Source organism: Perna viridis, chromosome 2 (assembly GCF_037379345.1).
Source record: "Perna viridis isolate PV_CMFRI_1.1 ecotype Kerala chromosome 2, ASM3737934v1, whole genome shotgun sequence".
Lineage (NCBI taxonomy): Eukaryota > Metazoa > Mollusca > Bivalvia > Mytilida > Mytilidae > Perna > Perna viridis.
Genome location: NC_142446.1, coordinates 9,849,410 through 9,918,205, shown reverse-complemented (window position 1 = coordinate 9,918,205; position 68,796 = coordinate 9,849,410). Strand labels below are relative to the sequence as shown.

General features: G+C 33.4%; 3 protein-coding genes, 1 long non-coding RNA gene and 1 pseudogene across 6 annotated transcripts in view; 4 read left to right on the top strand and 1 right to left on the bottom strand.

Annotated features, from left to right (window-relative positions):
- Positions 1-8,129: 8,129 nt before the first annotated feature.
- LOC148623580 (protein-L-isoaspartate(D-aspartate) O-methyltransferase-like) lies at positions 8,130-26,533 on the top strand. Of its 2 annotated transcripts, none has more exons than XM_088565490.1 (6): positions 8,130-8,393; positions 16,528-16,664; positions 18,338-18,442; positions 19,222-19,434; positions 20,284-20,453; positions 23,312-26,533. In XM_088565490.1, the coding sequence occupies exons 1-6, from the start codon at positions 8,252-8,254 to the stop codon at positions 23,328-23,330; spliced, it is 786 nt and encodes a 261-aa protein (XP_088421616.1). In that variant the 5' UTR covers positions 8,130-8,251; the 3' UTR covers positions 23,331-26,533. The 2 variants fall into 2 exon arrangements, with proteins under 2 accessions (XP_088421616.1, XP_088421617.1); XM_088565491.1 differs by having other exon boundaries at positions 20,284-20,480.
- On the top strand, positions 8,773-12,925 carry LOC148623581 (uncharacterized; annotated as a pseudogene).
- Positions 26,534-27,672: 1,139 nt separating the features above from the next.
- On the bottom strand, positions 27,673-54,559 carry LOC148623578 (uncharacterized). 2 transcript variants are annotated; one of them, XM_088565488.1, is made up of 8 exons: positions 53,941-54,559; positions 48,631-48,841; positions 42,813-42,926; positions 41,163-41,324; positions 36,497-37,651; positions 35,428-35,475; positions 33,022-33,102; positions 27,673-31,611 (listed from the first exon to the last, which is right to left on the bottom strand). In XM_088565488.1, the coding sequence occupies exons 1-8, from the start codon at positions 54,496-54,498 to the stop codon at positions 31,244-31,246; spliced, it is 2,697 nt and encodes an 898-aa protein (XP_088421614.1). In that variant the 5' UTR covers positions 54,499-54,559; the 3' UTR covers positions 27,673-31,243. The 2 variants fall into 2 exon arrangements, with proteins under 2 accessions (XP_088421614.1, XP_088421615.1); XM_088565489.1 differs by having other exon boundaries at positions 41,175-41,324.
- LOC148623579 (uncharacterized) lies at positions 44,988-46,868 on the top strand. The gene is made up of 2 exons (XR_015919461.1): positions 44,988-45,019; positions 46,226-46,868. It is a non-coding gene; the product is annotated as an uncharacterized LOC148623579 (long non-coding RNA).
- A 5,465-nt stretch (positions 54,560-60,024) lies between the features above and the next one.
- Positions 60,025-68,796, top strand: part of LOC148623577 (protein phosphatase 1 regulatory subunit 14C-like) — a 25,031-nt gene continuing 16,259 nt past the window's right edge. The window contains exon 1 of the mRNA XM_088565492.1: positions 60,025-60,321. Coding sequence (XP_088421618.1) covers positions 60,046-60,321 — 276 coding nt within the window. The 5' untranslated portion in view covers positions 60,025-60,045. The remainder of the gene's footprint in view (positions 60,322-68,796) is intronic.

Sequence of the window (68,796 nt, the reverse complement as noted above, 5' to 3'; positions counted from 1 at the left end):
GTCAGAAACATGTTTTCATATCTTTTTCATGATGGTCCTAAACATATGAAAAAAAATATTTTCGGGTGTTTTCAAATGATATGAAAAACATATGGTTCATTTCTTCTGTTTAAGTCGACCACATTTGGTATATGCAGTTGCATTACAATTTGAACTTGTCCCACGGTCTATTGAGTTTTTTTTAATGTTTTAATGTTTAGTTTTCTGAATACCTAGCTCAGGCTAACATGTCATGCTGGGTCGATGGCATTCAGTATATAGTTGTATCAGTATCACAACATTACACTTCCATAGAAAAATAATGGATATGGTGAAAAGCAACCAATGCACCATCATATAACCTTAATCCGAAATAGTAAATACGTTTAGAGATCACCAGAAGATCGTCAACAAGTGTTAATATTCCCTAAAAACTCTGGAAGGCCCTGACAACAAAAATTATTAAATCCATGGTAACAGAGCAATGACAATTCTTTAAAATCAAATTAAAAAGTAATATAACGACATATAGGCATATTAATGAGAAACATCTGACAGGCCATGTGCATGAGATCTGCAGTGTGGTTATAACCACCCCTTCTTTTTATGTATGGTCAAAATGAACTGAAACCACAAACAATCATAAAATTCGCTGGATAATACCTCCAATTCGCTCCGCGAAATACCTAAACATACACCATATAGACAAAATGAGATACCCCTTTAAGAATATTAATGCTTGCAGTTACTGAAAGCTAGCTCAGAACATATTAAAGAATGACAATACCATCTGAACTACCAGCATTAGAAACAATGGGTCACTACAATTCCATGGGACTGTGGATTTGGAGTAGTAATGTCAAGTATTATGTTGTGTAATACTAAGATAGAGGCTCTAAGATTTGTGAGCCGGTATCGCTCACCTTGTCAAAAACAAGTCTTTTATTTAGACTTCTAAAGCAATACCCCAAAATCGGACTATTCACCCTACTGTACTGTTGTCATAAGAATCATTTAATCGATAGACTATTTTAGTTTTCCATCCGTTTTTTTCAAGTTATTAAATAAATCTTTCATAGCCATTTTTTGGCCAGATGAGCTAATATATGAGTCATGCTTAACCATAAACAGAATGTGATTATAGTTCCATAGGTCAAGAGAACCAAACTCAAGCTTTATTTAAAGTCGTTGCATGTAAAACATTACAATACAAGTTCTAACGAACTTTTAAAACCAACATAACCAGTGTAGGACGAATCTTTCTGAAAATTTCAGCGCAGATCCGTCTCACCATGCTAATCAATTTTGCCACGGATGATTTTAACTTCACCCAAACATTTTGGATTTATATGCAAAAATCGTACTTGAGCAGTATGGTCTATTTTTTTAGTAGCATGACCATGCTTTTCACCAGATCAAAAATTTCCACACACGGATTGTTAAATATTCGTGTAAGTCTGATTAGATGAAATGCAATGGTTTCAGATTAGAAGATATTTAAATGTGGGAATGAATAAAAATATGGCAAAATTCTATATAAGGGGCAATAACTCCAACATTGGTCAAGAAATCTTTATGAAAATTTCAGCATAGGTGCGTCTCACCATGCTAAACAATTTTTCCTATGTCAGATATAGCTAAACCCATATGTTTATGCGTTTTATGTGCAAAATTCTGCAATATGACCCCTATGCTCTTCTATTAGTAACGGAGGTAATATGTTTCGCCATATCAAATATCCCTACCAACAGATTGTTCAAGATACTCTAATGAACATTCATCAGTAGTGATTTATTTCAGGACCCATAACTCAAACATCTCGTCAACGGACCTTTAAGAAAAATTCGGTATAGGTACGTATCGCCATGCTAATCAATTTTTCCTTGTCAAATTTTGGCTAAACGCAATATGGTCTATTTCCAGTAACGGCGGCGATGTTTTTTTACCAAATCAAAAATCACAACACACGGATTGTTAAAGTGTCTCTAAGGAACAATCAAGTAAAGTTTGGTTATAATTTGTCACGGACGGACACATTGTGATGGCAATGAAATATGAAAACTTTTCAGTCATTAGTTTATGTGGCAGCGTTATATGTCATAACTATCAACCAAATCGTACGTATCCTGAAACTCGACCTTAATTTTTTTACACTCCAAAAATAGTTTACAGCATTATGTTTATAATATTTATTACAATAATAAATTACGAAGTTTTTAATGACAGTTAAAGCATGAGTTGATAATTTAGAAATTTAGAAACATTTGTAGTAGAACATTTGCTACCAGATGAAATAAACGTGATTTGAGCGGCATTTATTGGAGATTTTGGTATCCAGTATAAAGTGGTCGGTGTTAGCTGATTTTTGATGTCCTTTGGTAACTTCACTCTCGGGTTTTGTTTTTGTTTTCTTTTTTTATTTATTTTTGTTTTTGTTTTTGTTTTTTACCACAAGGCAAAATTAAGTGCAGGCAAAAGCTTTTTTGCCTAACGGCAGCTACGCGCCTGTAATAAACCCATTATTAGCTGCTTCATCCACCAAATACATTTGCTTTTCTTATATATATAGCTAGTTCTTTTTTTCTTTTTCTAGAAAGTGGTAGAAGAGTGTCGAAGGATATATAGTTTTTTTCATGTTGTTCAATTCCAATACCTACGATGGTCATGAATTTATTGTTGACATAGTCCAGGGATTTTTCATCTGTATTTTCTCTTCAAACGCATTGTTTGTAATAAGCATTTGACGAATCTTTGATGGTGTTTTGACACTTGAGTAGAAGGACGACGATATTTAGGTCCCTTCTCAAAAACCAAATAATCTCGCGGTCATCTCAGTTCATATCGAAATTTACAACTGGCCAACCGGCACAACATCAGGGTGAGCAATATGTATTGACGAGTATAAGTAGAGACAGAAGTGTAATTAACAATAATATTTTAGTGGGTGTCTTATAAGAATAAGATAAAAAGGGGGTTCTAGATTTTCCAAAAAAAAACTAGGTATAGATTCAGTTACATTAGAATTCCTAAATCTACCAGCAAATACCTTTCTTAATAAATGGCAGTTTGAGAAAATATCTTTTTATCATTTTCGGGTTTGCCAAATTAAGGAAATACAGTTTATAGTAACAGTAAGAAATGATGATAAGGGCTACTTCATATCTAAGACTAGAACTGAAATAGAGTTGCATTCTATAAACATTGCAAGTTTAACTATTGGAAAAACCTTGTCGTCAGTTCTTGTAGTTTCTTATTTTTTACGTTTGGAGTATGTCAGTGAAAATCTTGTTCTTTAGTTTCCAATAAAGATTTTCCATTTTGTTTTCTGGATGTTGAATATTATTTTCGTAATGTTTGCTATATGTACTCGATTATTTACATTATATTAATGTAAAGTTAGCTGTTTGAGCTATACTATGTGAAGGTAGTGTCAATTTGATGCTTAAATGCTGTTTTGGTTATTTAATATGCAATGCGTGGCCACAGAGGCTAGCTCCCACTATCAAATATGCAGCCCGACTAGTATATAAACGCGACACTTGGGGGTGCATCGCTTCAACTCATTTTTTCGAATATATTACTATTTACTGCTCAGCAATCATTGCACATGATGAATCTAATAAATAAACACAAGTATCACCATTAAAAAACTTCTAATCAAATAAATACAAGGATTTGTAAATCCTAACGCAATATTCTACAATCGCTTGTACCAAGGATTTATTCAGCATATATGTACTCCTTGCTTGTACCGAAAGTTAAACAGTGTGAAACTACTGCGACCCTTATCGTGTACAAGGAACGGAAAATTTCCCGCGCTTTCTAGAGTCATAAGGTTTGTCTAGCGATATAAAGGTCGCATTAGTTTCATGTTCGGTCCAAGCGATTGTAAAAATTATAAGGAGTTTGGATGTACAAACTTGTACTGATTTGGTTACAAGTATTATATATAACTGCACGTTCGATTGTTTTTTTTCTGAATATACCCTCGAATGTTCTGTTCTGCTTCCTCCGTCTTCGGAGCACTCCAATTCGGATTAAAGAATGCTTTATATAGTTAAAACAGTCATTGCATGTTGCATTTGCATCCAATTTAAAAATATGTATATTTCGGATCAGTCATTATAAAAATCGTTTGGCACATAAAAGTTTTACAACCATACCAAGTATCATAAGTTTTGCATTACAAGGGCAATAACTCTAAAAAGAAGTTGTCTGACAACTTTTGATCACCGCAGATTTTTGTAGGCCTTATCATAAGGATCATTTCAGCAAATGAAAGTTTCTTTCTATCTATCATAGTTTTCAAGATAATGGTTGGAAATTGTAAAAAAAAAAAAAAACCGTCATATTCATTTCTTAAGGGTAATAACTCTAACAAGGATTCGTCCGACAACTTTGGTCCCCCAGCAGACTTTTGTAGGCCTTATCATAAGAGGATCATTTCAGTAATCGAAAGTTTCTTTCTATCTATAATAGTTTTTAAGATATTGAAAATATATGATGCCCAACCCACCTGTATATTGTAATAAACCTTTTTTTAACATGTTGCAATGTGCTTATCTCATTTCATCTCAAAAGATAAACATGTTTATAATCAATTCAGAGTTATATTGAGTAAGACTTAACTAGAACATTTTGTTTGTTGTGCAATTCCAACCAAATATTTTTACTTTATCTCATGTACACATATTTTAATGTAACATATTACTGATACAGATTTGAACACATATTTCAATTCCAACAAGTTTGACACATCATTCAAGCTTAATTGAAACAGCTCTGAATTAGGAATGAAATTAAATTTTTGACACAGGATATGAATTTGACCAAGAACGATGTGCCCCCCCCCCCCCAATTGTTCCCAAATTCCTACTTAGTACATGTCACATACCATAAAATCAATTCTTGCCTTGCTCTTATTGTATGGCACCATGCGGTATAGTTTCAAGGAGATCTTAAATTATTGTCCAGACATCAGGAAAATGCTTATTTCTGGTCCCTTTTAGGGCCCCTCACTCTACAACGGTTCAGGGCACAACCCCCAAATTTAATCCTAACTTTATGTTTGGATCGACACATTGTGGTAAAATCTAAGAGAAACATTTGCATTTATTCAAGTTGTTGTCCCAACATCAATAAACTGTTTGTTTCCGGTTCCTTAAAGATTCCTTTTTCCTAAACATTTCATTTCATATCCAAAAAAAAAAAAAAAAATAAAAAAAAAATAAAAAAAAAAAAAAAAAAACCTTAGCCTTCCTTTGGTAGTATAACTCCTTGTAGTACAATGTCAAAGAGATCCAATTACAAGTCATTGTCCTGATATCAAGAAAATGCCTATTCTTTACCCCTTTTTAATCCTTTATTCCTATACCCTTCTAGTAACAACCCCCGAAATCAAACCCCAGCAGTTCTTTTGTGGTACACCTTGTGTATGGCGCGGTATTAGCGTCAAAAATAAAAAGTTATGCCTAGCCTAAAATAAAATTATGCCTAGCCTAAAATAAAATTATGTCTAGCCAAAACTATTTATGCCTAGCTAAAGTATTTATGCCAAGTATGTCATACTTGTGGTACAATTTCAGAGAGATCCATTCACACTCACTCGTTACTGTCCACCCATCATAAACTTACTTGTTTCTGGCCCTTTTTGGCCCCTAATTCCCAAACGATTCAAGTCATAACCCCACAGATCAATCCCAAGATTCCTTTTGGGGTATGGCACCTTGTGGTATACTTTCATAAAGATCTATACACTGATACTCCAGTTATTGAGTGGACGTGGAAGTGTCCGCGACAATGATTGGCATCTGCAGGATATATTGCACTTGTTGACAGAGATCTGGGCTAACTTGAAACGGTAACCTTTGTACTTTGTAATCTAGTAGGACGCATGAGCGACTAACTATAAGGTAACTTCTTAGTGATAATCGTGTTTTAAATTTCGTTATGGTAAAATGGATTATAAGTCACATTTTTGGTGGACTGAAAATTTGGCTACCCCCTTTTTGTGGCTGGATCCGCCCTGTCTAAAGCGTGAACATAGCACATGACGTATATAACTGGCTAACGTTTTCCAGTGGCGGATCTAGAGGGGATGCAGGGGTTGACATCCCCTTTTCATTGGAAAATTTGTAATTTTCATGTGTAAAATTGACAGAAAATTGCAAATAATGTCCTAACACCCCTTTTTTTCTAAGGAACCTTGGCTGGCACCTCTCCTTTTCAAAGTGTCTGGATACAGCCCTGGTTTTCGATAGGACAACATCTGATGGTATCGGGTATGACGGTATAGGATCTGCATCGATATACAGATAAAGCCACAGTGACACCAAGTAATATACATATAGGAATGGGATGTAGGAACTCTACCATCTTACTTGCTAATGCATTACTATACAGCATGCACGGCTTGGATCAACATAGAATGTTGATGCAAGATTGTATATACAATTCTAAAGTGCATCCTAACTACGGAATCGATGCGAGTCTGCAATTTTTGGTCGTTCCCACTCGGCCAACCAGGCTATATAAAGTATAGCTTTCATTCACCGAGTAATACTACCTCGTAAGTTAATCTAGAGTGCAGACATTATCATATGGTGAGTACTGGACCCTAAGTAATATACATCTACTATCTTACTTGTTGGTGCATTACAATATAGCATGCACGGCTAAGGTTCAACATTGAATGTCCAAAAACACTAAAACGGAAAATCAGAAATTCATATTTGCAGAGGAGCTTACATCAATAGTAATATACTTTTTTCCCCAATGTTTCGTGAAAATGAATTCGAAAGCACGGTAAAAAAAAACGGTGAAATTACTAGGAATGGAGATTGATTATCAGTTAAATTTTGATGATTATATCAGTGTTTTCTGCAGGAAGGCATCTCAGCAACTGAATGTATTAAAAAGACTAGGCTCTTATTTGGATCGTTTAAGTAAACTAACTATATTTCGTACTTTTATTTTGAGTAATTTCAATTTTTGCCCTTTGGCTTGGCATTTTTGTACAGAAAAGTTTTCAAAATAATTAGAAAAGTGCAAGAAAGAGCAATTCGTTTCGTATATGAGGACTATAACAGCTCTTACCAGGAACTCCTCATCAAAGCAAGGGTACCTTCACTGCAGATCAGACGGATAAGAACTATGGCTTTAGAAACTTTTAAAATTGTTGATAATATTGCCCCTGTATGTCTAAAAAATCAGGTAAATGTAAAAAATTCAGAGTATTCTTTCAGGTATGTAAACTTATTGGATGTGCCTCAGGTAAAGCCAAGCAGACATGGTAAAAATCTTTTAAATTTGCTGCGACCACATTCTGGAACAGCCTTGCCAACCATTTCAGGACAGAAAACAGTTTTTCTCATTTCAAGTCTAATTTAGTCCTGGAATGGTTCGGAATGTCGCTGCTCTGCATGCAGGTTACTTTTTTTTAGATATCTGTATCATACTTATTTTCGGCTCTACGTTTTGTTTGGCTTCTGCTTGAATAATAGTACTTCTGCATTAGATTTAGTTTCTGCATGTTTATATACTTTTTGTTTATTTATCTGCTAAATTAATGTTTTAATTAGTGCATGCTATGCTTATTTTGTGCTTGATTATATGTATTGCTTTGTGTGTATGTGTCCTTGCCTTGTTTTATGTTATGTTTTTGTTTTATATTCGGTCAAAAGCTCCTTAGAGCTTGTGTTTGTATTTATGACATGCCGAATCAAAATAAAGATTTGTTATCTTGTCTTAGCTGTCAGCGAACCCCCTTTCATGAACAAATTTAAGTCCCATAATAAAATCGTAATATCTGAAAATTACAATTGAAAGGGACCGTACATTAATAAAAATAAACAATCCACCAAAGCTGCACTGACACAGGGACTTAATATTATATTCCCTAACTGACATTGCTGCTAGGGAATCATCCCATTTTTTGTACGGAGAAAGTGGAAATTTATAAAAACCGAAAGGGGACTCACATCAATAGAAAAAATCACCAAAGTTTTACAAAATTTGATGCCAGTATTTTAGAGTTATTGAGAGAAATGTGGACGACGGACGTACGGACGGTAGACGGGCCACTACGAGCACATTGAATGAACACTTCAACATAATTACATCTGATCCATCGGATCTCTCAGTATTTTCCCACCTCAAATATTCGAGAATCTGAGTCGCACATACTAGATTTCAAGATTTTACACAGTAACCTCCTGAACCATGTTTCATTATAAGCGGATTAGAGCTTAAGTATTCAGTGATTCAGTAGCAAATGATTTTGCTACAACTTAGCAAAAGTGTCGTATCCCGTGTACTTATATTATTTGGTATTAGGTCTTTTTTCAATAAGTTTTCTGTTATGGCTTGGCGCTCAAGTGGAAACAATAATACAGATCTGATCAATAATCTTCAGAGTAAGTGTATTTTTATCAAATATGCAATCTGTACGTATTGTGGTTTAATCCCATTAGTTTTGGGATTCAATGTGCGGGGCTGTTTTCTGATTTGGCAGCCCACTGTCAATTTCACTATATGATTACTCTTTCAGTTTCACTATTAATTTCCCTCTTCTACAGACAAACCTGTGTATCTAGAAAATTTTTAAGGGGAAAGGTAATGATGAACCATAATAGAGCACAATGGGACACAACGCCTTGTGCTTAATTGGTATATACATGTAGGTTTCACGAGAGTTACTTCCCCTTATTCATTATCCGGGTATTAATAGTAAGCATGTCTTGATGGAAGCATGGGTGTCATTCTTCCACGTATTTGTGTATTTCTTCTTTCGAGATGGACAATAGAAGGGAATGTAAAACCCCTAAGCATTTGCAAAATTTTATATTGCCAACTAAGCCACCTGTTAGGAAATGGATTCTTCCAACAAACATGGCATCTGGTGGCACTCCTCATACGATTGACTCTTCGATACCAAAGGTCGACAGTGAGGACTCCGGTTGGGCTCGATAAAAAAATTCAGGTTTGGATTTAAGTACTGAGTTGGGTAGAACTATTGAAGATCTCATACTGCAGAATAAACAGAATCTGACTTATTTTTAAAGAAAAATGCCCTTCTGAAAGAGTGCAAACAGACAAAAGCTGAGTAACCGGATGTAAGTGGAAGTTTGATTAAATGTCCAGCCTCAAATGACAAAACTGTGACAAAAGATAAGCATGTGGAATTACCAACCTTGAAAAACGTGTGAGTCTGATAAGGTATGTGACTCTGCTAAATTGTGGACTAAAAAGTTTCTTGCTGCTAATGAGTCCTCAAATTCAGAATCAGAGTCAATGGACAATGGTGAAGGCAAGGATCATGTCAGAACTATAGGTAAAGACTTACTACATACTTTGTTTAAGAACAAACATGAAGGTAAAGCTGTGTCAGGAGAAGCTCGGGCATCCAAGGATGTGTTAAGTACAATGTACCCTGGCCACACGAGTATGCACAAACCAAATTGTTCAACTATTCGGACAAGGAATTTGGGCTTACTCAGTTAATGGAGAAGTGTTCATTCTGCAGAAGGTTGATCTTGATGTTAATGTTAACTACGAATGTCAAAAACATTTGATTAACTTGCTTTATCTTGCAGAGAAATTTCCTTTTCATGAATTGAAAGATTTTCATTCTGAAGTATTGCGTTCAATAGAGATGTCATAAAAAATGGTCTGATTCGTTTTTCGAGGAACAGGGTTCGTACACTTGTGAGTCCTTTAGTGTCTACTTCAAAACAGACCCAAGTTCTAGAGAGACCCACCACCCATAATCCTATTTGTGGTGCATATCAACTAGGAAATTGTAACCATTCTTCAGATCACTTTGGTTCTTATGGCAATATAGAGCTTCTACATGTATGTAGAAAATGTATGCGTGAAGGGAAAAATCCCTTGGATCCGTCAATCAAGCATCCTTCGAGGGTCTGTCCTAGTCAGGAATGATATTCAGATTTATTGTTTCATTTCAAAGATTCTACTGACATTTCCTTTGTGTCCCCTACACGTGTAGGTGTGTTTTGTTCCCCTGAGTGTTTAGGTGTGTTTTCCCCAGTGAATACGGGTGTGTAAAATATAGATATTTCTGTGCCAATATCTTCCCCTGCAGATCAGGCAGGCGTGTGTGAACAAATGAACAATATGAAATATTCCCCAGCTTTAGAGGCTGGTGTATGCACTGAATATGTACCTACAACTATGATTTATGATGTGCATATGTATGATAATATCCCCTGTAATTTGTCAGGTGAGCCTCTTTTTTTCCGAGAAATCCTCCGTTGTTCTTTCGGGTATATCAGGTGATTATTTGAATTTGCAGTCTTTGTTTTGTTGCACTGATTATGATGTTGATTTTTCTTATGACAATGTCATACATGTAAATGAATGTGGATTGTTTAGCAATGAACTATCTTTTTATTGAACTGTTTAATCATGGTATTAAGAATGATACTTTTTGTGAAGTGACATAAAAATTTTTCACAGGTACATAAATATGTTGTTGCGTCAGGTCAACCTAATTTTGCACATTGTAGAATCCCTGTTACATCTAGTTTTAAGGTTTTATGGTGGGAACAGTTGATACAAGATTATCATGACAAAGTGATTGTTTAATTTTTGAGATATGACTGGCCTTTGAATTATACCAGAGATAGACTGCTGGACCACACTATTCGCAGAACAATTATCAATCTCTGTGCCATATATTGACAGATACATGTCCAAAGAATTGGCCCTTGGTGCGATTTATGACCAGTTTGATACCAACCCACTTTGTTGTCCATTGACACTGTCACCTTTATTTACTGTACCTGAAGGGGGAAAATGATCATGAATTATTGTTGATTGCTCACATGGTGGGTTGTCATCTATAAACGATGGCATTCCGCAAGATACATTTTTGGACGAACCTTAAAATTGTGTTATCCAAGACATGAAGAATTCATGTCGTTGGTAAAACACGGACGCCGTTGTATGATGTGCAAATTTGACATATCCCGTGCATTTTGACATTAAGTATTACATATAGACCCACATGATTTTCATTTACAGGGTTACGAATGGAAGGGTAAAAATTATATTGACAATCGCTTAATTTTCAGGATGAAGTCATCACCTTGGGCATGTCAACGGATTACTAATGCCGTATCGTTTATGTTGCAGAAAAGCAGAATTCATACAATTAATTATGTAGATGACTTTGGTGGAGTAAGTACCCCATTGTCTGCGTAAATTGATTATACATTTGTTTAAATTTTTTTTCGGAAGTAAGGCTTGGATGTTAGCGAAGAAACTGTTGTGCACCTACTAATGTATTGACATTTCTGGCAAGGAGTTCAGTTCAGTGAATATGACCACCCGCATTCTAGATGTTAAATTAAAAGAGACAAACAAACTCATGCTGGAATTTACAGTTAAGAAATATTGCATGAAGTGACAGTTAAAGAAGTCATTGGGAAGTTAGCTTTTATTTCGGAATGTGTACACAGCGGTAGGTTGTTTATTTCTCGTTTGCTTAAGACTTTGCGAAAATATGGCTTTAATCACATCCGTGTTCATTAAATGAAGAATTCAGATGAGACATACGATGGTTGATTTGTTTCTTGCGTGAATACAGTGGCTTTGCATTATTCCAGATGTAGACTGGTCAGCACCTGATGCTGTTATTTCCTCCGACGTAATGTTATTGACATTTAAGGTTATTATATACAGAAATTGAAGTTTAAAGTGTGGAATATGAACTGTGTTATGATTTTTTTTATTATTATTTGTACATATTATTTGGCTTCCAGGTATTGAGTCCAGACGAGCTGTTTTGCGAAAGAGATTAAACATGTTAAAGGGGCTGCTTTTCGTCCAGGAACCTTCTCCAACCTTAAGAGTCAGCTCAATGCCTACCACCTATTTTGTGTGTATTATCACTTCCAACTCTTTCCCTGCACACCAGATATTTTGTCAGCCTATGCCTGTTTTTTAGCTAAGAGTTTATGTAGTTTATCATCAGTGAGGAGTTACTTGTTTTGTCTGTGGAGCCTTTTGCTTCTACTGATTTGAAATTAACTTTGGGAGGTCTTGGTCATAACAATCAGCATATGCCTGAGTCTAAGTTACCTTTGTTACCTACTGATCTGATTCATATTGTAAAATTATTAGATATTTACGATAATGTTGATGCGTATTTATGATGTTTTTTAACTTTTGCATATTTTGGTATGATTAGAGTCTCTAACATATTAAGTAAAACTCTGAAATCATTCAGTCCAAGAGAACAACTCATACGGAAGTCTGTGATAATATCAGACTTTTTTTGGGGGTGGGGAGGGGGGTGCTAGGCTGGCTGCTAAAGCATGTATACCCAAGATTTTGTTGAAACACCACAGGGACTGGCATTCTGATTGTTTACAAACCTATATTAAACAGGCCAGTGGATATGTACCAAGTAACTTTAGCTATGAATTTCTTGATTCCTTGTTAATTTTCAGTTATTTTATTTATGTATTTGTATTTCCTTTGCGTCCCATTTGTTGTATTCCATTTCTTTCCCTTGTTCTGTTTGGCGAGTTCATTTTGGATTTAGGTGCTTTCATGACATTGTGTATTATTTGTATGTTATGTTATTTAGTTAATAATAAAGCACCAGTTCCACCAAACAAAACTAGTTGTCAATTGTGCACAATGGGACACAACTCATTGTGCCTAATTGACGTACATGCAGGTTTCATGAGAGTTACTTCCCCTTATTCATTATCCAGGTATTAATAGTAAGCATATCTTGATGGAAGCATGGGTGTCAGTCTTCCACTTATTGTGTATTTTTTTTTCCTTCTATTTTTTGTGCGCTGTTTTTATAGTTATTGTCTGTGTAGAATGGCTTTAGGTGCTTTCATGACATTGTGTATTACTTCTATGTTGTGTTATTTAGTTAATAATAAAGCACCAGATTCACCAAACAAAACTAGTTGTCTATTTGCTTTTAACTTCCATCATGATGCTCTTTACTTCCAGTATGATGCTTTGTACTTTCAACATGATAACATCAGCATTGTATCATGATGCTTTTTACAAGTATAATCAATAATACTTTCGACTTAGTTATGCTTAAGACAAAATGTCTAACAAATTGATGATATTTTGCTTTAGAAATGAGCTATCATACAATAATTTTCATCAAAGAATAAAATTGGTGAGAATTGCTTCTGTCCTGAAAATGGTAAGATTTACTTTCTGACTGGTAGGAGCTGAGACATCAACTGGTTGTCTTGGAGTCTGGATAATGTGTCTGTCAGTCCACTTTTTTAAAAATTTTGCCATTGCAACTGGTCTGAAAGAGCTGAACAGATTTACAAAGTGTGGTTTGTACAAATTTAGTAAGGACAGAAAATGTAGTAGAGTATATAATATTAAGAGGGAAATTTTATCCCTCAAAAGTTTTTTACTGCATTTCCTGAAGTGCACCACTGAAAAGTAAAAATATTATTTTATTGAAGCTCCTATCATACAAAGATGGCCAAATCATCAATTTTTAAGGTCTCCAACCTTAAACTTTAAATCTTATTCAATGTTGAGGCATAGGATATGTGAGCATGAAGTTCTTTCATTTGCATTATCAATTTATGAAAATGTCCAACCTTAAACCAGTGCCTCCTTCAATATGGGGTATTGGGTATATGAGCATCTATCTACCATAATTATCAGGGCTCACCAAACTTGTTTAACTTTTTCTTCATGGGATTTGGCTGATGTGTCATTTTTAGCTCATGGTGAGCTGCTCACCTGGCTGAAGGCCATATGAACTATTGCTATCACGTGGTGTCAGTCATTGTCGTCGTCATCCTTCATTGTTTACAATTTTTCAAAACTCTTCCTCTGACACTACTTGACCATTGGAACCAAACTTGGTATAAATGTTCCTTGGATTGTCTTGCATAGAACACGTGGGGATTTTTTAACATAGGGGTCAGACAGTAGTTTTTCGCTCCTGGGAGCCTCTTGCTTGCAGTTTGAATGTTATTTCTTTAAAAAATCTTCTCCTGACACTACATGACCAAAACAAACTTTATATGGATATTCCTTGGGGTATCTTGCATAGAATTGTTGTGGGGATTTTATATTCATTAAAAAACTAGCCACCATTACTAAAAATAGCACATAAGGGTCAGACAGTAGTTTTTCTCATATACCTCCAAAACTTGCTTTTAGCCAAATTCTGACAAGTGGAAATGTTTTTAGGATGATGAGATTATCTGTGGTCAAATTTTCGTTTTAATCTGAAAAGCCATGTTGGAGTTATTGCCCTTTTTCGGAGTTTTTTTGCTAATTTTGATGTTATTTCTTCCAGAAATCTTCTCCTCTCACACTACTTTACCAATTAGAATTAAACTTGGTATGAATGTTCCTTTGAGTATCCTACATAGAACTAATGTAGGGATTTTTGAAAAAACATGGCCACTGTTACTAAAAGTATAACATAGGGGTCAGACAGTGGTTTTTTGCATATATCTCCAAAAGCTTTAGGTTTAGCCGAATTCTTTTTATTACTGAAATGATCCTTATTAGAATGCCATACAATGTACGACTCCTTGTAAGAGTTATTGCCTTTGAAAGGCAAAAAATTATGTTTTTAGCAGTTTTTAGCCACTATTGAAAACTATAATAGATAGATTGAAACTTTCAATTGATGAAATGATCCTTATGATAAGTCCTACCAAAAACTCCATTGAGTCAAAATTGTTGGACAGCTCCTTCCTAGAGTTATTGCACTTGAAAGACAAAAAATTAACCAGGTGAGAGATTCAGGCTCCTGGGAGCCTCTTGTTTTAAAACAAGTGATTCCAACCAAGAATTCAAGATGTTCTAGTTTTTTTTCAGATTTAGTCCAAAAAACTATAACTTGGTTGAAGTATTTTAAAATAGTGGCAAAGAGTCTTCATAAGACAAGTTGTGGAAACTGGTTCATGGTTACCACAGGAATATCGGGGTCACAAAGGGCAAAAAATGCAATTTTTTCACTAAAATTGGCTATAATTTAAAAAAAAAAAATCAGTATTTAATGGTAGGGTCAGAAAGAACTGATGTGGGGATTTTTGATCTGTCAAAAAACATGGCTGCCGTTACTTAAAATAGAACATGGGGGTCAGTCAGTAGTTATTCACTTATTATATCTCCAAAACTGTTAGGTTTAGCCAAATTCTTTTAATTTTCTGAAGTGATCCTTATTTTAAGGCCTACAAATGTCTCTAGGAATCAAAGTTGTCAGACTCCTTGAAAGAGTTATTGCCCTTCAGAGATAAATAATAACAGATTAGATGGGAAGAAACTTTCAATTGCTGAAATGATCCCTATGATAAGTCATACCAAAGTCTTCTTGAGTCAAAATTTTGGGACAACAACTTGTTAAATTTATTGCCCTTGAAAGACAAAATTTAACCAGGTGAGCGATTCAGTCTCCTGGGAGCCTCTTGTTTTGTTGTTAGCCTTTCTATTTAAATTAGCCAAAAAAAGTGCAGAGAAATTCATGGTCAAAGCCCTCTACAATTCCTAAAAAGGGGATGATTCAGTGTTCTCTCCAGGCCCTTAAAGCGCAGCACTTTACAGTGCTATCAAGATTGAGCTCTGCGCTACTGACATCAGTTCTGTGCTATCTTACTACCAGTGCTCTGCTTTAAAGTTTAGTGTGAGGATTAAAAACCAGTTTGACTGGAAATGTGTGCCTCAAGGTCATTTATGGCATCCTGCAAGGTAATTATCATAACTGATAACAGTAAACAAGCATAATTACGACTTTGCAGACAAGATTCTTAGTCAGTTACTGTAACCTGGCCACAAATTAAATATAAAGGAGATGTCAATCAGATACAAATATCTATGTACTGAGCCAATCAAAATTGACTATGATCATAGGTAACTCAGCCCAGATCAAAAACACAGTTGAATGTTGCACAATCACAGGATGTCTTCAATGTTTAGATACCTAATAATATTTATTCCATCAGATACTTCCTAAACACTTAGAAAAGAAAAAGAGAATGGCTGCCTTTTGTTTACATTGCCTTGTTGGTGTGTATCATATTTCAACTATCCAGGATTTAAAAATTGGGGCATAAAAGGCGTTATTATGAAGGAAAGGGTTAAGTGGGCAACAAGTTGCCAGTAAATTTTAGAGTTTGCACTCTAAAACTCTCATGGCTAAGTTCTCGTTCAAGTAACCCTTTGATTGCCCTTAGTTAAGGTGATTTGTTACATTGATTTGCACTTTTGGGTGTGAATTTGGTGTGGGCTACTAAAATTTAGACTGTGAACAACTATACATATTGGCTACCAAAATTTTAGCTGTGGGCTATCAGGTCAATATTCTAGGACAGTTACATGTACATGAGTAACTAATGATCTTTTTAGGTTTCTTCCTATCTTGAGACTGAAGACTAGTAACTTCAACCAAGAGCATTTTTGAATGTATAATTTTGAAAAGTATAAGAAATCTATGATCTATAATCAAGATCTGTGAGTTAGTTATAACATATTGATATGAATAAAATGATAAATACCTGGTGTTTGTAGGAAATGGAATCTTAAAGACTCCTACTATAATTGAAGCTATGAAGAAAGTGGATAGAGGAAATTTTGCCAAATTTAATGCATATGCAGACTCACCACAATCAATTGGATATGCAGTAACTATAAGTGCTCCTCACATGGTAAATAGAATTGTTCTCATTACAGGTTTGTTGTTAAGTATGTCAGGCATATGATTTTTTTTTCTTTTATCTTCAACATTTTAAACAGGTTAAATCTAATTAAAATCAGCCCTGTCAATTGTTCCTTTCAGTCAGTTGCATTTAGGATCTGTAAACACTCCATTCTACATGTACTTTCTGTTCAGATGACCTTTTCAGAATCCTCAGGTTTCTCCCTTTGAATAATGCTTTCAAAGTCATGAAAGATGAATTCTGATTCGCTGATCAGGAAGTAGAATGGGGTGTAGTTAGATCCTGCATGTGGTGACAGAATGGACACATGATAGATCTTATTTTAATTAGATTTCTAAAATCTTGGCATCCTGATACCTTGTCCATGTAATAATTAGTCTGATACATGTACCAGATTCATTGAAAGTTGACCAACAGGACATTCAGTTAGACATCTGAAAAAATCTGCCTGACCAGAACAAAAATCTGCCCGACCAGAACAAAAATCGCCAGGCCTTTCCTATGTGTGCAAATTAAAAGTTGCTCAAATCTGCTTGACAATTAGTCAGAAAATGTCTCACCGAACAGATTTGAGTCTGGCAGGTCTATCAATTCGGCACATCTCGATTGGTCTGCAATACACCAATAAAATGTGCAAAACATTCTATTGTTGAAGAACAGCATTGAAAAATCATGCTTAATGAGTGAAAAAAAATTATAACTGGTTGTAAAAAATGATTTTCTACATTGAAAATTTTGCCGAAACTGATGACTTACATAGTATATATTGGGTCTATTTGATTCTTACATTGATCAGTGCTTTAAAAATGGATCATTGTTAAAAGATAACTAACCTACTTATTAAATAAACTCCATTTAGGCATCTATTACTACTTGACCAATAAGAACCAATTTAATATGAATGTTCTTTAGGGTATTCTGCCTAGAACAAATGTGAGGATTTTTTATCAGTAGACAAACATGGCCACCATTACTACAAAAAGAACATGGGTCAGACAGCAGTTTTATCTCCAAAAATCATAGGTTTAGCAAAATTTGACGTGGGTTTTAAATGCTCCACAGCATGATGAGATCAGTTCATGAAAATCTGTCAACCCATGTTGGAGTTATTGCCCTTTTTGGTCATATTTATGGTATTTTTGATGTTATTACTTTCAAAAATCATTTCTTTAGAAACTACTGGACAAAATTCAATGAATGTTGATATGATTGTTTCGTAGGTATGAGCATTGATTATTTTTTTTATCAATGAAAAGACATGGCTGCTTTTACAAAAAATAGAATGTAGCTTTTCAAGCCAGGTGAGCTATTCAGACTCTTTAGTTTGTCACTTTATGCTGTAGATATATCAATGATACTTGATTTGTGTATTTTGTAAGTCAAAAAGTATCATCTCAATATTGTCAAACTTTGCACTGTTTTTACATACATATTGAAGATGTGCTACTCCTACTATGGAGACATTTTATTAATTTATCCCTACTTTTTTAGCATGTTGACTTAGATACAATTAATAAAGCATGCTAATATTGTCTCCTGAAGTGAATTATGAATTTTTTTATATTTACTAGTGTCTAGTGTATTGTTAGTAATACAAGTAGCATTGAGAATTAGTCTTTCCTATCAATGTTTTAGTTACCTGATTGTGTTTATTCTTTCAGCATGCCCATGCTTTAGAAATCCTCTCAAATCACTTGAAAGAAGGGTCAAAGGCTTTAGATGTAGGATCTGGAAGTGGCTATCTTACAGCCTGTATGGGTATTATGGTGAGTCATTTTGGAAATGGTTTATCTCACTCCCTGTGTGGGAATTATGGTGACTGGTGAGTCATTTTGGAAGTGGTTATCTTACAGCCTGTATGGGTATTATGGTGAGTCATTTTCATAGTACATTTTTTGTACATGTAGTTGTCATACTGTTAGTATGGGAATTTTGATGAGTTATTTTGGAAGTGGTTTATATCACTCCCTGTGTGTGTATTATGGGGACTGGTGAGTCATTTTGGTAGTGGTTATCTTACAGCCTGTATGGTGAGTCATTTTTGGAGTGCCTTTTTGTAGTTATCTTACTGCTTGCATGGGTAGAATGGTGAGTCATTTTTGGTGGGCTATCTTACTGTCTGTATGGATATTATGGTGAGTCATTTTTGGGGTACATTTTTTGTTATTTTACTGCTTGCATGGGTATTTTGGTGAGTTATTTTGGAAGTGGTTGTCTTACTGCCTGTATAAGTATTATATCATCATTTTGGAAATGGATATCTTGCTGCTCATTTGGGATTTATGATGAGCTATTCTTAAAGTGGTTATTATATAGTCTGTATATATACGAGTAATAGAAATGTGATAGAAAGCCTGTACAAATGCGTACTGTTGAATAAAGCCAGTATTCTATCTGTTTTCTTTCAGTTATCTCAAAAATAAAATTTCAGTGATCTAACAAAAATCATGTGACAAAATATTAAAAAAAAATTAATTAATTTGACTAAAATTCTTTATTATCTTATTGTAAGTTGAATATAGAGCCTTTCATACTCATATTTCAGGTAGGTGAAACAGGGAAGGTTGTTGGAATAGATCACATCCCAGAGTTAGTTGATGAATCAATAAAACACATGAAGAAGGACAGACTGACAAAACAGTTGATGGAGACTGAGAGAGTAGTGCTTGTATCAGGAGATGGGAGGAAAGGTTACCCTTCTGAAGCACCTTTTGATGCAATTCATGTGGGTGCTGCTGCTCCTACTTTACCTGAACCTGTAAGATTACATTTTAAATAGCACACCTGTTTTGCCCTTGCTAATTTTCTCCTGCTATTTCAAAAGTAACTGTATTTTTAATTGTAAAATATTGAAGACTAATGAAAGTATTATTTGAAAGCATTTTTTTACAACCCTGAAAAAATGGTGGTCAATTAATGGTGTCATGCTGTTGTCATCTGCTTCATTATCACTAGTAGACATTTCATTTCTGGACATAACTTGATTTTAATAAGTAAATAGATCTTTATGAAACTGTACCACAAAGTGCCATGGGACAAAAGAAGGATGGGATTAATTTTGATGGTTGTGACTTGAAGCATTTAGGAATCGAGGACCACAAAAAGGGATCAGAAACAATTATATTCTTGATATCAGACAATAGGTTTACTGCAAGTAGATTGATCTCTTTGAAATTGTACCACAAGGTGCCAAAGGACATATTTTAAAGGAAGGCTAAGATTGATTTTGGGGTTTGTGACTTGATCTGTGAAAGAATTGGAGCCAAAAATGGACCAGAAACAAGCATTTGTGAATAGATCACTTTAAAATTTACAAGGTGCCCTACCCCAAAAGAAGGCTGAGATTGATTTTGGGGTTGTGAATGGATATTATATTGCATTTATTTATTCTTTGTAAATCCTTAAGGGTATTTACATTTATGGATTCTCTGTATTTAATATGAATTTCAACTTTAAATTACACTCTACAGATTGTGAACTTTTCCATAGTAGCTATGTCGAAAACATCAAAACTCAAAATTTTACAGATTATTGTAATTAATAAAGTCAAAAATATAGATTGTTATAATGTAGGATAAACAAGTGTGTAACCTTCATTAATGTTTAGCTTGTAGAACAGCTGAAGCCTGGAGGAAGACTAATTATTCCAGTTGGCCCTCAAGGACAAAGTCAACACTTGCTTCAAGTAGATAAAAATGAAGATGGCTCAGTTACAAAGAAGAATTTAATGGGTGTTATTTATGTTCCTCTGACTAGCAAAGATAAACAGTGGCCAAGGTTTAAATAATATGCATGTTCCTTTCTGTTAGTCACTTTTTTAGTTTTTCTTTTGTTGCAGCTATTTTTATACATTTTTTATTCTGGTCCTATAATGGTATCACCATGTCTTCATTGTGTGCATCCAGAAACATTAGTTTATTTACAGAAACTTGAGTAATACATACCCAAGCTCTTTGAAATTTTAACACATTGTTTTAAGGGAGATTGTGGAGAGCCCTATATTTTTCTTAGATCTTTGGCCTAAAAAGACAATTCAGATTTTTGTTCCTTTTGAAATTCTTTTTAGCTCACTTGGCCAAAGGCTATGTGAGCTATTGCCATCACTTGGCATCCACCATCATCCGTCGTCGTTAACAATTTTGCATAGAACTGATGTGAGGATTTTTGATCTGTTGAAAAACATGGCTGCCGTTACTAAAAATAGAACACGCTGAACACTTTTACCCTACATTGTATGTCAAACTAGCTAAACCTAAAGATTTTGGAGATCTATGTCAAAAACTACTGTCGGACTCCTATGTTCTATTTTTAGAACAGCGGCCGTGTTTTTCAATGGATCTAAAATTCCCACATCCGTTCTATTCAGGATACCCCAAGGAATATTCATAATAACTTTGGTTTCAATTGGTCGAGTAGTAGGAGATGATTTTTGAAAGAAATAACATAAAAAATAGCAAAAAACATTGAAAAAGGGCAGTAACTCCCAGTTGTTTCAATCTGTGGACGAATTTTCATTTTAATCTGTTAAGCCATGTTGGAGTTATTGCCTTTTTTTCAATGTCTTTTGCTATTTTTAATATTTCTTTCAAATATCTTCTCCTCTGACACTGATTGACCTATGGTAACCAAACTTGGTACAAATGTTTTTAGAGGTATCATGCATAGAACCGATGTGAAAATTTATGATCAGTTGAAAAAGATGGCCGCTGTTACTAAAAATAAAAACAAAAGGGGCAGACAGTAGTTTTTAGCATATATATCCAAAACCATTAGCCAAATTCTTTCAATAGCTGAAATGATACTCATTATTAGGACTACAAAAGTCTTCACAGATAAAAGTTGTCAGAGTTATTGCCCTTTACAGGGGAAAAATGACGAGTTTTTTTTTAGTTTTCAGCCAATATCTTTAAAACTATGATAGATAAAAAGAAACTTTCAATTGCTGAAATGAGTCAAAATTGTTGGACAACTTCTTGCTTTGAAAGGCAAAACTCAACTAGGTGAGGGATTCAGGTTCCTGGGAGCCTCTTGTTTGAAAATGTTTTACATTGTAGGCTGATCTTTAACTGTTTTGGAGTTAAAGGGGTATCTAAAAGCAGCTTTTTAGCTCACCTTGCCAAAGGCCAAGTGGGCTTATGCCATCACTTGGCGTCCGTAGTTGTCTTTGTGGACAAATATTAAAAAATTTTCTCCTCTGAAACTATTTGACCAACAGGTTGTAAATTTGTCATGATTGTTCCTTAGGGTGTTTGGCACAAAATGACTGTTGGGATTTTTTATCTGAAAAAAACATGGCTACCGTTAATAAAAATAGAACATAGGGGTTAGAAGGCAGTTTTTTGCAAATAACTCAAAAACTGTTGCCTTAAGCAAAATTTTTGTAGTTTCTATTGTTCAGCTACCTAAGATGGACCTATGCCTAAAATTTTCAAAACGATTTGTCAACTGATGTTGGAGTTACAGTCCCTGAAACAGTTTTTTTTGGCATTTTATGCATGTACAACTTTGAAAATCCTCTCTAAAACCATCGCACAGAATTCAATGCCAGGTGGCATATTTGTTTCTTAGAGTATCCCACATAAAATGACCATTAGGATTTTTGAAAAAAACATGACCACCATTACTAAAAGTAAAACATAGGGGTCAGAAGGCAGTTTTTTGCAAATAACTCAAAAATCGTTGCCTATAGCAAAATTCTGGCAGAGAATAATATCATTCAGCATCATGAGATGAGCCTATGCTGAAATTTTCAAAACCATTCATCAACTGATGTAGGAGTTACAGACCCAGAAACAGTTTTTGTGAGTTTTTTTTCACATGTACAATTTTGAAAATCTTTTCTTAAACCATTCAATATCATTTAATGAAAATAAGCATATTAGTTCTTTAGTGTATTGTGCTCAAAATGAAAGCAATTAGTTAACCAGGTGAGCGATTCAGGCTCTCTTGAGCCTCTAGTTTATTTTTGGTCCAATTTTGAAATTTTTATTTTTATTGGATATCCCTGCCTGTGTATCTCAGTTAGATTTCAGATATCTGTTATGGTTTTGAGTATCGGTAATAAGGGGTCAAAGGGCCACACTCCAAAAAATTGACATTTTTATTTCAAATTTACTAGCTATTTTATTTATTTTTTGTTTATACACGTACTTGTGTTGACTTTTTTTGATATGACAAATTGATCACTAATGAAAAATTATTTATAGAAATTACACACACCAAATTTTAAAATGTCTCTTGACAGAAAAAAAGCTAATATATGCCTTCATGAAAATTTCCAAGTTTATGCTGCCAAGCTTTTTTAGAGTAATGGCAACAAGTATGGCTTTTTTTTTGTTTTCTCTGGCTTCTGTATAGGTACCAATGAACACAGATACATGCTGACCCTTTATGTAAATGAAGCTTCATTAAATGAAAATAACAAAAAGAAACAAACAGAAATTATCCTAAACATTACAGTCCATACATTTAGAAAAATGTTGCATGGAATTTTTTGTAATCTGACATCATTACCACAAAAAATAGATGATTGGACATTTTGTATCACTTCAAGATGTATGAAAACTTCAAATCATTAATAGTATTTTACAAAATAAAGGCTCAAGTTTAACAATATATTTTCCTCTATTTTTCAGCAGCAAAGATGAATTGTAGCAGGGTTGTTCTGTTCAAAATATCAAATCTAAAGATGCCAGTGTTCCAGTTTGATCCCAACTACTACTTTAAACATGCATTTTTGTATTTTGTTATCAACCTATTATATAAAGTTGAATGGCTTTGCTGTAAGTTAAGAGTGACACTTCAGTTATGAAGTTCATGAAATTGGTGTCGAGATACAATATTATTATATAGCTAGCAGTGAATAATTCGCATGTGAAATAACTTTTGCTTTCACTCTCAGACTTATTTGTGCCAAATGTCAAAACCTTTGCAATTGTAAGAAACATGTTATTTGGCATTACTGACAGTTGATAAGAAATTCATATGCATGAAATATCTCTAAAACATGGTTGCACTACTTATCAAAAAGGATAGTTGTGAATACCTAGACAATGACCACTTGTGTCAAGAAGGCCAGAATGGTTTAATGTGCATGTTCAAGTTCCAAACACATAAAATCTGTGTTCTTCAGCCACTTTATCATATTTTAGTTATTATTTTCAGTTGGCTGTCCCTAGATATGTAGAGTGCAATCTTTATTCTCGGCATTATAAGTAAATACAAGTTCAATGAATACATTATAAATTTTTGTAACAGGATTTCAGTTTTAGACCCCTGTTTATGTTCAGAGTATTATTTTCTACTATTCAGTGATATAACTTGTTAAAGAAAAGGACATATATCCATATAAGACATATTGTGCTATGTCTGTGTCCCAACAATTTTTTGATTAAAAAAATATATTTTTTACAATTTCCTCTCACATAATTAATATTATAATTTTGTGAGAGTAATCATAGTCTGTTGATTCTATAAAGAACCTTGTAAATGTTTAATTTGCCAATTATATCAACCAGAGTTGGACTTCAAGGATTGATCAGTTAATGTTTTACTGTGTATCCAACTGGAAGTACATGCCTTAAAGAACATTCAATCATAGATTTGACAGTGAAATATTTAGTTGACTGGGAACAAGTCAGTGGAGTCAGTAAAAGGGTACCTGCCACCATCAAATCTAGATTGACAACAAGTCTTTAAATGCAATACAGTTATCTCTGTTCTAATGCAACTGTCAAATATATCTGTGAAAATAATTAAAGTCTAAGTTATCATTTTCCCATGCATAAAATGTTGTGGTTAATCATTGAATTTATGAATACCTTTTGATGATTTATAGTGAAATTTGAGGTTATAAGAAGTTTTGCATTAGACTATGATATTGACAGGCAAATTAAAAGAAAGTAGTTGAAACAACTGATCTCTGTTTAAAGTACTGGGAACCATGCAGGGCACCTTGTTCACATTTGATAAGAATGTATACAGAATGTTTTTTAAAAACTATACAACACCAAAAAATACTATGGTATGGCATTATCATCATCTGCCATTATCCATAGACATTTGTTTTTTGTGCAAGAACTTGAATACTACCAATAGTTGGTTGATCTTTATAACATTTTATAACAAGGTTCCAAACTACAAAAAAATAAAGTTTGTATTAATTTTGGGGGTTACGGTCCCAACTGTTTCAGAATTAGGGCCAAAAAACAGGCATTTCATAGAACAGTGGTAAAAGCATATGGATATTGTGGAATGGTCAGACGGATTGATTTTTGGGGTTAAGACTCGAGCCCTTTTGAAATTAGAGGCCAAAAATGGGGAGTGAAAACAAGCTTTTCCTTACAACCAGATAAATACTTGAATAAAAGTGAATTGATCTCATTGAAATTTTACTACAAGATGCTGTACCCACAAAGGAAGGTCGGGATTGATTTTGGAGGTTTTTAACTTGAACCATATAGGGGCCACTAATTTTTATCTGGTGTCAATTGTTGAATTGAAATCAAAATTCAAACCTGTGTAAAGTTTTAATGGCATGTCCATACTTGCCTCAACTGTTCAGGGTTCAACTTCTATTGTTGTATCTAGCTTCATTATATTTGTTTCTGTGGAAGGTATTTATTTTGAATTAGCTGAATCATATTTTAATTTTGTTGTGATTATTATGTTTTTCATTCAAGTCACTAAGTTATTACTCAGTTGTGTGTTAGTTGTTTCTGAATTTTTTACACAACTTAAACTTGCACCTTTGAAGTGATGTGAATATGACATTGTTTTGAGTGTAAGTGCTATTGATGGCCGATATGTGATATCTTATATTAATAATGACTGGTATATTTTCCCAATGATAGTTTTAATAATTTTGTTGTCAGTCTCTCGTAAGTGAAGACCAAGAGACAATAGTTAACTAGTGAAGTGCAGCTGTTAATCTATTGGTTGCACCCCTAAGAGATATCAGATACACTTAAAATTTGGTTTGTAGTTATTAATCAAGTATCATTAATCCAATATATTGTTGGGGAGTTATGGTCATTACATCCTCTGCATCTTCAATTGTTCACATTTTTTTTTAAAACAGTTTGAGCCTTCGAGGTATTATTTTCCTTACTATGAATTTAAGTGTATATTATGTACACTTAATACTGCTACTCCTTTTATGGGTAAGAGGTAGAGTCCTTGAGTCCCATTTTAATGGAACAGAACACATTTTGTATTATTATGAAGCCATTCAACTCAAGGAGGGTTAGATAGTGGGTGAATTACATGTACATTTCCAAAGTTTTAGAATATAAATATCTCCATATTTATTACAAATCGTAATTTTACTCAGCCAAACATACTGTTGTAAGTAACTTGCAGGTAAAATATGCATCGCTACTTGCATGCAGTGATTGTATGCAAAGCATGGTTAGAAAATGACCAATTCAAGGTATTTTCAGACATTTTACAGAAAATAATCATTTTCTTGCACTACGTTGATTAGAACATGCAATTAATTTATCAAAGCAGTTTTTGATAACTAACTACTATCATTTTGTTACACTTTAACAGCTTTTTGGTCTGCAAGTAATTTTGATATTTTGAGCTCTATTGACTCTACCTGTATTCTCTTATCCGTATAATGACACCAAGTATCTTGTTTGTCAGCTTTATTTTTCTTTAAAATCATTTTTTTAACAGACCAACCATTTGATTTTTCATCATGAAATTTAAAAACAGGAAACAAATCTAAATTGTGCTTTTGTGTAGCTGTTATAATGGATGTAGATTAAATATAATTATTAAGTGTCATCACATTGCTAAATGTAGCATGATGGACTGTTATATATTTAAAGTTAATAAATTGTTTATGCTTATTGATCTTGTGATTTGAATGCCCCCTGTATTCTTTGTGCTAGTTGTTTGGCGGATTGAAAATCCCCACATTAGTTCTGTGTAGAACAAACTAAGGAACATTCATACCAAGTTTGATTCTGATTGGTCTAGTATTTTCAGAGATTTTTGAAAGAAATAACATTAAAAAAAATTAACAAAAAATTAACCACCTGAAGATCCCATCATGTTGAACACTTTCACCCCATGTCAGAATTTGGCCAAACCTAACAGTTATGGAGATACAAGTGAAAAACTTCTGTCTGACCCCTATGTTCTATTTTTAGTAACAGTGGACATGTTTTTTGATAGACCAAAAATCCCAACAACATTTCTATGCAGGATACCCTAAGGAACATTCATACCAAGTTTTGTTTTGATTGGTCTGGTAGTTTCGGAGATTTTTTTTAAAAGAAATAACATTAAAACACATCAAAATGAAAATCTGACCATCTGTAGATCCCATTATGCTGAACACTTTTACCCTACATCATAATTGTATCAATTGCTGAAATTATCTCCTTGAGAAGGCTTACAAGTCTGCATTGGGTCAAAGTTGTCAGATGGCTCTTTGTCAGAGTTATTGCCCTTGAAAGATGAAAAATGTTTTTGATTTTTTTTTATGTTTTCAGCCAATATCTTGTAAACTAAGATAGATAAAAAGAAACTTTTAATTGCTTAAATGATCCTTATGATAAGGCCTACTAAAGTGTGTGGTGATCCAAGTTGTTGGATGACTCCTTGTTAGAGTAATTGCCCTAAAAAGTGAAAAATGATGTTTTTAGCAGTTTTCAGCCAATATCTTGAAATCAATAATAGATAGAAAAAAACTCAATTGATATGATTTGAATGAAAGTCCTATCAAAGTCTTCTCGAGTCACAATTGTTGGACAACTCCTTGTTGAGATACTGCCCATAAAAGGTAAAAAAATAACCAGGTGAGCGTTTCAGGCTCCTGGGAGCCTTTTGTTAACTAAGCAAGTAGGCCATAACATCAAACCTTGTAAACAGGAATTCCCCAAGGTAGCTAATATTTACCTTGGGCTAACCCAGTTCAACACAGTCAGAGGTTATCATCAACTCGCTTTAATTCCATCACCTCAAATAACAAAACAACACAGTATATACCAAAATTTGTATTGAACAATCTAACATAATAATAGCATATAAAATACAACAGGAATGTTGAAGAAATTCTAAACCTTTACAAAACAAAATAAAAAGATAGGAATTCTTTTTAAATATATAAAATAACAAAATGTTGGAATTCTTTAGTCCTTATCGATATTACTCAGTCATTAAATGAACAAGAAATAAAAACATGCTTGAAAAACAACCAAAAACAATCAGTAGTCTACTGATAAATCTAAATATGAGATTCATTGTATAAATGTTACTACATTCTCCTTCGACCAAAAGTGTATAGACCAAAAAAGTAGTAAACAAGCTTATTACAGATATTTATACTGCAAAAAAATGCCTGCTTTCCTTCTATAAAATACCAAATAAAGTCAACCAATAGTGTAGAAAAGTAATCAACATTTGATAAAAATGATTACAGTTTACAGTATATGGATAATTTGATAGAAATACAAATGATATACCTATTTTCAGCACACAATTTGGAAAAATCATGAGGTCCACATACTACATATTGTCTGGATCAGAAATAATAGTTTATCACTTTATTTCATGTTGGTCAATTTTCAAATTAGGTTATTTTTGTTTGAAAATTTGAGAACTATTTATATGAATACAACAAGAACAAAGTACTTGAAAATGAAATACTGATATTGAATATTTACTGCACAACAGGCATCAATATCATTGTAATGTGACATTGCCTAAATCCCAGATAAGTATTTTCGTAAGTCATATTGGAGATTTATCTTGTTTTAGTAATTTGACCAAAAATAATAACTGAAGTGTATCATATGTAAGTCCCCTCTACAAGTTTGGGATCAAAATTTTGTAATTGCCTTTCAATACCAACTTATTTTTTTTTAATTCCACCACATCAAACTCAAGAAGCATGGAAACATATACACTGTGAATGAATATGTATTACCAAATATTTTTTTCAAACAAGTATTTGTGTTACCATATGCTAAATGCTTAATATCCATATTTGCAGATTCCTTATTTTAGTAAATAATTACTAATTGTGACAATAAATACACTACAAAAATAAGTACAATTACATAAGTAAAACTCTTTGTTTTGGTTCTTTTCAGTGTAGATCATTACCTCAAAAATTAATCTGACCTTTGTGGTATAGAACATTTTGTTAAAATATCATAGAAAAGTAACCACTTTAAATTCTATGAAATGTTAACTTCTGGTCAGTTTTAGGTCCCTTATTCTAGAGCAGTTATGCAATAACACAAAAAATCAACATCAACCTGTCATTTAACAGTAAAAAAAAATATAAAAAAATGAGGAAGTTATATGCCCCCAAAAAAATCAGTATACAACAAGAAACAAAGGGAGTTAATTGTGATCTAAAACCTTTTTTCCCAGTGGTATTAGGTATATATCGTTATCATACCAGCTTTTCTGGCATTTTATGTTGAAGAAATTATCTATAAAAAGTAGACAACTACCATATAAATGTATAAAACTTGGTGGGATGAATAATTGGCTCAGATCTTTAACACCTGAGATTTATCTTTGTCCATATCTATTAACATCTCCAACCTGAATTTAAATTCTGTCATACGGAATCAGCATTCAAACAGAATAGATGTTTAAATTTTTCAATACAAAAAGTTCATCTAATATCACAGTCATTACTTTCTAGAGGAACTTCAGTGTTTCAATTGACAACAAACTACATGCAGTCTATTAATCTATTGCACTGAATGTTGGAGTGTGTGAATTTGACATGATATAGACTTTGTTCCATAAATACTTATCACAACCCAATTAATGAACATATATAAAGCAATCACAAGACATACATATATATGGAAAACTGTCAAGAATTAACTTACCTTCCACACAACCATAAGTAAGAAAAAAATCAGTCACAACTAATTGCATATAAATATATATAAATATCATTCCAGCAAAAGAAAACTATTGCACACCTGCACATCTGGAAAATATTGATCTCATGATCTGATACATCATTCAGGATTTATCAATTACAACAATCACAAAATTTCTTCAGGAAAAATGTTTATGGTTACCTAATAAATTAATAATGAATATAAATCTGCTCAGAACTTAACAAATATAATAACATTACTAAGTTTTTATCAGGATGGCATTGATTACCCTGTTAATCTAATTTCCCATTATTGAGTACTAAAATTACTACTTGGCTACTCAGAATTTAATTTTTTTTTTTGGTAAAGATTTGTTATATTTTGAGGTTTTATTTCAATCTAAGAGCTTGGTGTATAATTTTACAACAATATTAATTGTGGCCTTACACAATTAAAAGCAAATGTGTCATTTCTAAAATCTTCTGTCTATTTTGTTCCAAGAAAAATATTATGATGTATCTAATACTGGTAAATAAAATTTGCAGTAATACATGATTTGGGTTCATTTTTTGTATTCAGTCCAATCTACAAAAATTTGAAAGAGCATAAAAGATTTTTTGAAAATATATGGAGTTCACAAACTTCAAGATCAGTCTGCATACAATATAAGAGTACATCAAGAAGACATTCCTCACTGACAATTTACAGTTTGCAAAATCCAAAATTGCTGACCAATGAAAAACAAAGTATTGGCAAGTAAAATTGTGCACATAGCAAATGAAAATAAATATTTGTTGTTCCTACACCGCACACCCGATATGCCAGTCCATGGATCCGCGCCTGATATACAATATTATAATTTTTAATGTGAGTCAGCAAGATGAACTGGGCAATCTGGTAGTGGTTGTCTTCTTTTAGATCCTTTACTCAATATAATATGATGGAGTAACAGGGTACTCATTCAATAGATGAGCCAGTAACTGGTTACATATAATTTGCCATCACTATATTTTTAGTAGATTTCAACATTAATATATATAGAAAGTATAAATGTATGAAAATGAGCTATTTTTAGCATTTGATTACATGTACTGACAAATACCTAATAAAAAGGCACTAACAATCCTAAATAATCTTACAAAGGATTTATGATCTTAAGAAAAACTTGCATTTAAAATGAAAACAAAACAAAATGTTTATTATAGGAAAACAGATAATAACCAATATGGTCCCTTTACCCATGATACAAACAAGTTTTTTTGGTGTTTCTTGTTTAAGATTCATTGTAGTTAATCAGAAGTGTACTTTGAGTGTACTGCAGTTCATTAGTTAATCAGAAGTGTACTTTGAGTGTACTGCAGTTCATTAGTTAATCAGATGTGTACTCTGAGTGTACTGCAGTTCATTAGTTAATCAGAAGTGTACTTTGAGTGTACTGCAGTTCATTAGTTAATCAGAAGTGTACTTTGAGTGTACTGCAGTTCATTAGTTAATCAAAAGTGTACTTTGAGAGTACTGCAGTTCATTAGTTAATCAAAAGTGTACTTTGAGTGTACTGCAGTTCATTAGTTAATCAGATGTGTACTCTGAGTGTACTGCAGTTCATTAGTTATTCAGAAGTGTACTTTGAGTGCACTGCAGTTCATTAAAGTCATTATCCTGCATGGAGAATGAATTTCCCATAGACAGAAGATACTACAATAATTACAAATACATGCCATTTATCAAATAATCTGCCTCATTAGAATGCAGGCTTTTGCCTCTCCTAATTCTACGTTTGACAGTCCGAAGACGACATCCAACAAATATTAGTAGCATCAGACAAATACCTAGACCCAAGGCCAAAGCCACTATTGGACCCTGGTTACTATCCGTAGGACTTTTAATCAATACTTTATCAGCGGCTTCATCTAGATTGGAAGGCTTATCTGTAGTCTTAATTACTTTAGCAATTGGAGTAACTTTGGATGTAGGTTTAATTTCATGTTCCTCTTGTATTTTTTTTTCTTTATTCTTTTCACTAGAATCTTCCTTCTTCATAGATTCTTCATGTTTTTCTTTTTCATTGCTCTCTATTAGTGTAGAAAGAATGTTTAATGTAATGATGTAATAAATATTGGTATTTTAGTTCAGCAAATGTTACTAGTTTCATACATAAATAAAGTCAATAAAATCAAATAGAATATCACACCACATGAAACATAAAATCAACATACCCTGTTGATCTTATTTAATCACATAATCATATCAGTTCTAGAAATAGTTAAACAACTTTGTTTTCTGCTTTTAATCTTGTTGAAATCTGTAAAAAGTTTCTTTGCCTTATGAATATTTGATGTCAGGAAGAAAAGAATATTTTAGCAATCAACCTTTTTCACAATCAGCATATAAGCCAAAAAACTTCAAACAATGGCACAGTAATTCCTAACAGGAGTCTTCTCTTACCACAACTCAGTTAAATCTAATAAGGATCAATTCATCAATGGAAAGTCTCTTTCTATCTTTACGGTTTTCATGATTTTAGCTACAAACAGCAAAAACATAACTTTTCACCTTTCTCCTATAATAATGAGTCATCCATGGAGACTTTTGTCTATAATAAGGAGTCATCCATGGAGGCTTTTGTCTATAAAAAGGAGTCATCCATGGAGACTTTCGTAGGCCTTATCATAACTTTCATTTTATAAATTGAAAGTTTCTTAATATCTACTGTGGTTTTCAAAAGTTACTCGCTAAAAACTGCCAAAAAAAAAAAACCACCCTTTTTTGCCTTTCAAGATAAATGAATTTATTTCATTAGAAATGCAGAACACTGAGACTTGACACCGGTCATAAAAAATTATGACTGAACCTTTTCAGAGATTTTATTCATATATTCTTGGTCAGTCCTGCAGAATAATTTACCCCAACATTTACATAACCCAGCCACTACTAGATCATTCAAAATAAATATAAGAAATATTTTGTGGAACAAGAAATCTGTGAGTGATGGCTAATTAGTGATACCCTTGCTTTCAATCACGATATAGAGGAGAATAAACAAAGTTCCTGGTTAACAGGAAGTTGTTCTTGAAATTTTCCAAAAATGGATCTAACCATATGGCATACCTAAAGAAAGAATGTGTTAAAATTTCAAGCCGCTGTGATGAGTAGTTGCTGAGAAAACTGTGACATAATAAATTGTTACGGACACACGACAACACAGACACAGTATACCCCCACCTTCAGAGCAGGGATATAATTATGAATAAAGTGCCATAAGAAATCAATTATGGTGATAATACTGTTTTGATGTTCTTCATTGTATAAATTTTCAGGGCTTTCATATTGTAAAATGATCATTTGTTTTTGTTTGTTAGTTTGTTTGTTTGTAGTTTTTAGTTGTTATAATTCTCAGGGAACATCAGTTTGTTATATATCGGTAAATGTTGTTAGCCTCTTGAAATAAAAGTAATTCTTATTACTAATTAGCATGTTCATACCTATATCTAAATCTTCATTGGTTTCTCCCGATTCTTCTTCTTTTGGAACAGCTGGAGGTAAAGGAGATGGTGTTCTATCAGCTGAAATTTTTGCAGGTAAGAATTAAGATTTATCTATATTTCAAAAATTTTCCTATGGTGTCCATACCATGAATTCAAGCATTATGGGAGTATTTGAGGAGTATTACAGGGCAATACATAGTCCCAACTGGCTGAAAAATCATTTCATGAGAAAAGACGGCAAAATTCATTCATAATACATGTGCATACTAAACATTCAATATTTAAGAGACTAGATGTATATAATGTATTATAAAAACATAAGAAATCCAATAAAAATTGATTAAGTCAAATTTATGCCAAGGTCTCACTAACCACTTCCGGGTCAAATGGCCACCCCCCTATGTAGTACCAAAAACACACTGAACTTAGACATATGCATTGTAAGTGCATTATTTGTGTGTATTATGATTAAAAGTAGTCAAAATAAAGCTGAGAATGTGTACTTTAAAATCATATATGTAATTAACTACAAAAGTGTATGAATATTGTTTACATGTGTGAGTAATTTGCCTCCATGCTGTCAGTTAGCAGAACAGGTAAAAATGTGGATTTTCAGTTATTTATTCAAGTAAATTTTGTGAAGAATTTCTACTATCATCGTACCATTAGCATAATGATTTTGGAAGCCTTATTTTCCAAGCTTCGCAACGGTATGCAGCTTTAAGATGTCATTTGTCCTGGGAATTCACAGTGAGACTTTGAAAATTACTTTTTTAACATGTAAAGTAATGGAAACGTTAGAAGTGGTTAGTGAGACCCAAGTTGAAATTGAGTTATTCCCCTTTGGCACCATAATCAAACTTGTTTTTGGTTAGGTATCTTCACTGTAACAAAGCATTAGTCAAGAATAATGTAAGGCCCCAAAAGGAGCCTCTTGTTATGAAACCAGATCAATCACAGTAATCTATTTACATTTACATATGTAAGATAGACCTATACTAAAGACTTCAGAACAAATCACATAAAAACCAATTATGCTACTGACATTTACCCTAATAGTAAGTTCATGTAATATAAATTACATAATTGTAGGGACCATAAACATAAATATTTATGCCAACCTATCTTTTGTGGTAAGGATTCTTGTTGAAAAAATTTCATTTAGATCCAGAAATACTCAAGTATTTGCATGTAAACAAAGTGTCTAATTCTACGGATGACAAAGAATACATACCATTATACAACCTAAAGAAAGTTCAGTTTGTATAAAAACACTAAGACTTGATAATACCAGGCATGTATATCTTATGCTTCAAAAAAGTAGTCACAATGATAATAAGGTCCTTAAAAGCAGACAATGACTCAACTACCATTAAAATGTTTTGCAGGGTGTAGCTTAATTTGTCAGCAGAAGTCAAACCCTAAAAAGATTGGGCAAGTATGGCCATAGTCCGACATACCATTCAAGCTTGGTACAGCTCTGAATTTTGACTGCAATTAAATATTTGATACAGTATTAGAATATGACCAGAATTATTTTTGCCCCTTTTTGGCCCCAAATTCCTCAATGGTTCCAGTCACAACCCCAAGCCTTCCTGTTGTGGTATTGCACCTTGTGATACGATTTCATAGAGATCTATATACTTATACTTAACAAGTAATGTCAGTCCCTTGTATGTAATTCTATGTTCTACCAAACGGTCCTTTGATTGGAATAGATGATCTTATCTTATCTTATACCCAATCTATTGTCTGGCCATAAAACATCTACAGAGTACAGACAACAGTGCCATACATCATAAAAATTAAAAGCTTTGTGAAGTGCAGGATAATACGACTGCAGCGATTGAACCCTGAACAGTTGGGGCAAGTGTGGACACAATATTAGTGTTGACACTCTTAAGCAAAAAAATTTCAAAATCAGATCAAAAAATAAAAAGTATATTTTTTGGGGTATGGCCCCTTTGACCCCTTATATTCAAGTTATTTTCTGGACATTTTCTTTCCCCCTCCCCCACACTCTTTTGCCCTAATTTCTAAAGATAATTTTTACCCCAAAATCGATCCGAGTCTGACTATTGTGGTATAGAATATTGGAAAAAGTCATAAACATTCCTAAGCTTTTAACATAGTTGAATTCTATGAAACACTTGTTTTAAGCCCTTTTTGGCCCTTTATTCTAAAACGGTTGGGCTATAGCCCCAAAATCTATACCAACCTTCCCTTTGCGGTTTGTAAACTTGTTATAAAATTTTATAAAAAATCAACCTTTACTCAAGAAATTGCACAAAAACCAAGTGTCTATGGGAGATGATGATGGACTACATGGATAACGACAATGCCATACCAATATATGACTTCAAATTTTTTGCAGTCATATAAAAAAACCTATAGAATACTTACTTTTGTGCTGGTCATCATCCTTTTTTAAAAATTCTTGATCTTTCTGATCTGCAACAAGGATATCAATCTGTTAGTTTATTAAATTAATAGGTACATAATATAACTCAAGTAATTACATCTCATTTTCTCATTTCTCACTACTTTAATTTCAGTTTTCCTGTACTAATACTTTGGAAAAAAATATTAAAAGAGAATTTGTAATAAACGTATATATGTTTAATTCTTATCAATAATACAAATTTTTACCGACACAATATCAGTTTTTTTTTTTACTGCTAATTCATCAAACTAAGCTATAACTTGTGCACAGACAGAAAATCTAGAGGCAGAAATGTTGAATATTGATCAGACACTACTACATGTACCAAATTTGACAAATCTTTTGCATTTAAATTGCAATTATGTATTATGAAAGTACTATTGTTTGTGGGGTACCAATTTTCATGCTTTTCATGAGTAGGCCAAAATACAAAATTTGGTTCCCAACAAAAAGGAGATTTCCTTTGATGTGTATACTGAAAACCTCAAAACCACAAATTCAATGAATCAATTAACTTGTGCTTCTTCCCTAATCCACATAAATTGGTATCCACAAATTAAAGTATTATAATACTCTCACAGTACTGGATTACCCCAAGATTATTAAAAATTTGCCTTCTGGGGGTAAGGAACTTCTGTTAGTTTCATACAGATCACTTGACTAAATTATTGCATGAAAAACAAGGACTAGATGATGAGCTCTCATAACACAAAAGTCAAACATTCAGAAATAATAGTTCTACGCTTTTCAAAGTTAAAAAATTCTAATTCAATTCTAGAAAACATTACAAAAAAAGATCAAACATAACTCTGTAAATGAAATTCATTGAAAACAACAAATAAGAATAGAAAGGCTACATAAAGAAAGGGTGATATAAATCATCATTTGTCTCTTACTGTTACACAACAAGACATCTACAATCAATAAATATACAATTAACAACAAAAAAGAAATAAATAAAATCATCTATAGGTGTTCCACAACAAGATATACAACTTATAAGAATGGAACTGTACAACATTGATGTACCTCCATCAAAAATACCATCATAAAATTCTGCCTTTTTCCCTGGATATTGCTGGTGAAAATCAGGATAATCTGATCTGTCATCATAATATTCAGGCCAGTTGTAATGAATTCTGCTGTCATAATCAGCATACTTCCCTTTTTGTCTGAACCTATAAGGATATCTCTGATGGTAGCTGTCTTCACCTGCATTGTCATCTTTTGATTTATAATGTTCCTTGTTGGAACCTTCATAACGATTTCTGAAGTTAGGAGACATTGGCTTATGTCGATCACTATTTTCCTGTTTGTGTTGTTTTCTCTGATAATAATGATTACTATTTTCAGACCAGTTAGGGTAAAAGTCATCATTTACATAAGACTCCTGAATCACATTAGGTTCACTAGTTGTCATAACATTTGGTGTAGTTGTAGTTGTTGATGTTGTAGTGGAAGTCGTAGTTGTTACTGTGGTAGAAGTACTTGTTGTTGTTGTTGTTGGATTAACTGGTATCTTATGAACCAGGTTGTCTTTTGATCTAGTTATGTTTTCTGATGCGATTTTGGGCATTCTGACTTTGCTATATTGATTTTGATATCCATTAAAGTTATTGTATGGTAGCTTAAAAGATTCTTGATAATCAGGACTCTCATTACTATTGACAGCATCTTGATTTACAGGAAGCTTGTCTAAGTTCTTAAGGTTTTGGTTCTGAGAGTGCCCACTAATATATCCAGGGTTCACACTGTTGCTATCAGTTTTGGCACTGCCACTATAAGGGCTACCAAATTTTTGTCCATAACCAAGACTGTTGAAGTAACGTTGGCTCATTTGTTGACCTTGGAATTGAGGGTAATCTGGATATGAAGGTGGATACTGGTGGTTATTCAGTAATCCTTGTTGTTGAGGCAGCCAATAGTATTCCTGCAACTGTTGTGGGATCATTTGATTGTTGTTGCCATAGAGATTAGGATTTAAGTAACTTGTTTTATCTGGTCCTTGACCATAAAATTGATTGCTAGACACTTTGGGAAACTCATCTGTCTTTGAAATAAACACTTGCTTGTTGACTGGCTCAAGCTCTGTATTACTGCTTGCCTTATTATTAATCACTGGTAGAATCTGCGATATTTTTCCTTGGTTATTGTTTCCTATATTACTGCTTCCACTGAAGTCAGCTGATGTCAAATAAATCACAAAAATGTTTATATTTAATTCAATGATTCATGAACTATTGAAAAAATGAAAATAATTGTAAAAACATTATATGAACATAATTAAAAAAGCATTATATGTGATGTGATCTAGAGGCCCTACATGTATATCCCTCATCTGGAACTCATTTCTTCACTTTAAAATTATTTGATGTCAGGAATAAGAAATTATTTTAGCATATTCCCCACCTACTATGGTCTAAAATATACATAAGATGAAAATTTCAATAATAATTGACGTTTCAAGAGCACTTTGGTAACTCCTAATGTAATAGAGTAATTTTTCTGCTATTCATATTACATCTGATTTCTATATTATTATGTAATAATATTGTATTTTGATCATAAAATACGAATCTTCTTTAACCACAATTCACTTGAATCCTAAAGACCACGACATCATTTGATTTTTTTCTATCTTTAAGTAATGAAAATATGAACTAAAAAAAATGAAGAAAGGTAATCATTTGCATTTCAACAACAATAACTCTCACAAGGAGTCATCCTGCAGATATAACATACAACTAAAAGGAGACTTTTGTGGGCCTTATCGATTATTATCATTAATCGAAAGTTTCTTTCTATACGTAATGGTTTTCAAGACACAGATGTACTAGCTAAAACTGAAAAAAGTCTTCTTTTATCTTTTAAGGGCAATTAATATGGCAATGAGTCAACTTCAACCTAATGGAGACTTTTGTAGGCCTAGTCATAAAGATCATTTCAACAGCATTAACTCTACTACAAATAATTGCGATGGAATCTATCTCTGTGGGCCCCGCTGAGGTAAAAATCTTGTACATCAGCCATGCTTAAAAAATTCAATTAATCGTGCAAAACTCATTACAGTCAAAACAAAAGTCAATAGTTAAGGTCTAATGTCACCAACCATAGTATGTAACACATCAACTTTAGGTGATCTACTCACATACCAAATATCAAAAGCCCATACCAAAAGACAAATCAAAGACCGAAGTCTTCAAATTTGCTAATGGTCAAAATATTCGCTGTCAGTGATTTGGCTTACTTTCAAAATCCCAAATGGTACCAATGCGATATGCTCTAATATCAGGTGACTTCACCTAAAATCTTGGTTCCTTTGATATTATTGCATACTCTATCTTAACTGTGATGACTGGAATGTTTTAATAATAATGACCATGGAACCAGTTTAGGAACCAGATTAAGCAGCTGGCAATGAATATTCATAAATATTGGGGCATGCTAATATATATAATCTATATAGTCCTGTAACAAGCCCCAATGCATGAATCGGAAACTGGGTAATGTTCAAAGCTAACCAATCATTTCATGTAAATTAAAAAAATACAAGTTTCATATATTATAAATTTCGATATACTGTACACGTGTTTCAAGGAGTAACCTCTCATCAACTTCATGTTCTCGTACAAGCAAGAGACACTCATAGAAGACACCCGTGTGATACTTAAGAGGTACATTTTTATCTCGTATGAAGCTAGAACTAGGACACTATGGCGGTAAACACAGCGAGGACCTGCAGCATTATGTGGCGTTTTAACCACATATTTTTGCAAAGCATATGTTACAGCCTGGACTTAAGTTTGTCACTATCCATGGTACCCAACACATTGTCTTTAGGTGATCTACCCATATGCAAAATATCAAAAGCCTACATTATAAGACAAAAGTTAAAACCAAGACATGAGTTTGCAACGGACAGACACACAGATGGATCGTTCGAGCGATCACTTTAGGGCAACAGCCACTTTTTGTGTATGGGCCCTAATAAGCAGACCTGAAAACATTCAGAAGAAAAGTCCTCAAAGGTGTTATTTTTCAAAACAGAGCAAGTCAACAGCCCACAAATTGAAGTCAAATCAAACATTTGAACTGGATCCATAACCCACCACATACAAAAATTCATTCCTATAATGGGTCAGTAAACAGTAAAATACCAGAAAAAATCCTTTTAATGCTATTTAACCAGGTCCAAGACTAGTACAAGCATGCAATATTGTCCAAAATTCACATAGAAGCAGAAACAAATGTTAACTTGATCTGTATCCTAACATAGTTGAAATTCAATATCTGCAAGCATACAGAAAAAAATCTGAAAATGAGTTTGTGACTCTCATCCCACTTGACAGTACTGTAATGGTAAAGACAAATGAAACAAAATAAACTACATACCCAAGGGGTATAAATATAACTAGCTGTTTTAACCACATTTGAACGGTTGCCAAAGGAACCACTGATTTTGTTACTTTTTTTCAAAGCATCCTCCTCCCTTTTTATTGGGAAAATTTACACCAAATTGGGAAAAAATATGCATACAATGACGACAGCGCTAAAACATATAACAGCCATATACATATAAATAAAATGTATTTGCATGTAAAATTGATTCATTGTTTTAAATATTAAAGAGAACAAGTAGGTTTGATCTTTGTTATAATTCACTTTAGAGTACAGTTTCACTTCGTTAACTAAAGATTCACTTTCCTGTCTTTAAATCCCTTAAACATTTCAACCTGTTTGTCTAGGTCTTCACTTGTTAACTCTTCATTTAAGACCTGTGACAAATGCTCATGATTGCATCAAAGTTTGTTTATATAAGCTGGTATCTTTTCGCAGTTAGACATCATACACAGTTTACTTTGGACATTTTGAGAAAAAAGGTTGGAAAAGTCTTAACAATTGAATTTGACATGTATCTTATTCATGTAGTCAAGTACCCCTGGCTGGAACACAGTTGGTAAAAACATTAAAATGAAACAGATGAGTACTGCTAAAGGTCAAATGGTTGACAAGCAGATCAGTATACCTCAACATAAAAAGCAGCATTTTGAAACTTTTCAACTGAAATTCTAATTGCACAGGGTCCATAAGGGGTGGTTTATTTTCAGTAAGTGTCTTCACTTTTGATGGAGGAGTTTCAATATGATCATCTGATTCACAAATGTCAACATGGGACTGATTGGAGCAAGATGTAAACATATTTAAAATAATGTCATCAACAATTTTCTGTACGATCTTCCTTGTGTCACTTTTATCACTACTTGTAGATGGGGTTGTACAGAGTAAGTCCTTTATGGTTTTAGAACCTGCTGTGTGACGTTTAGTTACTTTTTGGATTAGTTTAATTTGTGTTGTGAGACATGATTTGTCTCCAGAAGTATTGGGGTAAAATGCGTATTAGGGAGTGAAATGAAGTAAAGTCAAATTTCCAGATGGAAAATTGTACCCACGCCAACTTTGGACCAAAAATAAACGATATCTGAATCTCTTGAGCACTTCAGGAAACAAAAATTTGAACCGCAACACTTGAAATCTAAGCAGAGGCTTTCCTTTACAAAAGTAAACAATCATATTTTTACCAGTTTTACGTTTTATAATTTTGGGAAATAAATACACAGAATTGGGAAACTATATCTGGGGGAAACACCCAAAATTCGGAGATAAATTAAGGCTAACAAAATCACTGGGAACTTACATTGATGTTTACCTTGAGATTGATCAGGGCAGTTTTCCTCATCACTACCATCAGCACATTGAGGAATTCCATCACACCAATGTTTCTTATCAATACAGTCTGGAACCTTGTTATCTTGTCCTTTATTTTTACACTGAAACTCATCAGACTGGCAAACTTTCCCTACAAGTTATTAATACCATAATATAGTGCTCTTCTTAGTGCTGCTGCATACAGTGTGCTAAATATGAATTTCAGATTTATCTTTATTGAAAAACAAGAGGCTCCCAGGAGCCTAAACTCACTTGGTTGAAGTTTGTTTTTAAAGGACAATAAATTTAACATGGAGTTGTCCAACAATTTTGACTCAAGGAGACTTTGGTAGGACTTATCATAAGGATCATTTCAGCATTTGAAAGTTGCTTTCTACCTATTATAGTTTTTTCAAGAAATTGCCTGAAAACTGTAAAAAACAAAACCTACAATTTTTCATCTTTCAAGGCTTATAGCTCTTACAAGGATCTGACAACTTTGATCCCTGAAAACTTTTGTAGGCCTTATCATTACAGCTATTGAAAGCATTTGGCTAAACCTAACGATTTGGAGATACATGTGAAAAACTACTGTCTGACCCCTATGTTCTATTTTTAGTAATGGCAGCCATGTTTTTGGAAGTATCAAAAGTCCCCACATCAGTTCTATGCAGGATACCCCAAGTCTATTAAGTTTGGTTCCAACTGGTCAAGTAGTATCGGAGGAGAAGATTTTTGAAAGAAATAAAATTAAAAATAGCAAAAAAATGTCGAAAAAGGGCAATAACTCCAACATGGCTTAACATATTAATACGAAAATTGGACCACAGACTGATCTCATCATGCTGAACACTTTTATCCAGTCAGAATTTGGCTAAACCTGACGACTTAGGAGATATATGTGAAAAACTACTGTCTGACCACTATGTTCTATTTTTAGTAACGGTGGCCATGTTTTTCAACAGATCAAAAATCCTTACTTCAGTTCTATGCAGGATACTCTAAGGAACATTCATATCAAGTTAGGTTCCAATTGTTCAAGTAGTGTCAGAGGAGAAGATTTATAAAAGAAATAACATTAATGACGAAAAAAGGCAATAAATCCAACCTGGCTTAACAGATTAAAATGAAAATTTGACCACAGATAGATTTTATCATGCTGAACACTTTTATCCTATCAAAATTTGGAGAAACCTAATGCTTTTGGAGATATATGCGAAAAACTACTGTCTGACCCCTATGTTCTATTTTTAGTAACAGCGGTCATGTTTTACAACAAATCAAAAATCCCCACATCAGTTCTATGCAGGACACCCTATGGAACATTCATACCAAGTTTGGTTCTAATTGGTCAAGTAGTGTCAGAGAAGAAGAGTTTTGAAAAATTGTTAACAGAAGACGACAATGACGGACAATGACATACACAAAGTGATGGCAATAGTTCACATGGCCTTTGACCAGATGAGCTAATATGAGATAAACGCTAGTTTTAAACAAACTTAACTTGTAAACAATATCAAACATAAGATCATTCCCACAATGCAAAGATTTTTGCAACATTTAGAAATAAATAGCCTAAATATTTAGTTAACTCAAGACTTCCTATATGAATTATACTTCCATTATTAATTATACTCACTGCAATATGCATAAATGGCATGGTATCCTTCTTTACATTTACACTGCTCATTTCGACATTCAGCATTTTTATCAGCACAAGTTTGTCCCCAGTCACAATCACCATATAAAGGAACTAATATTAGAAATCATTACATGTAGTAACTTTTATTGATACATGTCATACATATACATACACATACATGTAGTTATGAGAAACAAAGTGTTATATTTCTAGTAGTGTAAACTATTCATACATGTAGGTTGTACATCACTGAAATGTTGAAGATGGCTATTTCATTTTCACAATGTAGAGCACGTTTCTAACCAGAATGAAAAAGGTCAAAGAACTTTGAAATTTACAGTAAATCATGAGAAATAAGCAATAATACTGGATACAAAGATAGTGAAAATGCTTATTTTCTGTCACTTTCTGGCCATTAATTCTCATAGGAATAGATTTATAACCTCTATCTTCATTTCCAAAATGTTAAGACACAAAAATCAAGTTTCTATTGATGACCCTGGCAACTATGACAGTGCAATACCATTTTATACATGTAACCAGTACCAAAACAAGAAACCTGAATCGCTCACCTTGCTTAATAAGAAATATTCTATTTTTGGTAACGCTCATACCTAAAGAATAATCAAGACAATTTTCATTGAATTATTGGGAAAAAAATCTTTGAACGTAACAACATAAAAAAAAAAATAGCGAAAACAAGTCAAACAGGAGGCTCACAGGAGCCTGAATTGCTCACCCAGGGTAGAAAACTCACTCAAATTCTAGCCAGTCCTGAATACAATTTTTTAATATTTTTACTATATGGCTAAATAATTTTTTGCTAAAATTAGCCAGTCCTACCAAAAAATAGCCAGTCAATGGCTCATGGGCAGGCTACTACTTCTAACTCACCTGGTTAAATTTTGCATTTCAAGGACAATAAATTTAACAAGAAGTTGTCCAACAATTTTGACTCAAGAAGACTTTGGTAGGACTTACCATAAGGATCATTTCACTCATTGAAAGTTTATTTCTATCTATAATAGTTCTCAAGATATTGGCTGAAAACTTTAAAAAAAAAACTTCATTTTTTCCCCTTCAAAGGCAATAACACATCCATGGAGTCATCTGAAAACTTTTATCCCTGGAAACTTTTGAAGGCCTTACAATAAGGATCATTTCAGCAATTTAAAGAATTTGACAAAACCTAACTATTTCGGAGATACATGCAAAAACTACTGTCTGACCCGTATATTCTATCTTTTAGTAACAGCGGCCATGTTTTTCGACGGATCAAAATCCCCACATCAGTTCTATGCAAGATACCTCAGGGAACATTCATACCAAGTTTGGTTTAAATTAATCAAATAGTGTCAGAGAAGATTTTTGAAAGATACAACATTAAAATAGCAAATAAACATAAAAAAAGGAAATAACTCCAACATAGCTTAATGAATTAATACGAAAATTGGACCACAGGTAGATCTTATCATGCTGAACACTATTACCCCTGTCAGAATTTGTCTAAACTCGATGGTTTTGGAGATATATGCGAAAAACTACTGTCTGACCACTATGTTCTATTTTTAGTAATAGCGGCCATGTTTTTCAACAGATCAAAAATCCCCACATCAGTTATATGCAGAATGTCAAAAGGAACATTCATAACAAGTTTGGTTCCAATTGATCAAGTAGCGTCAGAGGAGAAGATTTTTGAAAGAAATAAAATTAAAAATAGTAACAAAAATAAATGTTGAAAAAGGGAAATAAATCAAACATGGCTAAATGGATAAAAATGAAAATTTGACCACTGATAGATCTGATCATGCTGAACACATTTACCCCAGTCAGAATTTTGCTAAACCTAATGGTCTTGGAGATATATGCCAAAAACTATTGTCTGAACCCTATGTTTCTATTTTTATTAACAGCGGCCATGCTTTGTGACAAATCAAAAATCCCCACATCAAAGTCAAGCGAAGAATAAACATGCCCTTTAGATAACTAATGTTTATTTTTTCAAGCAGCTTATACAAAAATATATTTTTGACTGCATGTACAAATGTACATATAGGACTTTCTGATAAATCACAAAACAACAAAAAACATATGACCAGAAATAATTCAATAGACCACTCATGTGAACATGAGTTTTTTCCTTCCTTACAACTTCCTCTTTAAACTAAAATACAGATTTCCACACACAGCAAATGTGTAATCATGTAAGTCTTTCATTATTCACTTCAAAATTCTAAATTGGCTCAGACTTTTGTCTTTGATAAAAATAAACACTAAAGTACAGCATGCACTGGTAACTGTAGAGGTGTTTATTCATGCTTAAGAGACACAGGTTTTACATAAAATACAAAATGAATCTTCCTAATTTCAATTTCATATAGAATGAGATTTAAACACAAACCAGAATACAAATGTATAAAATTTGAGAGGCTCAATTGCTCACCTGACTTGATAAGCAACATTCTATTCTTGCAAAAGCGCCGAAGTTTGTTCTAGGATAAAAATTCCTAAAGATTATACCTAAGGAACAATCAAACAGTTTTCATTGAATTCTGAACAGCAGTTTCTGAGAAGAAAATTTTTAAACATTAACATTAATAATTACATTGAAATTAGCCAAAAGATGTCAAAGAAGGGCAATAACTCTGATAATAGCTTGATAGATTTGTACAAAAATTTGACCATAGATAGATCTCATCAGGCTGAACACTTTAACCGCAATGTGGCATGTCTGAATTTGGCTTACAAAACAATTTAGGAGAAACATTTTGTATACCCCTATGTGAAAACTCCAGCCTGACCTCTAATCACAAATTTTCAGTAACTCTGGCCTTGTTTTTCAGCGGATTAAAAATTTCCATATCAGTTCTATGCAGAATAAGGTTCAATACCCTAATGAACATACATATTAAGTTTGGTTCCAATAGGACTAGTAGTGACAGACAATAATTTTGAAAGTAATAACATTAACAATATTGCAAAAAAATGTGGAAAGGGGGCAGTAACTCCAACACTGGTTCACAGATTTACAAGAAAATTTGACCACTGATAGATCTTCTCATGTTGAACACTTTCACCCAAGTTAATATTTGGCTAAACCTAATTGTTATGGAGATATATGCGAAAAAATCTTCTATAAGCAACATTCTATTTATTGTAAAGGCAGGCTTGCAATTTTTTTTTCTTTGATAAAATTTCCTAATGCTCATACTTCAGGAACAATTAAATTGATTTTAATTAAATTCTGTCCAGTTGCTTCTGAGGAGTATTTTTTTAGTAGTAAGTAATTTAAAATTAAAAATGGCTGAAAATGTGGAAATAATCGAACATGGCTTAACAGACCATCACAAAAATTTAACAACAGATAGACCTCATCATTCTGAACATATTTACCACATGTCTAACAACAGATAGATCTCATCATGCTGAACATATTTACCACATGTCTGACAACAGATAGATCTCATCATGCTGAACATATTTACCACATGCCTGACAACAGATAGATCTAATCATGCTGAACATATTTACCACAAAAATTTGACAACAGATAGATCTCATCATGCTGAACATATTTACTACAAAAATTTGACAACAGATAGATCTCATCATTCTGAACATATTTACCACATGTTTGACAACAGATAGATCTAATCATGCTGAACATATTTACCACATGTCTAACAACAGATAGATCTCATCATGCTGAACTTATTTACTACAAAAATTTGACAACAGATAGATCTCATCAAGCTGAACATATTTACTACAGAAATTTGAAAACAGATAGACCTCATCATGCTGAACATATTTACCACATGTCTGACAACAGATAGATCTCATCATGCTGAACATATTTATCACAAAAAATTGACCACAGATAGATCTCATCATGCTGAACATGTTTACCACATGTCTGACAACAGATAGATCTCATCATGCTGAACATATTTATCACAAAAAATTGACCACAGATAGATCTCATCATGCTGAACATGTTTACCACATGTCTGACAACAGATAGATCTTATCATGTTGAACATATTTACCACATGTCTGAATTTTGCTAAACCTATCAGTTTTGTAGATACGTGAAAAACCTCTGTCTGACCCCCATGTTCTACTCTTAGTAATGGCAGCCATGGTTTTTGACAGATCAAATATCCCCTAATCAGCTTTAAGCTTTACCCTTAGAAACATTCATACCAAGTTTGGTTCTAAAAAGGGTGACAACTCCAACATGGCTTAACAGATTTACACAAAAAATTGACCATAGATAGATCTCATCATGCTGAACCCTTTGATCCCATCACAATTTTGGAGAGATATGTGAGAAACTTCATACCAAGTTTGATTTTAATTGGTTAAGTAGCTTCAAAGGAGAAGAGTTTTGACCTTTTTGACCAGATGAGCTAAAAAAACACAGGTTTTAGTTGACTTCACGTTGTGTAAAAAAGAGAGAGAGAGAGAGAGAGAGAGAGAAAGGTCGACACAACACAACACATTTTAGGTGGGTGGGTTGATAACAGCTGACTTGTGTGGAATGAAACCTTGTCGTACAATTTAGGTGAGATCCAAAAACTTTTAATCATGTTATTGTGTGGAAACTAGGAAAAATGTTTGTTTTTGACCACTAATACCTTAATTATTTAAGTCTAACTCACAAAATCCTGACCTGGCTCTTGTAGTTTGAAACCTCGTGGTATGATTTCATTAAAATCCATATACTTATACTCAAGTTACTGTGTAGAAACCAAATGTCTATGGACAACAATGACAATGCAGTCATATTAAACCTGAAGGAATTTTTACTTTATTTCATGATATATATCAAATCTCTAATAAAGCAAATGTCATGGTAATGAATTCCTTATTTCAAGAAGAAATGTCATGGTAATGAAGAAATACTGTTAGTCAAGTAATCAGTTGTTAAGTTCATGTAGTAAAAGTATCTTAAAGAGTGCAAATGATTGACCTAATTTCAACTGATTAGGAATGGTTATTAATTTAACAACAAAAGGGCACAAAAAGTGGAAAAATCAAAATTCAAAACAATAAAGGTCAAATCATTGAACAAATGTAAATGCTTGGCATATATTTCCTGTTAATAGTTTCCAGTGCTGATATATAAATGCTTCCTTTACACAACTGTACATAGTAAATCTAATTTGTCTACATGAACTATGCATTTGTAGTACAGCCCCGTGCAGGTCCGGGTGTCAAAAGAATAGGCCTGCAGCAGCGCTAAGCTTGTCGTAAAAGGCGACTAAATAGTGCTCAGAACCCTAGCCGGGGGCTAGGGCGCTCTGCTCACAGGGCAACTTGGATGTGTGCCCCAGGCGGTGGAATGGGGTACCCCTGGCGTGTTACATGCTGGGGTTGTCAGGCTATAATACGGAAAACCTGACCGCAAACCATAGTGGTGCACCGTGTTGGGAAAGATGCCACGTTCCTCGCACATTAAAGAACCCTACTGTGGTATTCTCTCGGAGTAGGAACCACAGGAGGCTAAATTGCCCGACCCTACCCACCTCTCCCTATTTCCAGTGGCAATCAAAATTTGTCGACCCCATTGCCCTTGTGTCCCATCCCTTTTTCATTTCATCATTATTTCATGTTCATTTTATCATCAATTTCATGTTCATCGTCTGAATATAGCTGAAATATTGCTGCTCGGACGTTAAACCCAAACAAACAAACAAACAAAACTTTGTAGTACAGTGATTTATAAATGATACAACCTACAAATTACAACCTATAAGTTTTCCTGAAGCAAATTTGAAAACTGCATTAGAAAAAACATATATGCTTGTACCTTTATCGATTTTAGGTGCTGGTGTTAGAGTAGTCTGTACTTGAGGTGATAGAGTTTTACCAAGATTTTCTAATTCATTTTCATGATGTTGCTGAGTTTCTCCCATTTTACTGTTGGTCTCATGAAATGACATCAATGTGTAGTTTGCATGTGGTGCAAAAAGACATTTGGATGGTACTCCACAGTCAAACAAATAACAACTACGTTCTTCCTGTAAATATACAATCAACAGTAAACAAATATACAACTCAACTGACAACAAGCAACCTATGTTCTCCCTTAAAATATTAGAATCAACATTAAAACATCTGCAATCAATACTTAAATCAAAGACTGAAGTCTATAAAGTCATCAAATATTCTATACTACTGATTTTGGCTTGCTTTCAACATCAGAAATGGTAGGAATGTGATATGGTATGCTCTAAAATTGGGTGACTTCAGCTAGAACCTTGATTCCCATGATATGATTACTCTTTCGTAACCATGATGATCTGAATGTTTCATAATCAAAATAACGGTTTACCAGGATGTGCGGGTAATGTTTTTTGTTCCACAAGTTTCTATCAAATTTTAGTGATTTTTGGGTCATTTATGATATGGACCATTAACTAGGAACCAGATAACATTATCAAGGCCCCGACATACATAAATTTCTTGTGTGGTTTAAGAGAAATTTAAACATGTAAAGCCATTAATATGGATTATCTCCCTTTTTGGAGTCCTCTGACAGTAATTGTGTTCTTTCATGTACATCTATATATGATGCCAAACCTTCCAATGAAACTACATAAAAATCCCTTGCATGGTAAAAGAGGAGTTCAAGCAGGAGTAAAGATCAGGAAATACAAGCTGGTAGCCCAGACTATATATTTCTTTAATATTTTCTATATGTTCAACTAAATTTTACCAAAAAGTTTGGTAGCCCAGCTTAAAATGAAGTAGCCACAAGCTACTGGGAGATTGCTAATTTTTATCCCTGCAGTTGCTCTTACAAGGAACGTGGACAAACAGAAAGATAGACAGAGCAGCAATTAATTAACAGTTCATTACTGTATATTTAAAGGAGACTACACAAAAAATATCATTTTATAAACGTTTACATTTATAAAAAACTATAGTACGTTTACACAAACATTTTCTCATCAGGTTAGCACTAAATAAAGTTAGAATGACCACATGGCTAATTTAAATTTGTATGGCTTGGGTTATTGTTAATTTTGAATCAATTTATCTTCAATTAAACAACGTAAATGACTACAAGGGGTGTTTTGATTATATATATAAAGTGAAATAAAACAAATGAACTAAAAATTGAAAAAAATATTTCTTTGTGTCGTGTCTCCTATTTATTAACATCAATTAGAGGAAACCCTTATGTTTTTTTCATATTATTCATCGTAACTCATTGATCTGAAATTGACTTCAATAAAAGCATATTGTTGACAAGAAAATACATGTATTATGTACTACTGTACATCATTGGGATTCTCTCTTAAAAATATCTACTTACTCTATTTTTTTTTCTTGCTGATAGCAGGGAACAAGACTCCAATTTTTGGGAGCCTTATTGGTTCTATTTAACTACAGAATGACAATATTTCAAATATCAAATTTACACTTTGTGTTCTCTTAATTCAAGTGATTAAAGCCAAATTGAATTTCTAGTATCAAATTTAATCTGGGGATATTTTATAATAGTTTACTGTTTTCCGTGGTGGTTAATTGATTTCATGTACACAATCTTGGGCCAAATAAAATTTTACCTCTGTTTTCTGCTAAATGTCAGAAAAAAATGAGTCAGTAGGTCAGGAATTCATTTTAATTTACTTATTTTTCTCAAATTTCATAGAAACCAATTTCAAAAACATCTTATTAACCATCGGTTTGGAAACCGAAAATTGACTACCATCTGTAAAATGTTGGGTTGTTTGGTGATACTTGTTGTTGTTTGATGACTTTAAAACGAATTGGCCAGGTAACAGGAAACATAAGTATAATTTTATTTGACTTAATCATGATTAAACATTCATGTTTCTGAAAGGGTATTCGGTTGCAATTCCTATGTAAAAAGTAGGGCTCGCTTTTCTGTGGGGTAAAAACAGTTCACAAAGTTGAAAGTTAATGATTCGGATAGTTTTTAATGCGACATATTTTCCAGGATATTTCTAGACATTAATTAGTACACAGAATATTTTTAGATAGTAATTATCGGTAGATTCCAGGCCTTTTTAAAAATTTTGAATCAGGAAATTGTCTTATGGAATATCTTACAAATTATTTTTATCCAGCATATTATTCTATGCTTACATGTTATCCAATCCTAGAAAAAATATAATTTGTAACTACTGGTTCATGTAAATTTAAAAGGAAAAAGGGAATAATTGATATGAAATAAAAAAAAAATTATCATGGATAATTTTCAATAACAAGACATATTGTTAAGCCAATTTACCCGTGTTTGTTTTTGAATACTGCCCGAATTGGCAACTCCAACAAAATTGACATATCATTTTTTTTCATTTTGGGACAAAAATACACTAGCAAATCCAACCAAATTTATTAAAGTAATATTTAATTTTGCAACACATGGGTATCATTTATGATTAGGAATATGAACTATGTTCACCATACAAGTACATGTTTGTAAAATTTAGTTCTTCTGAATAATATTCAATAGTATGAAATAATATCTTCATTAAAATTAGGAATACATCTGTACCTCTAGCTGTTTTATAATAATTTGAAAACATTTTCATAATCAAATAATATCCTCTGGTAAAAAAATCAAGTGAAATGATTTCATCCCAATAGTTTAATGTCTTACATAAACAAAAAACCAGCCATTTCCTATTGTCAGCTCTATAACTTTGATGTGTTTAAAACACTACCTGATGGAAATAAACATTGTCTGGGGAATAGGAAACATTCTTTTGTAAGGTAAATCAGTTTCTGAACTCAGAGTCAGATTATAATTTAACAAGACTGTCAATGATGATGATTGGGGGTTTTTACTACCTTGACTATCCTTACTGATCTTGCATGACTGTGATTCTATTAGTAATTCCAGTTAGTAGTAAAAGGTAGCAGAGCCCAGCTTTCGGGATACCTGACTGAAGAACTCAGAATATGTCTTACTAGCGGCTGGGCTGCTGTGTCGACTCTCTGACCTACTCCCAGACCCCATGTGGATCTGAGATCGTTTCCACACTCCATTTGGGAGTATGTCAACGTGTAGAGTGAAGACTGTCAAGTCTTCAACTTTACATTCAGCCACATGCACATGGCAGGGTACAGTTACATTTCACTTCTGTCAATTTTGATTGGCTCAATAGATATATACATCTGACTGATTGACACCTCCCCCTAAAACTCAGTTGCTGAGGTAACCAATTGGTAATTATATTAATTAATTGTATACCCCTAAAGGCAACAAATGTCAAAGTTACCTTTGATTGGCTTCAGTCGTAAATTTGTCAGGCTTTGAAATTTGCCTGTGCTTTGTTTGACACCTTAAACATATAGTGTTTGAAAAATCAAAGTGGCTCATCTGCTGGAAAAAATTATCATTTCTGATAGTGCTTCATCAATAATTCTCCGAATTCACATTAATTGCAATATAAAAAGCTATGTGAAATGCAGCATGATATGACTGGCTGAACCCTGAACAGTTGGGGCAAGTGTGGTTACAATATTACTTTTTGACACACTTAAGCATAAGGACTTAGAATTCACTATGGACACAACTGGTTTAAACACTGTATTGCTCAAAATTTGAAATTCAAATAAAGACATTCAAAATCAAACCATTAATAATGAGGTGAATTTCTTGGGGTGTGGTCCCCATGACCCCTTATAACTCAAAAACCATAACGGATACCTGAGTTCTGACTGAACACAGCAGTCAGAGACTTTCAATATGAAATCCAATAAAAAAATATTTGAAAATGGACCAAACATAAACAAGAGGCTCCCAGGAGCCTGAATCGCTCACCTTGTTGAATTTTACCTTTCAAAGGCAATAAATTAAACAAGTTGTTCAACAATTTTGACTCAAGAAGTCTTTGGTAGGACTATCACAAGATCTTTTCAACAATTGAAAGTTTCTTTAAATCTATCATAATTTTCAAGATATTGACTAAAAACTATTAAAAAAAAGTCATCATTTTCCCCTTTCAAGGGCAATAACTCTTACAAGGAGTCTGACAACTTTTGTAGTCCTAATAATATGGATCATTTTAACTATAGAAAGAATTTGGATAAACCTAACGGTTTTGGAGATATATGTGAAAAACTACTGTCTGACCCCTATGTTCTATTTTTACTAATGGCAGCCATTTTTTTCGATGAATCAAAACCCCCCACATCTATGCAGGACACCCCAAGGAACATTCATACCAAGTTTGTTTTCAATTGGTCAAGTAGTGTCAGAGGAGAAGATTTTTGAAAGAAATAACATTAAAAATAGCAAAAATCGTTGAAAAAGGGCAATTACTCCAATGTGGTTTAACGGATTAAAACCACAATTTGACCAGAGATAGATCTTATCATGCTGAACACTTTTACCCATATCAGAATTCAGCTAAACCTAACGGTTTAGGAGATATATGTGAAAAACTACTGTCTGACCCCTATGTTCTTTTTTTTAGTAACGGCAGGCATGTTTTTTGACGAATCAAAAATCCCCATATCAGTGCTATGCAGGATACCCCAAGGAACATTAATACCAAGTTTGATTCTAATTAGTCACGTAGTTTCAGAGGAGAAGAGTTTTGTATAATTGTTAACGACGACGCCGAATGCCAAGTGATGGCAATAGCTCACATGGCCTTCAGCCAGGTGAGCTAAAAAAGTAGATGTTTTGGGTGAGGTCCCTATGACCTCAACTCAAAAACAGTTCAAAACACATAAATACATTTGTTTACCAGAATTAATTAAATAAGGAACAAAAGAAAAGAGGAATAAACAAAATCAGAAGAAAACAAATATTTTACATTTGTTCATGGGTTTTTAAAAAACACCTATATTTACACTTTTTGGCCCCTTATTCTAAAACGGTAGGGACCACAAACTACAAATTTATTAGGAACTTTTCTTTGGTCGTTAGTAAAATCATATAAAAATTTCATATCAACTGATCAACCACAACTACAGTTTTCGCAAATAACACAGGTGTCTAAGGACAATGACCAAGCGACTACAGTGTCATTCCAATAATATATGATTACAAAAATATTAAGGCCATATAAAAACACATGAGTACATTATCAAGAGGCTCTGAGTATTCTGTTATCTTGATTATCTTTTTTACCTTGTCTTCATAGACTGCTAAGTTGCAATTTTGAGTGTAGCAACATTTTGTAGCACAGTCCTCTGAGGATAAGTGCGTAGCACTTTTCAGAAAAGCAGCTCCATTCTCCAATGACTTCTTTGACCGTATTATAAGACTTGAGTTTTGTCTGTATGTACACGAATTTCCTGAACTATCAGAGATGGTCTTGGCCTTGGGAGAAAAGGGTAGGAAATGGCCTATGTTACTTTCTTCTTTGAAGTAAGGAAATCTGTGATGATTTCTTTCAAGATCCTTAACATTTCCCGTTACACTTTTGCTTGCAGGTGACTGACGGTTTTCTGAATTTTGTCCTTTATCACCGAAGTTCTTGTGGGGATGAGAAGATTCATTTTCAAGCCCTTGGACTTGGTTTAGATCATCAGTTTGATCTTTGTTCCCTTGTTCAACGCGCTTTTCAATATATTGCCAAATGTCGGGATCATCTAAAAGCTGGTCCAAATTATCTAATGGCTCCTTTTCTGCTTTGATCAAGAAAAGGAGCGAGGCAATCCACAACAAAATTCGCATTTTACCCATTTTTTTTCGACTATTTCTGTTTATCTGTTGACATCACTTCCGGTGACCGCGGAAGGATATTTTTCTTAAACTAGATTTATCAGTGGACCGAATGTATAAGATTCACGATTAAGCCATGTCGATTTACACGTTAGAAAAAGCAGTAGAGATAAGAAATAGATATTTTTCCAAAATTACAGGCCTATCAAGAGATATTTTGGGCCGGGAAAACAAACCAAATCATGTGTTATGATAGCAATTATTACATTTTATACTACCAATATGGAGTTTTCTGATATACGTTGATCGAATGGTTCCGTTTTTCCGTTCAACATTTTTTTAAATCCCGACTGTTCTAAAATAAATTCTCCCGCAAAACCAACAAGTCGTCTCTATTTTCCAAAGAACTTAAAATAAAAGATATTACAGACATTGTGGAGTCAGCCTCATATCTTGATCTACACTTAGAGATCGATGGAAAAATATATTGACCAAAATATACGACAAGGCAATGACTATTCGTTTCGTATTGTCAACTTTCCTTCCATCTGTGGAAACATCCCTCCAGCACCTGCGTAAGGAGTTTTCATATCACAACTCATACAGTATGCCAGAGTTTGCCGTAACTGCACAGAATTTTTGTACTCCGCTAGACTCCTTAAAATTAGGCTACAAGATTGAAGTCATCACTGCAGAAGTTTTATGGTCATCAATCTCATCATGAACTCATGGATCGTTACGGTGTATCAATTTGCACCATGAAAACAGATTTGTTCAACATGTCAAAGTTTTCCTTTCCTCTTTCGTCTACCCTGGACTTGACTTTTATGAGCAACTCGGCGGGTGTTTCTAGAAAAGCAGAGGCTGCTTACCCTTCCGATGAACCTGGTCCATGCTCCCAATTTTTAGTGGAGTCAGAGTTGCTCATTTACTTTTATTTCTTTGTATGTATTATTTTTGTTATTTCATGTTCCCTGTTGTGTATGTCTGTTTTCCATGTCTGGTCTTTATCCATGGATTGAATTCTTTTGATTTCCACTGCATGGAATTTTGGTTCCCTTGACTCTCTTATGTCAAAAGTTTTGTTTTCGTTATTAAATAATTTTTACACATGTCAAGCGCATATAGACAATTGAAAACAAGTATATCTGTTTGATCTTCCAAGATGACGGTTAAGGATGTTCGGTGTAATATGCATGATGTAAACTTAATTAAGGCGGTGACTACGATTACTCAGAAAATTATTGTCATTCGGGAGCGTCCCCTATTTTACCCGGAAAATGCATTAAATGTTTCTCTAAAATTAAAGACAATTTACTAAATATACTTTGCAAATGCTAATTTATTTGTCAGACATCTTTGATTTGTATTTAAAAGTTGCAGTTTTGCTGAAATTGTCAAAAATTAACAAATTTTAGTTCACGATCCTTAAATTGCTCCGTTCACGATCAAGTTGCATAGAATATCGTGCAATTCCATTAATAACGAGCACTGAAGTTGATGAAGGAGGTTCGATTCCGAATAAGATATTTGGGCAGGTCACACAGTATGTTTTTAGATATGTTTATTTTGCATTCGAGAAGAAATCTAGCAATAGGATAACTGATGATTAAATAAACAACACAGAAAATTTAGCTGTTATAATTGCTAAAACCAGTTATCATTTGTTTTTAAATTAAAAAAAAAACTCTCTCCCGAGTAACAATAAGAAAAGTAACATGAATTATTATAGCCATTGTATCTTGGTATTATCCGAATTTAGTTAGGAGTCATTAACGGAGTAAGAATCCGCATATCACTCTATAGAGTAACTCGACAAAACTACATATTTTATTGCTCAAAGCAAAAGGGATCATCAGACACAAGTGAACACACTTATGATGTCCTTTCCAATAAAATATTACAAATAATTAAAAATGAATTTATATAAGATTTATGCAAGTCTCAAGTCAATCATACTAAGTGAATATGGGCCTTATAAACAAATAAATTAATTTGAGATAAATACTGTAATCTGATTGGTTAAAATAATTTTGTTATATCTCAATTGATAAAAAAATATTGACAAGCCCCTGTTCAGTTAAATTCAGAGCTACTTTTCTCATGTTTAAAGATAAAAATGTACTTTAAAATTAATTTATAAGAATTGGCTATGATAAAAATTTTGACTATTGAAAAATAACATAAATTTTCCATGTGCATATTTTGTTTATTGCACTTCGCGCAATAAACAATGTGCACATGGAAAATTTATGTTATTTTTCAATAGTCAAAATTTTTATTACTGCCAATTCGTAAAATAAAGAGAAGACCCCACCCACCCCACCCCATGAGTAATTAGTCCGTATCGTGAAATATGTTTTGTTGTAATATATGTAGTATAAACTGTAAATTTAGAAGTCATGTAAGTTGAATTGTAACATTATTCTTGTTATATTATTTACATGTCACTGATATCTGTTGGTAAATTTGTATGTCATTATATAATAAAGGCAATGAATGAGTTCGCAGTACTTTAATGTGACATTTATTGAGCTTTGTTAGTTTGGAACTGATTTTTAATTGAAAGATCTTATCCAGAGTTATATTCATTATAATGTCTATTGATAATTGTGTACGAGTTAAAACTGTTACTTATTAGGATACCCAAGTGGTCATGTTAATTTGGGTATTGTTGATTATTTGTAATGCTATAAATATTGTTGTGAAACTTATGTTGATATATAGTTGGATCAGGTCTTATATTGTGAATTTCCGTTGTATCGTTATTGTAATTAAGAATTAAGAATAATCAAGGGAACCAAGATTCTAACGGTAATCAAAAGAATGTAATCCAGGGACAAAGACCAGGCATGGAAAACAGACAAACACAGCAAAGAACATAAAGTAACTAAAATCATACATACAAACTAACAAAAACAAATGAGCAACTCGGACTCCACTAGAAACTGGGAACATGGATCAGGTGCACCGGTAGGGTAAGCATCCTCTGCTTTTCTAGAAATACCCGCCCAGTTGCTTATAACAAGTCAAGTCCGGGTAGTCGAAAGAGGAAAGGAAAACTATGACACGTTGAACAAATCATTTTTCATAGCGCAGATGGATAGACCATAACGATCCACGAGTTCATGATGACGACCATAAAACTTCTATAGTGATGACTTCAATCTTGTAGCAACATAACCCTGTTCCAGAAGCCTATTTGTTAGAGTTCTAGCGCGATACAAAAAGTCTGCGTAGTTTCGGCAAGCTCTGGCATAACGTATGAGTTGTGATATGAACACTCCATACGCAGGTGCTGAAGGGATGTTGCCACAGATGAAAGGAAAGTTGACAATTCTGAATGAAAAGTCATCTCGTTTGTCGTAAAGTTTGGTCAATAGTTTTCCTTTACCGTCGATTTCTAAGTGTAGTTCAAGATATCGTTGGGCCGAAGACATTAAACTATTTAAAAGTTACTTCAAGGTCTTCGTGTGGAATCTCTGCCTCTCGAACAACATAATAACAACGAAACATTTTTACAAACATTTTTGAGGGGGTGCAGAGGGTTCACACCTCTTTTTATTAGAAAATTTGTGATTTTTGCGTGTAAAATTGACAAAAAATGGCAAATTATGTCCCAGCAGCAAAAAACAAAATTTGCCCGACCCCCCCCTTTTTTCATTTTTGTAATGCTTTTATTATTTCTCGCACAGATAGACTGAGATAGTACACGTGTGGTAAAGCTCTCGGTGCTCGCTGATTTAGGCAATGCCTACTCCATATTATATATAGCCTTTGCCAGTTGTTTAATCGGGTTCCTAATCAGGTTTCTTGGTCGATGTCATGACCCAAAGATCGCTAAAAAATTGAGAGAAACTTGTGGAACGAAAACATTACTCGCACATCCTGGAAACCAGTTGTTTTGATTGAAAAACATTCGGATCATCACGGTTACGAAAGAGTAAACATATCGAGGGAACCAAGATTCTAGCTTTTAAAGCATATCGCATTAGTGTCATTTCGGATCTTGAAAGCAAGCCAAAATCAGTAGCATAGAATACTTGACAATTAGTGACTTTAAAGACTAGTCTTTGATTTTACACTAGCCATTAAATTGTCTCTGTGCTTATTCCATTTGTCATTACGACTAAAGGTAACACCTAAGTGCTTGTGCGTTTCTGTTATTGAAAAGTTTTTTATTGTTCAATGGAAAGGTACGATTAGTTATATCCGTATTTGAAACTATCATTATTTAAATTTTCTCAGGATTAAAAGACACAAGTCATCTATTAGACCAATTGTCGAGCTCTCTAAGATCGCGACTTATTACATTTTTTTTATCTGGTCACTATCCTGTCCAGAATAATTGAAATGCGTATCATCAGCAAAAAGTCTACACAATGATACATGACCACTAGCGATGTCATTTATGTATATAATAAAAAGAAGAGGACCAAAAACCGGTCCTTGAGGGACGCCCGCTGACATTTTTCAACGCAACAATGAAGCTTTATTCAATATAACTTTTTGTTCAAAACTTTCAAACCCTAATTATCGCCATCTAAAAGAACTTATCCAATTTCTCAACTCCAATATCGACCATTAACTTTTTATCTATATCCACTTCTTTTTATTTGGAATATAGACTTTTCAGGTATAGAGTCCCTGTTTATTACGATACACAGTGTTCTTGTTTTGCAAGTATAATGTAGTTTACCAATCTATCTTATTTTATGGTTAAAACAATACGCACAGACAATTTTTGCAATGAGTTGGAGGAAAAGACATTTTCGCTCGTATCCATTTAACGTAAGTCGCATATAAGTATTCTTAAACAAAGACGTTTAAGCATGTTTTTATATTTACCTTGTTCAACTATATATAAAGCGTTTATGTTCTAATGCGCTACCATTTTTCATGTTTGCTACGACTCGCAAAAACAAAACTAACACATAATACAGGACTTGGTCTAGACACATAGGTATAAATAATTTGAGTAACTGACGAGTATATGGGGTATTAAGAAGATAATTTTTTTTCTCACTGCGTGTCCTTTTTTCAATCAATTTGAATAAGGAGTCCGCACTGTCAAATACAAATACGAATATTTTCATTTCCTAATCACAGGTTCTTTGCAGGCATCTCGAAATAGAAACATTAAGGATACACCCAACATAGTTTACAAATAACGATATACACAACCATTCATACCTGATTTGCGTTGATTTGACACATATAAAAAATAAGAATAATATCATGGTAAGAGCCAATCAAGATACAAGTACATATGGTTTACATAAAATGTTGGTCAAGTATTATTGCACTGTTTTTCGTTCCATCCAATAATCTGTATTCTTTGCTTACTTTGATAAACATTGCGGATTAATGAGTAAACAGTTCTGAAATAGTTCTTTTTAGAAGTTTATAAGTGTAAGAGGAAACTTAATCCAAACTTCCAAAGACGTATGTGGTATCTCTTTGAGATCATTTGAATTGAACCATTGGATTGTTTAAAAATATCCTAATTGTTCATGTACTGTTTCTAGGTTCCAACAACAAAAAAAGACGGTCGGTTTCCACAAAGTAATGGCTACGTACACAACAGCCTCATATCCCACACAAATGGATAATTTTAGATCTAGCGGACAGTCAAATAAGTGTGAAACAACCAGGCAGAGTTCAACTGAGTCGAATTCACCGAGAGGACATGTAAAAATTATTAGCAACAGGGAAGAAGAAAAAGAAAAACGACAGAAGTATTTGACGGCACGTTATGGCCAACACCAGATGACGTTAATAAGGAAACGGTTAGCTGTGGAGGACTGGCTGTATGAACAGTTAAGGGTTTTGCATGGTTGTAAGGTAATTCGTGCATAATTTTTATTTATTACAATCTTTATATACTTTTTGTAGTGTGAAAGGACTAATGCCTTTTTACTGGTTAAAAGGGTGCTACAAATTATACATGAAACTAGGAGTAGGAGGAAAACTCAAGAAATATGCACTGACCGATGACTTTTCCTAAAACAACGAAAGTATGCAGTCTGTATCATTGGTTTAATCATGCATATGGAGTTTTCATCTCTATACATTATTTAAAAAATGGCAGTAGACGAGAGTTCTGCTATATGGGAGAGTTCGCCAAATCTCATTAGTGATGTCATATTTACTATATAATTTGCATATCAATAAATGTCAAATTGATTGACAAATAAACAGCTAAATAAACAATTGACAATGTCATGATTAGAATCCCAATTTTCAAAACTTTATAACTTTGTTATTTTATATCCAAAATGTTTTATTTAGAAAAAATAATATTTTGTATGGGAATTTATAGAACTTGAGATAAAGGATAGTACAGACACTGTGAAGTTGGCCTCATATCTTGACCTACACTTAGAGATCAATGGTAAAGGAAAACTATTGACCAAACTTTACGACAGACGTGGTGACTTTTCATTCAGAATTTTCCTATTTTCTTTCATCTCGGGCAACATCCCTTCAGCACCTGCATTTGGAGTTTTCATATCACAACTCATATGTTATGCCAGAGCTTGCCGTTACTACGCCGACATTGTATCGCACTTGACTTCTTACAATTAGGCTTCTGGAACAGTGTTATGTTGCTACATGATAGAAGTCATCACTACAGAAGCTTTATGGTCGTCATAATGAATTCATGGATCAATTTGGTGTATCCATCAGCACCATGAAAACTATATATATAGAAGGTTCTGAAAAATTCCCAACGATGTTAGAACTCAAATTTGCGAAGCAAATTTTTGTCGTTCCCTTTGCGGGACTCGAACTCGTACCGCTGTGACATCTATGGCAACACCGCCTGCACTAAGTCCAGCGCCCTAGACCACTAGGCCAGCTAGGCTATAAAATATAGCTTTCGCTGGCCGGGTGATTCCTCATCGTAGGATTAATCTAGGGCTGTAACTTAGTACACGATGTATGGTAGTATGGGACAGTTCATCTAGGTGTTATTATGTAGGATAGAGGATCAAATTAATGATGCATGTCACAACAAATCAGTATTATACAACCTCTCAGAATGTGACGACTCTATTCTCTACACTGCTCCATCGGATCAAATTGATACAGGGAAGATAACGAAAGCTATATTTTATAGCCTAGCTGGCTGAGTGGTCTAGGGCGCTGGACTTAGTGCAGGCGGTGTTGCCATAGATGTCACAGCAGTACGAGTTCGAGTCCTGCGGAGGGAACGACAAAAATTTGCTTTGCAAATTTGACAGTTCTAACATTGTTGGGAATTTTTCAGACCCTTCTATAAGTTTAAGTTATCTTCCCTGTATCAATTTGATCCGATGGAACAGTGTAGAGAATAGAGTCGTCACATTCTGAGCGTTGTATATATATAAGAGACGTTGTATATATATAAGAGACCACATTGTAAATTACATGTGATGACATGGTGTTGATCCACAAAAATGTACATGTAGGGCATTTGTGGTACTGTACATTTTATTGGTACATGTATAGATCTGTAGTGGATTTCACTAAAAGTCATAAATCCTGTCAATAAAATGGATGAATACATGTACATTGTGATGAAAAAGCTCACCATAAATTTTACACTTACGACTTTTTGTGTTGAATACACCAAATGCACATCCCAGAATTAACCATGGATGTCCTTGAGGATAAGTGTATTGATCTCAATGATATTGAATCACAAGGTGTTATTCCATGAAGGAAAGGCTGGGATTGTTTTTGGGTTTGTGAATTTATCTGTTTTATAATTAAGGGCTGAAAAAATCCAGATGGTTGGGCAATACATGTATTATATAGGAATACTTCAAAAGGATTTTGTGAGTTATGACTGGATCTGTTCAGTAATGAGAGACAATAATGGCCAGAAAAAAGCATTCTCCTTATGTTCGGACAATAAATTGATTGTGTATGGATCTCTTTGAAATTGTATTTTCCTTACTCTGTCAGTGATTTCGAAAGGCATTGTCCATAGGCCCATTAAAGTGGAAAATAGCCCATTAAAATCTTGGATATACAAATTGAATTATTTGTAAAAAATGCTGAAAATGGACCATTTGAAGGAAATTTTATTTTAGAAAGCTGCACTGTACCTCAAAAGGAAGGTCTTTCGAAATTCATACAGGGGTGCATTACATATACAAATGTATAAAATGCCATGCAAGACAAAACAAGGGAATTAAGTGTAAGTCTGGAAGGATCAGGCTTACTGATATTGGGAAAAACCCAAAACATGCTTGTAAAAAAAACACTGATTTGACAACATTATTTCACTCATGGATGATTTCTGTCTTTAAAAAGACCACTGCATGTATTTGATCTCTGTATCACTGGATTTGTTCAGAAAAATTTTAATAGAATGTTAGAAAAATTAGGTTTTTGACAGTGGTACAGTGTACATGTATTTGCCCTTGAAATGTTTATTTTCAGTGCATTTCAAATAAATTATAACTCAATTTACCAGTATGAAATAGAAAAATTGTCTTTTTTCCTGATGGTGCAAATACACAATGTAGTCAGATTACACTTTCAAAATTAACAAGCAATTTTGTATGGTTCGTTTTAGATATTACCTAATATGACCAACCAGTTAGTACTACTCGGCCATTTCCACCACACTAAAAAATAACCTCGGATACAGAAAGGAGAATTTCTTCTTGAAAAATTTGCTGTGATTATAGTCATATGCATCTCAAAGTAGTTCTATCCACCAGGTGGTGCTGAAAAAATTGGTTAGATTTCATTAGAAATAAAAAACAATAACTCTGTCAAGAATTTTGGCGTGAAGTGAGGAGCTAGGAAAAAAAATAATGGTAAACATTTCAACCAGTAAAACTAAAATTTTAGAATCAGACTGGTCAAATTTCGGACAGATTCTTCTGCCTAGTCCCTCTGAGGTTTTTCTTTTGTGTAACTAGAAAGGCTGAGGAACTCCGATTGTATGACCAACTTGTCAGAGTTGCCTGTATCCTGAAACACATACCATCTACAAATGTCCAATTGCAAATTGAAAGTTTTTTTGTCACTTTATTCTTATCAGAAGCTTTTCTTTGTCTAACATTCCCAATAAGAGTTGTATCTGGTTTGAATTACATTGTCATTGTATGTGTCCATACCTATCCCAACTGTTCAGGTCGTATTAAGCTGCACCCTAAGAACATTTTATTGCATACATGTACATGAGCAGTATTTCCAGAACCATATAACATATTTTAATGAAACTTATAGGAAAATACTTTGTATGATATTTATATGTAAATTAATGGATTCAAATAATGTCAGGCCAGATCAGTGCTGCAGTATTAATATGATTTACAGTGTAAGTATACTGGAGGCTTGGGTCACCCGTATTCTCATTGTGAGTTTGTATTCAGTATTTCTAGTTGTACGTGTACATGTATCTCTGTCTTGTTTTTTGATGGGACGTACCGGTACATGTACATTTGTATTATGGTATACTGATGTCCATCTCCCAGTCCGTCAGTCATTTCACACTTTGCACAATAAGTGAATGCTGCCACCCACCAGCTTTTTAATACTTTGGTGAATTGTTTCTGTTTATTGTGAGCTCCCTTTTCAATTTTTATAAATTCTGATTTTCAATTTTTGAGTTATGGGACTTAATTCATTCAAAAATGGGATGATTTTTTTTGTTTTTCGGACTAAGATGGTAGAAACCTTTGGCCAAGTCTGGATGTAAATTATTTCTCTACACATTTCAGGAAAATTAAGATTTTATTCTCTAAAATCAAGAAGAATTAATTTGAACATTTCTATTTGAAGGAAATTCTTATATCTGATAAGTACATGTATAAGTACATTTGTTTTTTGTTTATTTTTTGTGTACATATACATGTACAAGTATCATACCATTTTAAAATAAGCATTTTCAAGTAAAAAATAGTAATCTCATGAATAAAGAAAGACCTCTTTCATCATCAAAGTAATCATATTGATAACCAAATCATTTTAACTCAATGGATTTTAGTAGAACAGTTGGAAACCCTTTTCAACTTGGGTATTTGACCTTGATTTCAAGATGTAGAACTAAATTCTGAATATTTGTCTTGATTTAATAAAGGAGAATATGTTTGGTTTAAATCCTATATTTTGTAGTTTATGTACATTGTATGTTATGCATGGATCTGAATGTATGAACATGAATGAATGTAAATTTAAATGCTGTATAAGTCAATAGTCAATACCTGTAGAATAAAACTACAGAATGGACTACTAAAATATGGTTAGTCTACCATTTTAACATTTTTACATGGTACATGTACATGTATATGAATTTAATAAGGGATAGGCGTTGCCTACAAAAATAAGGAGTGGGAACTTCACCATACTTTTAATTTCATTTTCTTCTTAAGAGCAGCTCCAGCAGTTAAGTTGATCTGATTCACAATTAGTACATGCAGTTCTCCATGGATGACAGGAATACTGTACACATAACCAGTGATGTAAACCAATTTTATATGTTGTATTAAAAAATTAACATGATTTCCCAACCTGTTTTAGAAAAGTTGTTGTTCAATAAAAAAAAAAACTATCAGAGCTTTATTTTTTTTCCATGACAGATTAGGTTCATAAACAGCCAGTGTAACAAGCGAGAAACATACATGGAACTGTACCAAACATTTTATTCATTTCTTTTACATGTAATTAGAATTTTATTTCAAAAGGCTGTGATTTTGATAAAAAAAACTCTAGACTATCAGAAAAGATGAAGTTTATTTTACTGAAACATAATCTTTAACTAAACATATTTGTTTGTTTTTGTAAAGAAACTACTAATTTTTGTCCATGAGGACAGTCAATTTTTGTTACTTCTAGGACATGTCTTCATTGGTATTTTAGGGAACCTTAAGAGAAATAAAGATACACAATGTACATGTATTAACCGTACTGCAGTGCTTGCTATGATGCACAGAACACTTGAAAAATGTGTTCTTAGTAGGTTCAGTCAAAATATTTTTATACGACCAAAAAAAACCCATTATGGGCATATTATGGTATGATGTTGTTATCATAATCATCCTAGTTGGAGTCCACTTAACTTTCATTAATTTACAATAACTTGAGTAAAACTTATTTGATATTTGTGAAATATTAACACATTGTTCCCAGGGACATGATGGAGGGACCTATATTTCCCAGGGACATGGTGGAGGGACCTACAGTTCCTAGGGATATGCTTGAGGGACTTATAGTTTCTAGGGACATGGTGGAGGGACCTATAGGTTACAGACCACCAATTCAACCAATGAGCATTTGGAACGTACGCAAAAATAGTCCTACGCAGAAATTACCCCTGTTCCTCATAGTGCTGTGAAAAAAGTTCTCATCTTATTTAAAAAATTTAAACAGTTTCTGAAAGGAAAAACATTTCTGTACATTTTATAGGTGCATTTTGCTTCTTGTGATGTGAAGCCTAATCTCCATAATGATTTTTAAATATACCCCTATCTTGTGAAAACACTGGGATTTCCCATGCTATTTATAGACCCTTCACTTCCGGTGACCAGTACTGCACTGCAAGTCTGCTAACCCCACATGCCATTCTGAGGATTGTGAGCTGACATATGTAGAATCATGCTGATATATAGTCCTCTGCAGGTTAAAGTTAAGGTAAAGTCCAGAGAAGCCATTGAATATTGTGAAATTAGCATAGAAGCCTATGGAAAGTGGAATTAGTGGTTTTTAGCCTATAGTTTCTGGAGGATTTTGCCCTGCTCACTTTGAAAATAAGAGCTAGAAGGAGAAAATGGGTGTTATAATTTGAATTGGAAGAAAAAGTTGAATAAAATTTTAATGATTCAGATTTCAATGTGTTCCTTATGAAATTCTATTTTAACAGATGTTATTTACAGGATCAACTTATCTTTCATCATTTTGGAGTTGAAGGGGTACAAAATTTTGACATGTCCATAAAAAAATCAACTCTTTATATTTTTGGTCCAATTTCATTTTTTTTTGCTCACCTGTCCCAAAGCACAATGTGAGCTATTGCCATCACTTGGTGTCTGTCATCTTAAACTATTTTTCAAAACTCTTCTCCTCTGAAACTATTGAACCAATTACATGTGGAACCAAACTTGGTATAAATGTTCCATAGGATATTGTGCATTGAATTGTGGTTATAATTTTTGATCTGTTGAAAAATATGACAGCTGCTTCTAAAAATAGAACATAGGGGTCAGATGTTTTGCATATACATGTATCTCAAAAACTGTTAGGTTTAGACAATTCTGATATGGGGGTAAAAGTGTTCAGCATGATGAGATCTATCTTTGGTCAAATTTGTGTGTTAATCTTTTTAACCATGTTGAAGTTATTGCTCTTTTTTCACTGTTTTATTGATATTAATTTTAAAAAAATTCTCTACAGAAACTACTGGACAGAATTGAATCAAAATTGATATGTTTTTTCCTTAGGTATGAGAATTAGATATTCTTATCCGAGAAAAAACAAGACAGCTTTTACAAAAATAGAATGTTGCTTATAGAGCCATGTGAGCTATTCATGCTCTTTAGAGCCTCTAGTTTATTTTTGTCAGATTTTGTTTATTGGCTTCCTCATGAAAATTCCTGCCTATGTTTTCCTATCAAGTTAGCATCTCTTACAGGTTCTTACTTCTAGGGATTGAAGGCAAAGGTCTTTGATTAGCGCCCTTAAAGCATAATTTTTTTTTGCTTGATTGTGACAAAACCAATTGTTGTGTCAATAATGAACTGTAAGTCCCTTTTCTTGAGTGTGTCAAAAACTAATATTTGTCTATGTCTGCCCCAAGTTGAGTTCAACATGATGTGGTTGTATCATCCTGCACTCCCTAAAGCTCTTTATTTTACATAGTTTGATGGGTCAGTATTTGGTCAGTACATAACATTTGGCAGATCAGTGACTTTATGATTACTGGTATTTATCTACAAATTATCTCGTTTGTACATTTTTTATCAGAAATGATGAGAGAGGTTACTGATAATTATTTTATACTTGTACATGCAGGGGTAACAGCTGGTAGCCCAGACCTTATTATTATTTAATATTTTCTATATGTCCAACTAAATTTTAAAAAAATTAAACAAGACATGTATAGGTAATCTAAGGAACAGTAACTCTATAAATGTTGTTCAGTGGTAGCCAAATATTTACAGATAAAGTTATGACATGGTCATGTAAACTATAAAAATATTTACGCTTTCTGTTCCTATATCTCACCAATCTGACTACTTATCTATTATTAAAGGAAATACTGGTGGCAGATTGCCATGATATGTGAGGATTCCTTGGTTTCTGGGATATAAGGGTTGTCCTAGATTTCCATGTAACAGGGAGAGGTATATAAATGTCAGTGTATACAAACAATGCTACTATTTTATGTATTTATTTAGGACATCTTCATAGGAAGTACCTTGTCACTTTATAGCCATTAATTGACATGATTTATAAAGGTGAATTGGAATGTATTTTCCTGTTCAAAGGTTACTCATATTCTGCAACAGCTTTCCTGTAAAGGAAAGCTACATAAAAGAAATCTGCAGTAATATAAAGTATATTGATCCATCTTGAATGGCATGTCTGGTCTACTTACTACCGATCGAGAGACTGTAGAATTAGTAGCTTTAAGGTTTCTAGACCTAGGACACATATACATGTATATTTACATAAGAATGTCACTATATTTATTATTTCAATATTTTACTGTAAACTGAAAGACTCTGTAGAGTTTTATTTGCATACTTCATTGTGCATTTCTTAGCTTTCTCCCAAAATGTGCATTTTTTGGTGATTCTAGAAATTTTCATAGGACAGTAAACAATTTTTGGTCTTATAATGGTATTACCTTGTTGACTGCCTTAATTGTAGTTTATTATAACAAAAACATGAGTAAAAATTGTCTTCTTTTTGAAATTTTAACACGTAGTTTTTGGGAACATGGTGGAGGTCCATATAGCTTTGGGAGGTTTTTTGGAAATAGGGGAAAAAGTGGGAAAATATGTGTTATAATTAGAATTAATAGAAAAAGCTTATTGTTGATCCAATTGATATGATTCAGATGTCAATTATGTTTTGATAATTTTTTACAGGGTGGACTTATTGTCAACTATTTTTGATTTAAAGGTTTACAGAATTTGACCTGCCCCCCCCCCACCCCCCCCACCCCAAAAAAAAAAAAAAAAAAACACTTTTGGTCAAATTTTGAAAATTCTTTAAAATTGGATTCCTTATGAAAATCACTGACTGCATTTTTCAGTCAGATTTCAGGTATCTCTTACTGTTTTTGAGTCATAACTTGTCAAAGGAAATTGACTT

Excerpts from the sequence above, each read along its gene's own strand:
- LOC148623580 (XM_088565490.1), top strand. The coding sequence starts at position 8,252 with ATGATTTTGCTACAACTTAGCAAAAGTGTCGTATCCCGTGTACTTATA. Across the intron at positions 18,443-19,221 it reads CAGCCTGTATGGGTATTATG|GTAGGTGAAACAGGGAAGGT; the intron begins GTGAGTCATTTT and ends CTCATATTTCAG. Across the intron at positions 19,435-20,283 it reads CTCCTACTTTACCTGAACCT|CTTGTAGAACAGCTGAAGCC; the intron begins GTAAGATTACAT and ends ATTAATGTTTAG.
- LOC148623578 (XM_088565488.1), bottom strand. The coding sequence starts at position 54,498 with ATGGGTAAAATGCGAATTTTGTTGTGGATTGCCTCGCTCCTTTTCTTG. Across the intron at positions 41,325-42,812 it reads TGCCATTTATGCATATTGCA|GGAAAGTTTGCCAGTCTGAT; the intron begins GTGAGTATAATT and ends AATAACTTGTAG. Across the intron at positions 31,612-33,021 it reads CAATGAAGATTTAGATATAG|AGAGCAATGAAAAAGAAAAA; the intron begins GTATGAACATGC and ends CTACACTAATAG.